The sequence below is a fragment of the Lynx rufus genome, unplaced genomic scaffold (genome assembly GCF_022079265.1).
Source record: "Lynx rufus isolate CCGP_SWC_20201006 ecotype Redwood Valley unplaced genomic scaffold, mLynRuf1.p SCAF_7, whole genome shotgun sequence".
Taxonomy (NCBI): domain Eukaryota; kingdom Metazoa; phylum Chordata; class Mammalia; order Carnivora; family Felidae; genus Lynx; species Lynx rufus.
In genome coordinates this window covers 99,123,791-99,178,293 of record NW_025814889.1, presented here as the reverse complement: position 1 = coordinate 99,178,293, position 54,503 = coordinate 99,123,791, and the positions used below count along the sequence as shown (strand labels likewise).

Below are 54,503 nucleotides of genomic sequence, written 5' to 3'. Positions count from 1 at the left end.
GTCTATCGGACTTTCCATGCATAATATCATGTCATCTGCAAAAAGCGAAAGCTTGACTTCATCTTTGCCAATTTTGATGCCTTTGATTTCCTTTTGTTGTCTGATTGCTGATGCTAGAACTTCCAACACTATGTTAAACAACAGCGGTGAGAGTGGACATCCCTGTTGTGTTCCTGATCTCAGGGAAAAAGCTCTCAGTTTTTCTCCATTGAGGATGATGTTAGCTGTGGGCTTTTCATAAATGGCTTTTATGATCTTTAAGTATGTTCCTTCTATCCCGACATTCTCGAGGGTTTTTCTTAAGAAAGGTTGCTGAATTTTGTCAAAGGCCTTTCCTGCATCGATTGACAGGCTCATATGGTTCTTTTCTTTTATTAATGTGATGTATCACATTGATTGATTTGCGAATGTTGAACCAGCCCTGCATCCCAGGAATGAATCCCACTTGATCATGGTGAATAATTCTTTGTATATGCTGTTGAATTTGATTTGCTAGTATCTTATTGAGAATTTTTGCATCCATATTCATCAGGCCTATAGTTCTCTTTTTTTACTGGGTCTCTGGTTTAGGAATCAAAGTAATACTGACTTCATAGAATGAGTCTGGAAGTTTTCCTTCCCTTTCTATTTTTTGGAATAGCTTGAGAAGGATAGGTATTATCTCTGCTTTAAACGTCTGGTAGAACTCCCCTGGGAAGCCATCTGGTCCTGGACTCTTATTTGTTGGGAGATTTTTGATAACCGATTCAATTTTTTCGCTGGTTATGGGTCTGTTCAAGCTTTCTATTTCCTCCTGATTGAGTTTTGGAAGCATGTGGGTGTTTAGGAATTTGTTCATTTCTTCCAGGTTATCCAGTGTGTTGGCATATAATTTTTCATAGTATTCCCTGATAATTGCTTGTATCTCTGAGGGATTGGTTGTAATAATTCCATTTTCATTCATGATTTTATCTATTTGGGTCATCTCCCTTTTCTTTTTGAGAAGTCTGGCTAGAGGTTTGTCAATTTTGTTTATTTTTTCAAAAAACCAACTCTTGGTTTCATTGATCTGCTCTACAGTTTTTTTAGATTCTATATTGTTTATTTCTGCTCTGATCTTTATTATTTCTCTTCTTCTGCTGGGTTTAGGCTTTCTTTGCTGTTCTGCTTCTATTTCCTTTAGGTGTGCTGTTAGATTTTGTATTTGGGATTTTTCTTGTTTCTTGAGATAGGCCTGGATTGCAATGTATTTTCCTCTCAGGACTGCCTTCGCTGCAACCCAAAGCGTTTGGATTGTTGTATTTTCATTTCGTTTGTTTCCAATTATTTTTTAATTTCTTCTCTAATTGCCTGGTTGACCCATTCATTCTTTAGTAGGGTGTTCTTTAACCTCCATGCTTTTGGAGGTTTTCCAGACTTTTTCCTGTGGTTGATTTCAAGCTTCATAGCATTGTGGTCTGAAAGTATGCATGGTATGATCTCAATTCTTGTATACTTATGAAGGGCTGTTTTGACCCAGTATGTGATCTATCTTAGAGAATGTTCCATGTGCACTTGAGAAGAAAGTATATTCTGTTGCTTTGGGATGCAGAGTTTAAATATATCTGTCAAGTCCATCTGATCCAATGTATCCTTCAGGGCCCTTGTTTCTTTATTGACCGTGTGTCTAGAATATCTATCCATTGTTGTAAGTGGAGTGTTAAAGTCCCCTGCAGTTACCACATTCTTATCAATAAGGTTGCTTATGTTTGTGAATAATTGTTTTATATATTTGGGGGCTCCTGTATTTGGCACATAGACATTTATAATTGTTAGCTCTTCCTGATGGGTAGACCCTGTGATTATTATATAATGCCCTTCTTCATCTCTTGTTACAGCCTTTAATTTAAAGTCTAGTTTGTCTGATATAAGTATGGCTACTCCAGCTTTCTTTTGACTTCCAGTGGCATGATAAATAGTTCTCCATCCCCTCACTCTCAATCTAAAGGTGTCCTCAGGTCTAAAATGAGTCTCTTGTAGACAGCAAATAGATGGGTCTTGTTTCTTTATCCATTCTGATAACCTATGTTTTTTGGTTGGCGCATTTAGTCCATTTACATTCAGTGTTATTATAGAAAGATACGGGTTTAGAGTCATTGTGATGTCTGTATGTTTTATGCTTGTAGCGATGTCTCTGGTACTTTGTCTCACAGGATCCCCCTTAGGATCTCTTATAGGGCTGGTTTAGTGGTGACGAATTCCTTCAGTTTTTTTTGTTTGGGAAGACCTTTATCTCTCCTTCTATTCTAAATGACAGACTTGCTGGATAAAGGATTCTCGGCTGCATATTTTTTCTGTTCATCACATGGAAGATCTCCTGCCATTCTTTTCTGGCCTGCCAAGTTTCAGTAGAGAGATCGGTCACAAGTCTTATAGGTCTCCCTTTATATGTTACAGCACGTTTATCCCTAGCTGCTTTCAGAATTTTCTCTTTATCCTTGTATTTTGCCAGTTTCACTATGATATGTCATGCAGAAGATCGATTCAAGTTACGTCTGAAGGGAGTCCTCTGTGCCTCTTGGATTTCAATGCCTTTTTCCTTCCCCAGTTCAGGGAAATTCTCAGCTATTATTTCTTCAAGTACCCCTTCAGCACCTTTCCCTCTCTCTTCCTCCTCTGGAATACCAATTATGCATATATTATTTCTCTTTAGTGCATCACTTAGTTCTCTAATTTTCCCCTCATCCTCCTGGATTTTTTTTATCTCTCTTTTTCTCAACTTCTTCTTTTTCCATAATTTTATCTTCTAGTTCACCTATTCTCTCCTCTGCCTCTTCAATCCGAGCCGTAGTTGTCTCCATTTTATTTTGCAGCTCATTGATAGCATTTTTTAGCTCCTCCTGGCTGTTCCTTAGTCCCTTGATCTCTGTAGCAAGAGATTCTCTGCTGTCCTGTATACTGTTTTCAAGCCCTGTGATTAATTTTATGACTATTATTCTAAATTCACTTTCTGTTATATTGTTTAAATCATTTTTGATCAGTTCATTAGCTGTTGTTATTTCCTGGACGTTTTTCTGAGGGGAATTCTTCCATTTCGTCATTTTGGATAGTCCCTGGAGTGGTGGGGACCTGCAGGGCACTTCCCCTGTGCTGTGGTGTATAACTGGAGTTGGTGGGCGGAGCCGCAGTCAGACCTTATGTCTGCCCCCAGCCCACCGCTGGGGCCACAGTCAGACTGGTGTGTGCCTTCTCTTCCCCTCTCCTAGGGGCAGGATTCACTATGGGGTGGCGTGGCCTGTTTGGGCTACTTGCACACTGCCAGGCTTGTGGTGCTGGGGATCTGGTGTATTAGCTGGGGTGGATTGGCAGGGTGCACAGGGGCAGGAGGGGCAGACTCAGCTCGCTTTTCCTTCAGAGATCCGCTTAGGGAGGGGCCTGTGGCACCGGGAGGGAGTCAGACCCGCCGGAGGGATGGATCTGCAGAAGCACAGTGTTGGGTGTTTTCGCGGTGCAAGCAAGTTCCCTGGCAGGAACTGGTTTCCTTTGGGATTTTGGCTGGGGGATGGGTGAGGGAGATGGCGCTGGCGAGCGCCTTTGTTCTCCGCCAAGCTGCGCTCTGTCGTCCGGGGCTCAACAACTCTCCCTCCTGTTTTCCTCCATCCCTCCTGTTCTTGGAGCAGAGCTGTTAGCTTATAACCTTCCAGATGTCAAGTCCCACTTGCTGTCAGAACACACTCTGTCTGGCCCCTCCGCTTTTGCAAACCAGACTCGGGGGCTCTGCCTGGCTGGCGGGCCGCCCCTCCGCCCCGGCTCCCTCCCGCCAGTCCGTGGAGCGCGCACTGCCTCGCCGCCCTTCCTACCCTCTTCCCTGGGCCTCTCGTCTGCACTTGGCTCTGGAGACTCCGTTCTGCTAATCCTCTGGCGGTTTTCTGGGTTATTTAGGCAGGTGTAGGTGGAATCTAAGTGATCAGCAGGACGCGTGCGGTGAGCCCAGCATCCTCCTATGCCGCCATCTTCCCAGGATCCAACATTTATTCATTTTTGAGAGACAAGAGAGAGAGCACGAGGAAGAGAGGGAGACACAGAATCTGAAGCAGTCTCCAGCTCCTAGCTGTCAGCACAGAGGCCTACACGGGGCTCTAACTCACAAACCGCGAGATCATGAACTGAGCTGAAATTGGTCGCTCAACTGACTGAGCCACCTTGGCACCCCTCTTTAGCATTAATTTTTAATTCATTATTATGTCATCCTTTTCAGGTTCAATTATTGTGTATTTTAAGATATATATTGCTTTATTATAAAAATACATATGATGCATGTAATTAAATGATACATATATACTTTTTTTTAAAAGTAGGCTCCATGCCCAATGTGCAGCTTGAACTCATGACCCTGAGATCAAGAGTTGGATGCTCCACAAACTGAGCCACCCAGGCTCCCCAAAAATTTTAATTTGATTCAAGTTTAGGGTTGCCAACTTCCTGGTTTGTTAGGGAATTCCCTGGGTTTAGTGTGTTTTTCTGTCCTGGAGAACTCTTCAGTCTTAGTCTTTTTTTTTTTTTTTTTTTTTTTTTACTCAGAAGGATGCATAATCAAAAAACTATAGAGACTACTGTTTAAACCATTTGTTCATGATTGTTTCCAAGGGGTAAGGATGGAATAAACCTGGCCCAACTAAGACTGATGAGTGTGATCACTTTACCTTTAAGTGATTAGCCAAATTTGTTTAAAATCAAACATAGCCTAGTAGAACAAGAGGATCCCCAGAAAACAATACACTGTTTAAATCCTAAGTTAACTGCCCTCAGTAATTTGAAAAGGCCAAACCCACAGGAGTTTGTCTTGTAGTTGCAAACTGAGTGAAATAGGAGGGTTATTTAAGGTCACAAAAGATCCTGCTCAGAGTAAAAGAACTGCTGTGATGTCAGGCCTCCCAAGATGCCCTATGAAGAGTCTGTGGTTGTGATCATAAGGAATAGAAGAAACAATTCCTTGACTGAGAATTTTTTCTTCTTGCCAATGAGGGGAAGCCCCACTAAGTAAGACAGGGTGTACTCCATTTACCCAGCCTCAGTGTAGATAGAGAACTTTGCAAATAGCCCCTTTTCTGAGAAATCCCACTACTTACAAGTTCCTATAGCAGAGCCAACTTAATGTTCTGACAAATATTTCTTCAAAATCAGTGAATATGATTCTATAAAAATTCATTTTTTTATGTGTTCTGTAGAATTTAAGTTAATCTGATTTAAGGAGACAAGATTTTGGATGAATAAGGTATCTGCAGAAGTAAGGAGGTGATTATATTAAAAATCAGAGGATAGTTTTAATTATTTATGAGAAAGTTTGATTAAAAAAATCCATGAGGGGGGCGCCTGGGTGGCTCAGTTGGTTAAGCACCTGACTCTTGATAATGGCTTAGGCCATGATCTCATGGTTCGTGGGATCTGTGCTGTCAGCACAGAGCCTGCTTGGGATTCTCTCTCTTCCTCTCTCTCTCTGCTCTTCCCCTGCTTACTCTTTCTCTCTTTCTCAAAATAAATAAACATTTAAAAAATCCATGAAGGCAACATAATAATACAACAGATAGTTAAGTATATGTGTATGTGTCAGTTTACCTTTAGTGTATTTCAAACTGCAAGTTAATTAATTATGGATTTGAATCTTAACAATGCAATAGTTAAACAAACAGCAATAATTTACTAAAAAGATAATGATTCATTTAATAGTTTACTAAAAAGATAATGATAATTCATTTTTTTATTTGATAATTTATTTTCAAACGCATGATGTCAAATAGCAGTGTGATGGTTAATTTTATGTGCCAGTGTGGTTAGACTATGGTGGCAAGTGTTTGGTGAAACACTAGTCTAGCTATTTTTATAAAGGTATTTTTTAGATGTGATTAACTTTACAATCAGTTGGCTTTAAGTAAAGCAGATTACCCTCCATAATGCGAGTGGGCTGTTTCCAATCAGTTGAAGGCCTTTAGAGCAAAGACTGAGATTTCCAGAAGAATGAATTCTGCTTTTAGATTACAACATAGAAATCTGTCTAATTTCACAGACTTCAGGCTCAAGACTGCAACAGCAACTCTTACTTGCCTGCCAGCTTGTCCTATAGATTTCAGAATTGCTAGCTACCCCAATTGTGTAAGCCAATTTCTTAAAACCTCCCCTCTCTCTTGGTCTCTGTCCCTGTCTCTGTCTTCCCTGTTGGTTCTGTTTTTCTGGAGAACCCTGACTAATACAAACAGATTTGAAATATAAGATCACTTTGTTTTTTTTTTTTTTAAAGAATAGCAACAATCATCCAGCTATATGGAGATTCTTAGGTATTTGGCAATATAAACAACTATTAGTCATGTTAAAAATACATTTCAAAATGGTTTTTAATACCTATAGCTGAGGAAAGTCAGTGGTTGCTTTAGCTGAGAAGAAAAAGATCTAGATAGTTTAGTCCACAGGAGTGAACAATTCAACATAACTGATTTTTAAAACCGAATTAATTGAATAATTTTTTTTTGTCTTCAGACAAAAGAAATGCTGCAATTGACTAATTCTTTGGTTTGTAGAAGTGTTGTTAACTGTATACTACAGTTGTATAGATTTAAAAAGGTATATTATTTTATACTGGACACATTTTAAAATAAAATCTCTAAGGGCTTAAAATTTAATCGATTTCCCTTTTAAAAAAATTTTTTTTCAACGTTTTTTATTTATTTTTGGGACAGAGAGAGACAGAGCATGAACGGGGGAGGGGCAGAGAGAGAGGGAGACACAGAATCGGAAACAGGCTCCAGGCTCTGAGCCATCAGCCCAGAGCCTGACGCGGGGCTCGAACTCACGGACCGTGAGATCGTGACCTGGCTGAAGTCGGACGCTTAACCGACTGCGCCACCCAGGCGCCCCTCGATTTCCCTTTTAGTTTAATCTGTTCTCATCCATTTCCCTAACTATTGATTATGCCCATAATATGACATTATACACTATCTGATACTTTCCTTAATAACATTTTGTTTCTGAATAATGTTGATGGTATTCTTAAAGAAAACTACTGGTGTATGAGGAAAATATCTAATATCTGAAATGTTCTTTAAGTCTACTGTAACTAAAATGACAATCTAGAAAATTAGAGAATGGAACTTTTTTGGTCCAATGTAAAATTGTAATTTTTATTTTTTATTTTTATTTTTTGTTTTCTGAATATAATTTATTGTCAAATTGGCTTACATACAACACCCAGTGCTCATCCCAACAAGTGCCCTCCTCAATGCCCATCACCCATTTTCCCTCTTCCCCACCCCCCATCCACCCTTAGTTTGTTCTTTGTATTTAATAGTCGCTTGTGGTTTGCCTCCCTCACTCTCTGTATCTATTTTTTTTCCCCTTCGCTTCCCATAGTCTTCTGTTAAGTTTCTCAAGATCCACATATAAGTGAAGCATATATCTGCCCTTCTCTGAGTGACTTATTTCACTCAGCATAATTTCTTTAAAAAAACTTTTTTTATTGTAACCCTTCTATACTACAATACGCTGTTGTTAAAATCAGACATTAAACTCAGATAACAAACAAAAGTATAGAAATTTTAAGAATTAAACTGATGAGAGTTACATTTAGCCATAAACTATTCGTTTATTGTCATGTCTGAGAATTTTTCTTGTATGTAAATGATGATTAAAATAGTCTCAGAAGAACAGAAACTAGGCACAATGAATTACATGATATCTGCTGAGGTGCCTTCCCTTGTGGACTCCAATTTGGATATTCTGTCAATAAAACACAACAGTTAAAAGCTCCATTTAGTTTCAGGGGGAGGAAGTAATTGAATCAATATTGAAATAGTTTGATACGTACTTTCAGGCTTATCAAGTTCTTTATTACCTAAGATAGAAAAAATATTAGAGAATTAAAGACATTCATTTGCTTTTCTGGCCTTTTAAGTAAGATAATAAACTTAGGAAACTTGGTTTAGCTTTAAACTTAGTTTAACTTAAGAAAATGAAAGCTTCCTCCCCCAATCCCACAGTGGTTAAAAATCTATATGGTATCCCTGCCAGCAGTCATGTCAACAGATATTTCTAGAGCAGCTCTCATGTTGAAGGCAAAAAAGCCTAAACTCAACTATATAAAGGAGTTAACTTTACTTGTGGCACTCTGCCATGGCCTTTATTCCCTGAAAAAGAATGTAATTCTTTCATGTTGACTTTTTAGTACCCAGAGCCCTCCATTAAATATTTCATTCCTTTCTGGTGTGGCTCTTGTTCCAAAATTTGCTCTATGTCTTTCCCTCATCATTTTTTCTTTTCCCTGTCTTTAACAAGATCCTGCATTTTTTAGGAATTCATTTGTTTATTTTTTATTCATTCATTCACTTTTTCAGTGTCTATTATGTATTGAACATAATTATAGGCTTTGGGTATAAATAGTTATCAGGAAAAAATAAAGTTTCCTTACAGAAAAGTAAGGGGAGAAAAATCTATCATCAATTTTAAAATAAATAAATAAAAATGAATAAAATTTATCATTGCAGAGAGTGATTAGTGCTATGAAAAACACAAACTAGGTCAAATGATAGAAAATAATGAGGCCTTAACTATAATAGTAGCCAAAGTTTATTGAGAACTTCTTTAACTTGGGGACAAATCACTCACCTTCTGAGTTAAGCCATCTGACTCTAAGACCTATACATTTAGCCCTTATGCTATATCTCCTCCTGTCTCTCAAAAAGGAAGTCAGCAAAACTAAAAATTGAGTTTATATAAACACTGATCAACATAAAAGAGAAAAGGCACAAATCAAAAATCATAGGCTTTAAACAAGTGGAAACCAGAGCAAAGATGTTAATTCTTTCCCAATTTATCTATAGATTCAATGTAATTCCAACCAAAATTTCAAGGTCTTCTGTGGAATTGATAAGCTTATCCTAACATTAATTTGCAAGAGCAGAGGTCCAAGAAGAGCCAAGTAATTTCTGAATAATTTAGAAAAGAAACAAGTTGGGAAAACACCTCCTACCAGGCAGCAAATATTAACATAGACTTTGAAGCTGTGTGGTGCTCTCTTGGAGACCCATTGTTAATAACTGCTGGAATCTTGGGATGTAGAAATGTATGACAGACAAAAGTCCTTATTAAGCACAACTAGAAAATCCAGATAAAGTACAACAAAAAAGTGTTTAAGAGCCTCAGAGATTTCCTAAAGCAACAAAGACTGGAGGGTCAAGATTTTAGAGATGTAGATCCACGGAGAGATGGGCTGGTGTTATGAAAGCTGTTTTTTTCTCTGGAGCCATTTGTTCATTTGGGGCACAGGTATAGGGCTAAAAATCTGGGCTTTGCCCAGACAGAGGTTGATGTTTGGGAAATAGAACCAGCAGAACTTTTGTTAGTCTTGTAAGACTAGAGAGAGAAAATTGGAGAATTGAGTAGTTCAAGATCCAGGTGAAAGGTAAAGGTGGAGGAGAGGAAATGAGCCAAAGAGATGGCCATTTTGTATTCAAACTATTTGTTTAATTTGGAAGCTATGAGGGGCAGGAGGCTAAAATCCTAGGGTGAAATTTTCTGGAAAGCAAAGCAGATTTTTCAGTAATTTCAGAGTGCTAAAGCAATAAGTATTGGAATTCAGAACCCATTGGGAAAAGGCAACATTGAACACACCAGTGTCTCAGTGGAAAGTCCTAGAAGTCTACACCCTTAGAACAGGGTCAAACAGTGGAAAGCCCTAGAAGTCTACACCCTTAGAACAGGGCCAAACCCTTACATGAATTCTAAGCCAGCGTTGACTAAGTTGTGTTTGGATTAAGGTGAACAACCCCGACTCTTTCTGTTCAGCAGAGGAAAAGGAGAACTCTACATTTTTGTTTTACACGTGTTGTTAGATGTTTAAAAGAAACTTAATAGGCGTACACCAAGGCGTACATTTCTGGAAATGCTGGGAGCTTCCATCAGAACAAAAACCTAAGTTGCCAAGTCTCCTCTAAAGGGTAGGCCCAGAACTGGCACAACATGAAGGCCTTATTCAAGGGGAGGAGAAATAGTCTCCACTTTTTTGGGAGGAGTGGCATATGTATAAGGAGGGGAGGAATCATTATTGGCCATCTTTAAAGACAATTCACCACACCAACAAACAGAGCATATTACCAAACCAAGAGAAAACAAAACAATCTTGGAACTAGAAGCAGAACCACAGGTGATCCAGATGCTGGAGATTTCAGAAAGAGGATGGAGTATTTGCGGGTGGTATTTATGGAGCTTAGTGTGTCAAAGGGAGGATAACAAAAAAATGGTAGGGGAGAAAAGGAAGAGCCAGAACGATCATGCCTGGGCTTGTTGACCTTGGAAGACAGTCATATTTTTCTCTAATTGGAGTAAGAAGAAATTGAGGAATTTTAAGAAAAGTGATTTGATCTCGATTTTCTGTAACACAATTTGGAGAAGAAGAGAAGTGGGAAACTACTAGTTCAGGTGAGAAATAACAGTGGCCTAGATACTGGACAGGAAGGAGAAGTAAAAAAAAAAAAAAAAGAGAAAGTGCCAAATTATGGAAAGAGTCCAAATGTCCATCTACTGATGAATGGATAAAGAAGATGTGGTATATGTGTGTGTGTATATATATATATATATATATATATACACACACACACACACACATACACACATATATATGTATATATGTATATACATATATATGTATATATGTATACGTATATATATATATATACATATATATATTTATATACACATATATAATGGAATATTACTCGGGGATCAAAAAGAATGAAATCTTGGCATTTGCAACAACATGGATGGAACTGGAATGTATTATGCTAAGTGAAAAAAGTCAGAGAAAGGTAAATATATGATTTCACTCATATGTGGAACTTAAGAAACAAAACAGAGGCACATAGGGGAAGGGAAGGGAAAATAAAATAAAAACAGAGAGGGAGGCAAATCATGAGAGACTATTAAATACAGAGAACAAACTGAGGCTTGCTGGCCGGGTGTTGAGTGGGAGGTGGGATAAATGGGTGACGGGCATTGAGGAGGGCACTTGTTGGGCAGAACACTGGGTGTTAAATATGTAACGGATGAATCACTAAATACTACTCCTGAAACCATTATTACACAATATGTTAGCTAACTTGAATTTAAATGAAATTTGAAAAAGAAGACTATATCATTGTTATTTTTATGCCCTTTTAATTAAAAAATATTAATTTTCAAATAGGAGATATATAATCAGTTTATGTTTTAAACTGCTTTGAATGAAATTTAAAATTGGAGGGGCCATACTTCCGACTCATTGTTTAACTGATGTATAATATGAATATGGAAGCATGCGTACCTCATAAATGGAAAGATTGATATATTATTACAAAGTGAACAGATGTAGATCACCGTAGCATAGGTGTAGAAAGTCATTCTTGCATCATCTTCTACTCAACTAACTCCTCTTTCCTCTCTAAAGGTAACCATATCCTGACTCCAAATGCCAAAGGTAGGTTAGTTTGGCTGATTTTTGAACTTTATATAAATGAATCATTTAATATGCATTCTTTTTGTGTCTTCTTTTGTGGCACCAAATCTTCTCTTCCTACTCCTCTCCTTCCTAATCCCCCTCCTCCTCAAATTTTCAGGTCATCTCTCTTCCCCTGTTTCACTCAAAATTCTTTTTCAATCCAGAATATAGGCACTTATCCTTAAAAAAATCTCTGTTGTGAGAACCAAAAGGTTGATAATGGAAGAGAAACATAGTAGCTTTAAATCGCAATTCATTTGGGCATTGGTTAATGCATTACTTCTGAATGAGCCACTATTTTAACAATAACTAATGAAAGGAGGTGATTAGAAGCAAATACAAATATACCTCAACGAATAGTTATTTTGAGTATAGTAGCAAACTGGATCATACTTATATCTTACTCCTTTCTGTCCTTTAGCTTGAAAGGAAAAATAATCAGTGAAGAAAGGAGGGATCATCTGAATTTAAATATGATAATTAGTTCATGGGACGCCTGGGCGGCTCACTAGGTTGAGCTTCTGACTTCAGCTCAGGTCATGATCTCACAGCTAGTGGTTTCAAGTCCTGCATCGGGCTCTGTGCTGACAGCTCAGAGCCTGGAACCTGCTTTGGATTCTGTGTCTCCCTCTCTCTCTGACCCTCCCCCACTCATGCTCTGTCTCTCTCTCTCTCTCACTCTCTCTCTCAAAAATAAACATTAAAAAAATTTAAACATAATTTATGACAAATGATTTATATCATCATATAGCAGCAATCAAATCTTGTCAATAATTCTATATACACTTGAGGATCCAAATTTTAAAATACAATTAATTCATGGAAACTTTGCTCTCAGAATAAAATGAATTTTTTTTTTCCTTTTTGCTTACGGCAGAGCTTGTTTTCGCAGGTTTCTTCTTTTGCACACAAAGAGCAGGATACTCCTTTAGTGTAAGGGGGCCTATTTGGAAAATTTCCTCTGTAAAAAAAGAGAATCATTGGTTAGCCAAAGGGCTATTAATTTCTCTCAATTTGTGCATGAATTTATGCACGTTGTTTTGGTCACTCACTCATGAATGTTTAAAAGGAAAAATAACAATTTTTGTCCCAAGTTTATGCTCCTTTATTTTGTAAAATGAAACCATTAGAACTGTTCTTTACAGATGTCCCTAATCCACACAACAGTTATATTCTTGAATATTCTATAGAATACAAATTAGGTGTGAATCCAATATAATTATGCATGGGATAGCCACAAAGTTTTTGTAGTAAACACTGTGATTATCTCTTGATTTTATAAATGGAATAAATACAATTTAAATTGCAAGTGGAAACATGCTTTATATACAATACACTGGTTCTCACGTAGTTCAGTTTGATGAGGTACCAAAAAGATTTGCAACTATTATGCCTGCTTTTCAGTAAGGTAAATTGTTACATTTAAGAAACCTCTTCTCCACCCCACACCCATCTCTGTATCTGTGGAAGACTTTGAAAAGTATTACGTACCTAGAGTACACAAAGAAAAACATTAATAACATGAGTAGTAGTATTCCATTAAAGAATATGCTGCAATTTATTTATTCATCTGTTGATGGACATTTGGGTTATTACAGATTTTGACTATTACAAATAAAGTTACTGTGCACACTTTGAACATTCTTCTACCAGTCTTTATGTGGACCTACGTTTCCTTGGATAAATACCTAGAAGTGAAATGAATAGATCATGTGCTAGGTGCATATTTAACTTTTTATGTAACTACCACACAGGTTTTACAAAGTAGTTGTAACACTGTATATTTTTACCAGCAGTCTTGAGAATTCTAATTGCTTTACTTCCTTGTCTGGATTTGGATTGGCCAGTCCTTAGCCATTCTAATTGTGTAGTGGTATTCATTGTAGTTTTAATGTGTGTTTCCCTAATGATTAATGATGTTGAGAATTTTTTCTTGTGCTTATTTGCCATCTGCATTTCTTCCCTGTTAATCTTTTGTCCATTTAAAAAAAATTAAGTTTTAAGTTTTCCTAATATTGAATTGTGAGAGTTCATTGCATATTCTCAATATAAGACCTTTATTATAGATGCTTTACAAACATTTTCTCCCTTAGGCATGTTTTTTCATTTTCTTACCAGTGTCTTTGAATAACATTAATTTTAAATGTTAATTAAACCCAACTTATCAGTTTGTTCTTTTATGGATCATGGTTTTGATGTGATAGCTAAAAAAATTGGGGGCTATCTTAAGGTCACAAAGCCTTCATCTGTGTTTTCTTTCAACAGTTTTGGGTTGGAACATTTAGGTCTATGATCCGTTTTGAGTTCATTATTATAGGTTGTGTGTTGTGTAGATCTAAGTTTATTTTTTTTTTATTTTTATTTTTAAAAAATTTTTTTTTCAACGTTTATTTATTTTTGGGACAGAGAGAGACAGAGCATGAACGGGGGAGGGGCAGAGAGAGAGGGAGACACAGAATCGGAAACAGGCTCCAGGCTCTGAGCCATCAGCCCAGAGCCTGACGCGGGGCTCGAACTCCCGGACCGCGAGATCGTGACCTGGCTGAAGTCGGCCGCTTAACCGACTGCGCCACCCAGGCGCCCCTATTTTTGTTTTTTATATATGGATGATAAACTGTTCCAGAACCATTTGTTTAAAAATCTTTTTTACATTGCATTGTCTTTGTGCATTTTTGGAAAATTAGTTGAACATATGTGAACAACCATGTATGGGGTTTATTTCTGAACTCTACATTCTGTTCCACTGATCTATTTAATTTTACATTAATATCACAATGTTGTGATTATTCTAGCTTTAATAATTCTGGAAAACATAATGTTAACTCTACAATTTTTTTCAGCATTGATTTGGCTATTCTAAGTCCTTTTCGTTTCCATAAAAATTTTATGATCAATCTGTCAATTTCTACAATAAAAATCTGGAATTTTTATTGGGATTGTACTGAATTTATAGTTCAATTCAGTGAAAATCGCATCTTGACAATATTGAGTCTTTTAATCCATTAATAAGGTATAATCTCTCCCATTGTTTCTTTGTTAATTTCTGTCATGAATATATTTTTTTAAATGTTTATTTATTAATTTTGAGAGAGAGCACATGCACATTGCACAACCAGGGGAGTGGGAAGAGAGAATTATAAGCAGGCTCTGTGCTCTCAGTGCAAAGCCCAGTGGGGGGGGCCAATCCCACGAATGGTGAGATCTTGACCTGAGCTGAAATCAAGTGGGACACTTAACCAACTGAGCCACCCAGATACCCCTGTCATGAATATTGTGTAGTTTTCAGTGTATAGGTCTTTTGTATCTTCTCCCAGGTTTATCCCTAGATAATTTATATTTTTGATGCAGTTATAAATGGTAGTTATTTTAATTCAATTTATGATTGTTCACTGCTAGTATAGGGACATGTAATTGAGTTTTTGTATATTGATCTTATATCCTGAAAAATTGCTAAATTTATTTAATAGTTTTAGAAGAATTTTCATAGATTCCATTAGATTTTTTTATATAGATCTATAGACCAGAAGTCAGCAAAGTATGACACATAGGCCAAATCTGGCCTGCTTTTGTGTAGTCCACAAGCAAACAATTGTTTTGTTTTGTTTTGTTTTAATTCTTAATGGACTTTTTAAAACAAAATAAAAACAAAGATGAAGGTAACAGAATGTATATGGCATGCAAAGCCTAACATATTTACTCTTTGGTACTTTGTGGAAAAGTGTTTTACTATTGGTATAATATTATATATAGATTTTTCACAGATGCCCTTTATTAGGTTTAGGAAGTTCCCTTCTGTTTCCAGCTTGCTGAGAGCTTTTATCAGGAATGAATGTTTGGCTTTTTCTCAATCTGTTGAGATGATCATGTGATCTTTATATTTAGGTTGATTTCTATGGTGAATTACAGTGATGGATGTATTTAGAATGCTACATCACCCCTATATTCCTGGAATAAATTCTATTTGGACAAGGTGTATGATGCTTTTACTATATTGTTGGATTCGAATGCTAAATTTTGTTTATAATTTTGTACCTATGTTCATAAGAGATACTGCTCTGTGGCTTTCCTTGATTTCATTTATCCCTTGCAGTTTGTGTTCCTGGAGGAACTTTTCCATTTCATTCAGGTTGCTTCTTGATTAACCCTACTGTCATTTTGAAACGACCTTCTTTATTTTTGGTATTATTCTTTGCTCTATAATCTACATTATCTGTTATTAGTATAGATGCTGCTGCTTTCTTTTACCTAATATTAACATAGTAAACCTTTTTCCATTCTTGTACTTTTAATCTATTTTTGTTTGTTTTTTGATTTATTTTAATTGTATTTATGTATGTGTATATATATATATATATATATATATATATATATATATTTAAATTCCAGGTATAGTCAACATGCAGGGTTATATTAATTTCAGATGTATAATATAGTGATTCAACAATTCTACACATTACTCAGTGTTCATCATGAAAAGTGTACTCTTTTAATTCCTTCCTATTCCCATTCCTCCACCTACTTCCCCTCTGGTAACCATTAGTATGTTCTCTGTTGTTAAGAATCTGTTTTTTTGGTTTGTCCCTTTTTTTCTTTGTTTTCTTTCTTAGATTCCATAAATGTGAAATCATATGATATTTTTCTTTCTCTGGATGACTTATTTCACTTAGCATTATACTGTCTAAATCCATCCATGTTCTTGCAAGTGGCAAGATTTTATTCTTTTTTATGGCTGAGTAATATTCCATTATATATATATGGCTTCTTTATCCATTCATCAATTGATGGACAGCTGGGTTGCTTCCATAATTTCGCTATTGTAAATAATGCTGCAATAAACATAGGTGTACATATATATTTTTGAATTACTGTTTACATGTTCTTTGGATAAATACCCAGTAGTGGAATTACTGGATCATATGGTAGTTCTGTTTTCCACAGTAGCTATAGCAGTTTGCATTCTCACCAACAGTGCATGAGGGTTCCTTTTTCTTCACATCCTCACCAATACTTGTTGTTTCATTAGTTTGTTATATTAGCCATTCTGACAGGTGTGAGGTGATACCTTATTGTGGTTTTGATTTGCATTTCCCTGATGATAAGTGATGTTGAGCATCTTTTCATATGTCTGTTGGACATGTATATGTCTTCTTTGGAGAAATGTCTATTCATGTCTTTGACCCATTTTTATTTTTGTTAATGTTTATTTATTTTTGAGAATAAGAGAGTGCGTGCAAATGCACACACAAGCAGGGGAGGGGCAGTGGGTAGGGGGACAGAGGATCTGAAGTGGGCTCTGTGCTGACAGCAGAGAGCCTGATATGGGGCTAGAACTCTAGAACTCACAAACTATGAGACTATGACCTGACCTGAAGTTGGATGCTTAACTTACTGAGCCACTCAGGTGCCCCTGTTTGACCCACTTTTAATTGGATTATTTGTTTTTGTGTGTGTGTTGACTTGTATAAGTTCTGTATACATTTTGGATACTAATCCTTTATCAGATATGTCATTTCCAAATATCTTTCTCCCATTCAGTAAGTTGTCTTTTAGTTTTGTTGATTATTTCCTTAACTGAGCTGAAGCTTTTTATTTTGATATAGTTCCAATAGTTTATTTTTACTTTTGTTTCCCTTGCCTTGGGAGACATATCTAGAAAAATGTTGCTATGACCAATGTCAGAAAAATTACTGCCTATGTTCTCTTATAGGATTTTAATGGTTTCGTGTCTCACATTTAGGTCCATTTTAAGTTTATTTTTGTATATGGTGTAAGAAAGTGGTCCAGTGTAATTTTTTTTTTTTTTTTTTTACATGTAGCTGTCCAGCTTTCTCAGCACCATTTGTTGAAGGGACTGTCTTTTTTCCATTGCATATTCTTGCCTGCTTTGTCAAAGATTAATCGACCGTATAATCATGGGTTTCTTTTGGGGCTCCCTATTCTCTTCTATTGATCTTTGTGTCTGTTTTTGTGTCAGTACCATGCTGTTTTGATTATTATAGGTTTGTAGTAGATCTTGAAATCTAGGATTGTGATACTTCCATTTTTATTCTTTTTCAAGATTGCTTTGACTATTTGATATCTTCTGTGGTTCTGTACAAACTTTAGCATTATTTGTTCTACTTTTGTGAAAAATGCTATTGGTATTTTGATAGGGATTGCATTAAACCTATAGATGCTTTGGGTAGTATAGACATTTTTAACAATACTTGTTCTTCCAATTCATGAGCATGGAATATCTTTCCATTTATTTCTGTTGTCTTCGATTTCTTTCATCAATGTTTTATAGTCTTTCACCTCCTTGGTTAAATTTATTCCTAGATATTTCATTATTTTTGGTGAAACTGTAAATTGGATTGTTTTCTTAATCTCTCTTTCTGCTACTTTATTATTAGTGTATAGAAATGCAATGAATTTCTCTACATTGATTTTGTATCCTGCAACCTTACTGAATTCATTTATCAGTTCTAGTAGTTTTTTTGGTGGAGTTTAGGGTTTTCTATATATAATATCATGACATATGCAAATAATGAAAGTTTTACTTCTTCCTTACCAATTTGGATGCCTTTTATTTCTTTTTCTTCCTGGTTGCTGTGTCTATGTTGAATAAAAGTGGTGAGAGTGGACATTCTTGTCTTGTTTCTGATCTTAGGGGGAAAACTCTCCGTTTTTTACCATTGAGTATGATATTAGCTGTGGGTTTTTCATATATGGCCTTTGTTATGTTGGCATCTGTTCCCTCTAAACCTAGTTTGTTGAGGGTTTTTTATCATGAATGGATGTTGTACTTTGTCAAATGTTTTTTCTGCATCTATTGAAATGATCATATGTTTTTCATCCTTTCTCTTATTGATGTGATATATCATGTTAATTGATTTGTGAATATTGAACCACCTTTGCATCCCAGGAATAAATCTCACTTGATCATGGTGAATGATTTTTAAATGTATTGTTGGGTTTGGTTTGCTAATATTTTGTTGAGAATTTTTGCATCTGTGTTCATCAGAGATATTGTCCTACAGTACTCTTTTTTTGTGATGTCTTTATCTGGTTTTTCTGTCAAGGTAATAGCCTCATTGAATGAATTTTAAAATTTTCCTTTTTCTATTTTTTGGAATAGTTTGAGAAGACAAAGAATTACTTCTTTAAATGTTTTGTAGAATTCACCTGTGAAGTCATCTGGTTCTGAACTTTTGTTTTTTGGGGAGCTTTTTGATTACTGATTCAATTTCATTGCTGATAATCAATCTGATCAAATTTTCTATTTCTTCCTGATTCAGTTTTTGTAGGTTATATGTTTCTAGGAATTTATTCATTTCTTCTAGGTTGTCCAATTTGTTGGTATATAATTTTTCATAATATTCTCTTAGAATTTTTTATATTTCTATGGTATCATTTGTTATTTATTCTCTTTCATTTATGATTTTATTTGAGTACTGCCTCTCTCTTTTTTTTTTTCTCAATGAGTCCAACTAAAGGTTTATCAATTTTGGTTATCTTTTCAAAGAACCAGATTCTAGTTTCATAGATTTGTTCTATTTTGTGTCTTTCTTTCTTTCATTCTTTTTTTCTTTCTTTCCTTTTTTTTTAGTTTCTATTTTGTGTATTTCTGCTCTAATCTTTATTATATCTTTCCTTCTGATGTTTTGGGGTTTTTTTCTTTTTCTTTTTTAAATGTTTATTTATTTATTTTGAGAGAGAAATAGAGAGTGTGAGTAGGGGAGGGGCAGAGAGAGAGAGAGAGAGAGAGAGAGAGAGAGTCCCAAGCAGGCTCCAAGCTCAGCACAGAGCCTGATGCGGGGCTTAATCACACAACCCTGGGATCATGACCTGAGCAGAAATTATGAATCAGATGCTTAACCAACTGAGCTACCCATGTGCCCCTGTTTCTTTTCTTTTTGAGCTCCTTTAAGTAAAGGTTAGGTTATTTATTTGAGATTTTTCTTGCTTCTTGCAGTAGGTTTGTATTATTATAAATGTCTCTCTTAGAGCAGCTTTTGCTGCATCCCAAAGGTTTTGGACTGTTGTGTTTTCATTTTCATTTGTCTCCATGTATTTTTTGTATTTCCCCTTTGATTTCTTATTTGACTCATTTGTTGTTTAGTAGGATATTATTTAACCTCTGTATATTTATGTTCTTTAACCTCTGTATATTTATGTTCTTTACAGACTTTTTCTTGTGGTTGATTTCTTGTTATTTCTGTCTTTATATTTAAAGTGTGCTTTCATAGGGGTGCCTGGCTGTGTCAGTCAGTGGAGCATGTAACTCTAGATCTCAGGGTTCTGAGTTAGAACCCCACATTGGGTGTAAAGATTACTTAAAAGTAAAATCTTAAAAGAAATAAAATGTGCTCCTGCAGGCAGAATATAATTGGTTCTTGAGTTCTTATCCAATCTTGCAATCTCCTCCTTTTACTTTGGGTATACCATTTACATTTGATGTGATTATTGATTCAAGTTAGGTTGAGGCTATCATTTTATTTATTCTGTTTGTCTCATCTGTTTGTTGTTCCCTTTTCCTCTTTTTCTGCCTTTCTTTGTATTAATTGAATATTTTGAAATCTAATTTTACATGCTTTGCTGGTGTCTTTGCTATAGCTGTTTGTTTTATTATTTAAGTAGTTACTTTAGGGTTTATAATATGTATCTTCTACTTAACACAGTCAAGTTAAATTATTGCACTTAATGTACAGTAGAAGAACCTTAATATACTTCCATTTTTCTCTTTTAACCTTTGTGCTACAATTCTCACATATTTTAATTTTGTGTAGTTGTAACTCTCACAATATACTGCTGTTATCTTTAATTAAATAATTATCTTTGAAAGAGAGTTAAATAATAAGAAAAACATCCTATATATTACCCATGTGGTTACCATTTCCAATGGTTTGTTAATTTTGAAAGATTTTCAAAAGATATAAAATTTTCAGTGGACAGTTTTTTTTTCTTCCAGTATTTAAAGATATTGCTGTTCTGTCTCTGACATTATTTCCACTGAAAAATCTATCATCCTTATCTTTTCTCTGTATGTAACATGTCTTAGTTGTCTGGTTGCTTTTAAAATTTTCTCTTATTAGTGGTTTTGAAATTTTTTATTTTAAGGTGAGTTGGTGTAGTTTTCTTTCTGCAGATTTGGGATTTGTTAGCCTTCTTGGGTCAGTGAGTTTATAATTTTCCTTAAGCTTGGAAACTTTAGGGCCATATTTCTTCAAATATTTTTCTGTCCCTGTGTCTTTCAGGAAACCATTTCTCCCTAAACTTATCTCACAGATAACTGATGCTCTTTTTATCTTTTTTGGATTCTTTTTTCTCTGTGTATTCTATTTTGAATGGTAATAAATAAGCATTCAGTGGTTCTGCAATTTCTCTGGTATTTATAAAAATTGTACTCTGCCCCAAGTTTTAAGGGTGTGTATTTGTCATTCTTGTTTTTATTTTTAACTGAGAGAGAACCATAGAAAATACAGAAAGAGATGTACACATTTTGTACCTCTCCATAGCAATTTTTGCACATATCAGATTGTTTTTGCAAATTATATATATTTATTCTTTGCCTGCATTTTCATTTTTTGTACATTTTGTTTTTAAAATTTTGTTTGTTAAAAGAGTTGAACTACTAACTGATTTTTATCTTCTTTCATGTTTCTATGTATTGGGATAAGAGTTCCAGAATGTCATTGTTTGGGATTCCCCTTAGGCTAATGTTCTATTTCCATTTAGATATAAAGTTATCAGCAAGGCAATTAAAAATTATGATATTCTTTTCCTAGAAAAATATGCTTTTCACTGTCATTCTCAATCATTTACTCATCCCAAGTATGTTACACTAGATAAGCCTCTGCCACCCTATTTTGTGTTCCAAATATTTAGATATTACTATGACAATGTATTTTGTTATCTTTTTTTTTTAAACTTTAAAGTTTCCATAATGTTCACTCTCAAGTTTAATTATTTTATGACAGGTATAATGTTTCTACATAAGGTAATATTCTCTCACCACCTTCTATTTTAATGTATTTCTTTTGAGTAGTGTTATAGAGACTTCACTTATCAATTTTAGTATATGTGCTGCCGAAGCGAGCACGAGACTTCACTTATCAAAAATATACTTGTCTCTTTAGTAAAAGGTTCTATTTTGGAAACAATTCTTAACATGTATTTTAATTTAAAATATTTTGAATAGCAAAATAACTTACGCAGGTCCATAGTTGCATACATATATGGCAGTTTCATGGTTCCCAAGTGTAGGACACATTGTAATTGCACAACCGACTTTATATGAATTGGCCCAAACTACCTATAAGGAAAGGAATTTTAAAATAAAATATGTAAAACAACTTTATGGAAACAATGCATTATGAGAACAGGTCTCATCTTTATCATGCTATCAAAAATGAATGCACGCTATTTATTGTGTTTTTTTCCTTAATTTTTACTATTAAACAACTATTTTGTTAAGTCTGCTCTCCTGAGGGCTAACTAGTTTTTCCTCACTGTTAATTCTCATAAATCAAAAGGAGAATATAACATAAACAGTTATATTTTTTAGATGACTTATGAAATATATTTAAATTTTCTCCATGGGCATATCATACAAATGATATTAAAATCATAATATAAGGGAAAGCAATAATGAAATTTTCTTTCTTTTTATCAGAAATATTCTACTTCATTTATGATCACATTTCAAATTTTGTGGTCTTAACCATATTCTTACCTTTGTTAAGTCACAAGAGACAGACAGGGATAGAGATTAAGGACATAATGAGTTCACTGAAGAAAGATGCCTGACACAGATATGGTGAATCTTTATTTTTGTCTAGTTGCAAAGAATAGCAAAGTTATTCAAAAAGAAGAAGACTCCTATGGAAAACCAGACATGGGGAGAGAGAGAAAAAAAGTGAAGCAGATTACTATTTCTTTGTGACAATGATAGAAGGGAATTTTTCTCTATTTCCTGAATGAATTAAGGGAATGAATTAAAATCCTCCAAGGAAAGTTAAAATAGATTTTGACAACATAAATGAATTTTCTGAATTCATTTATTTTATAATTCGGTTAACAAAATTTATTAACATATTTTATAAACTGATGTGTTAGTCACTATTTCCCATGGCGTAGGTGTAGCCAGAATCAACAGTTTTGCAAAATATAGTTTAAAGCCTCTTTGGTTGCCTGAGAAAAAGCAAAGTGTAATAAAAAGGACAGTGAACTGAGAATTAAGAAATGAGTTTTGCAGGGCGCCCGGGTGGTGCAGTTGGTTAAGCGTCTGGCTTCAGCCAGGTCACGATCTCGCGGTCCGTGGGTTCGAGCCCCGCGTCGGGCTCTGGGCTGATGGCTCAGAGCCTGGAGCCTGTTTCCGATTCTGTGTCTCCCTCTCTCTCTGCCCCTCCCCCGTTCATGCTCTGTCTCTCTCTGTCTCTCTCTGTCCCAAAAATAAATAAACGTTGAAAAAAAAAATTAAAAAAAAAAAAAAAGAAATGAGTTTTGCTTCTAACCATGTCTGTGGCTTTAGAGACTGACAGATAAATTCTGACAGATAAATTCTAGTTTCCTATTTAATAAAATGAAATTAAGTTAGATCCAAAAGAGATCCTTTTCCTTTTGAATGTTTCAAAAAGTTAATAAGCTATACAACTGCAAGCATGTATATATTTTAGGAAACCATGTCTAAAAATTTGGTTCACGAATAAATGACAACTCCATAAAATTCTGTTTGTTTAATATATCTAAGTTGTGATTCTGTTTTGGCTTTGGGAATGGTAAAAGTAAATATTGACTATGTGTAGGTTTAAAATGTATTGCTTTCATTAAAGGGACTAGATGTGACAATGCAAACACTGGTTGTAACTTCAGTATGAATATCTGCAATGGTAAATGCAAGAAATTTTTGGCTTATTTTGTTTAGAACATAAGCAAGATATAGTTGTTGAACCCATAGGAAGAATGCACCCATTCCTAATTACCTAAGCATATGTGTAAATTAGCCAGTGAGGAGTGAACTTCCAATTCTGATGCAGCAATGCTAGGGGAGGAGGGTTATTTGGGAAAAGGTTCCTTTTTTCTGGAAACAAAAGAGAGAGAGTCAAAGGATTATATAAAGGTTGTAACTTGGTCTTGATGCCATATTAAGGATATTGCATTCTGCTTGTTATCAGTACACCTGACATTTGGATTCTATTCTTTCAATTTTCCCAGCAGTAGCCAAACTATATTCTTTGCAGACAACATCTATCCTGAGAAGAGTGTCCAGACTTACAGTGTCCTGTTACTGGGCAAAGGGTGAATAGAGGGGGAGCATGGAAGCTGCTAACCTCTTTGTTCAGTGCTTCTCTGATAAAAATGACTTGCTTTGAGTCATTGTATACATCTTATACTGATGAGTAAGTTTGGAGAAGACAGCCCTTTCTGTCACTCAAATGAGGCTTCATAGGAGCTCAGTGCCATTTTCAGGATTGGCTTAGCTTAAAAGTGACCTCTACTTCTCACCAAAAATTCCCACTGAAACAACCAGAATACTTGGAAAAATAACAGGAAATAATGTTTTCAAGGTACTAACATCAGGCCACTAACATCAATGCCCGCTGTGGTTTGAGAGGAAAAGATTCAGGCTGTACAATTGTTCCAGATTATTGCTGTGAGTTTCCAGGTCATGGCTGGGGAGGTGGGGGTTGAGGTGTGGGAAACCAGGAGAAGCTTAATGGATTCACACAGCTGAGAGGCAGAGCTGAAAATGTGGGGAGACCAAGGAGGCAGGAACATAGCACCGGGGTGGTAAAAATCGTACAGTGACACAACTATAGCGATCTACAAGGAGTCCTCACCATCAATTCAGCAGAGCATTAATCAGCATGCATGTGAAGAAACTACCCTAGGTCTGGAAAAGAACTACCTATAAAAACTAGAGGAAAGAATGCTAAGACTTAAACAGGGCTAGGAAGGGAGCCTATTTCTACTAGCCACACTGGAAAATATCAATTTCTGGGGCATTGGGTAGAATCTGCATAAGAGTCTTGCCTTACAGGAACCAATTTTCAGATGATGTAACTATCCCAGAAGACAGTTCAAGAATATTTATAGTTATATAAATAAATGCAGCATCCAAAAAGGCAAAATTTACAAAGTTGAAAATATAATAAAATTTCTCCAGTGGGGTAAGAAGCAGGAAAATTTGACCCATAACGAAGAGGAAAAATCAATCCATTTAAACTAACACAGAACTAACATGGATGGTAAATTAGGAAGGAAAACGTTAAAATAGTGACTATAACTGTATCCCATGTGATTAAAAAGCTAGATGAAAGATTAAACATACTAGATACAGTCATTGATGATATTAAAAGAGGAAAAAATAGTGAACTTCAGGTATAGCAATAGGACTCTCTGAAATTAATCATAGAGGGGAAATAATCTAGAGAGAAGAAAACATCAGTCAACTATGGAAAAACTTCAAGTGGTCTCCTACATGGGTAACAACTCTGAAGGGAGGAACAAGTGAGAATGGTAAATATTTGAAGAAATAATGGCAAACATTTTTCAAAATTTGATTTAAACCATAGACCTACAGTTCCCAGAAGCTTAGTAAACGGCAGCACAAAAAGCATGAAGAAAACTGCAGTGCATTATTATGAAACTGCTGGAGACCTGTAATAATGGGAAATGGTTTAAAGGCAGTCAGAGCAAAAAGACACATTAAGTACGAAGGAATAAATAAAAGATTATAGTAGATTTCTAGTTGGAAACAATGCAAGTGAGATGACAGTCTCACTTTTTAAGATTTTTAAACTCAGAAAAACAAAACAAACAAATACACAAAAAATCAGTACATAGAATTCTATTCCCAGTATAAATAGCTTTCAAATAAAGGTGTATTTTTTAGATACTCAAAAGACACTTAAAAGAAAATGCTCAAAAAGTTTTCTTTTGATCGAAATGTGCATAAAGAAGAACTAATCAATAAAATATCAAATATTTACCTGTGTGTAATGGCCACAAACTTTGGAACATGATAGGGCATTATAATCATAAAATGCAGTTTCATTAAACCAAGCAATAACAGCCAATCTTGGTGAAAATATGCTGAATCCACCTAGCCAGATATTTTCTCCAACATATTGAAAAGTCGGATGACATCCATAGGATTTTGATAAACAGGAGTTGTGTTTGAACTTGCACTTGTTTGCCCACGCTTTAGCAACCTGCGCTAAACCATCATCCCAAGTCTGAAAGATAAGAATTTAAATTCAATTGTGCATGTTTGCTTGGATTAAAGTTATTCTAATGATTGTAATCAATTCAACTTTTTAAAAATTTATTTTAATAAAAAATAGATTTTTTTTGTATTATGTTTGTAGTTAGTCATTATTTTTAGTTCTGCCTCAGAAACATTTAGTACCCATTCTATGACAGTTTATCTTTGTATTTCCAATACCTCGCAGATGGCCTGGTACAGTAGAGGCACTCAACAAATATAGTTGAATGTGATTTAAATAAGCCAAGAGTTCTTGGTTTAGTAATTCAGGTCATGAAAATATATCATAAGTGAAAGATGAATACCCATTCATAGTTAAAAAGAGAAAATGCCTCTTAGAATGCTAGGAATAAAATGTTTTTAATTTGATTTAAGAATATCTACCAAAACCAAAAACAAACAAAAAACTCTTCCATGGGCATCAAGATATAATGGTAAGATATTGAAAGCTTTCCCCCCAAATTGGGAATGTAACAAGATGTCTCATTATTTTTATTTAAAATAATACGGGGGACAGGACACCTAGGTGGCTCAATTCATTGAATAATCAGCTATTGATTTCAGTTCAGGTCATGATTTCGAAGTTCGTGACATCAAGCCCTTCATCAGGCTCTGAACTGACAGTGTGGAGCCTGCTTGGGATTCTCTTTCTCTTTCTCTCTGCCCCTCCCCTGCTCTCTCTCTCTCTCAATATAAATAAACATTAAATTTAAAAAAAATAATAAAACAAAATAATAAGGGGGTTAGGTGGTATAATAAAATATGTGAGCTATAAATACATAATAAAAAGATATGAAATGTATAATTATTGGAATCTATTATTATTCATACATTACAAGACTGGGTTACATAGAAAATTCAAGTGAATGCACCAACAATACTGTATGAAAAAAGTGAAATTATCAATTCCAAATACTAGGAAAATACACAAAATTGTATTTCCATATATACTTTAGAAACAAATAGCTTCAAAGATAACAAATATATAAAAATATATCCAATAAATGACATAAAAAATCTGTACACTGAAAAACTACAAAATATCACTAAGATAAACTTGTAAAGACTTAACTAAATGAATAGATATAAAATGTTTATGAACTGGGACAGTTAATATTAGAGACGATTGGATATTGAAATTTAAATCATTTCTAATGAAAATCCACATAACTTTTTCTTTTTTGGTGGAAATTGATTTCAAAATTCAAAGTAAGTCTTTGAATAAAGACAGTATTTTTTTAATTTAATTTTTTATTTTTTAAAATTTACATCCAAATTAGTTAGCATATAGTGCAACAATGATTTCAGGAGTAGATTCCTTAGTGTCCCTTACCCATTTAGCCCATCCCTCCTCCCCCAACCCCTCCAGTAACCCTCAGTTTGTTCTCCATATTTATGAGTCTCTTCTGTTTTGTCCCCCTCCCTGTTTTTATATTATTTTTGTTTCCCTTCCCTTATGTTCATCTGTTTTGTCTCTTAAAGTCCTCATATGAGTGAAGTCATCTGATTTTTGTCTTTCTCTGACTGACTAATTTCACTTAGCATAATACCCTCCAGTTCTATCCACGTAATTGCAAATGGCAAGATTTCATTCTTTCTGATTGCTGAGTAATACACCATTGTATAGATATACCACATCTTCTTTATCCATCCATCCATCTATGGACATTTGGGCTCTTTCCATACTTTGACTATTGTTGATAGTGCTGCTATAAACATGGGAGTGCATGTGTCCCTTTGAAACAGCACACATGTATCTTGTGGATAAATGCCTGGTAGTGCAATTGCTGGGTCGCAGGGTAGTTCTATTTTTAGTTTTTTGAGGAACCTCCATACTGTTTTCCAGAGTGGCTGCACCAGCTTGCATTCCCAGCTAAGACAGTCTTTAAAAAGTAGAACAAAGCTAGAGGACTTACTGTACCAGATATCAAGGCATCATAAATCTACATACATACTCTATATAATTTCAATTGTCCTGAATTTGTTATTTTCATTTTATGGCTCAGAATATGGCCAATTGTGGTTAATGTTCCAAGGCACTTCCTAAGAATGTATATTATTTAGTTGTTAAGTGGAGTGTTCTTCTGTAAATGTCAATTAGATCCTAGTTGGTTAATGGTATTAGGTTCTTCTACATTCTTGTTGATTTTCTGTCTGCCTGTTGAGAGAAGAGTGTTGAGATTTCCAAATATAATTGGGAACTTTTCTATTTTCCAAGTTGTATCAGTTTTCCTTCCTATAGTCTAAAGGTCTGTTTTTTAGGGCATATAAAACTTTAATTAAAATTTCTTTAATGGATTGATTGTTGTATCATTATGTAATGTTGTTCTCTGGTAATTTTCTTTGCTCTGAAATCTACTTTATCTGATATTAATAAAGCTACTCCTACTTTCTTTCTTTTTTTAAGAAAATTTTTTAATGTTTTTTTATTTCTGAGAGAGAGAGAAAGAGAGAGAGCGTGTGCGTGCAGAGAGAGAGGGGAGGGGCAGAGAGAAAAAGAGACACAGAATCTGAAGCAGGCTCCAGGCTCTGAGCTGTCAGCACAGAGCCCAAGGCAGGGCTGGAACTCAGGGACCTTGAGATCATGACCTGAACCTAAGTCGGACTCTTAACCAACTAAGCCACCCAGGCGCCCCTATAAAGCCACTCATGCTTTCTTTTGATTAATATTTATATGACATGTCTTTCTCTAACCTTTTGCTTTCCACCTATCCAAATCATTATATTTGAAGTGACTTTCTTGGTTATAGCATATTGTTGGCTCACATTTTTAAAAACCCATTCTGATAATCTGTTTTTTAGTTGATGAATTTGGACTATTTTACATTTAATGTACTTATTGATAAGTTAAAGCATAAGTTTACTATTTTATTGTTTATTTTTTATTTGGTCCCATTGCTTTTCATTCACTTGTTTCACTTTTCCTGCCTTCTTGTGAACTATTTGAACATTTTTTAGAATTCTACTTTGATTTATACATACTTCTTTTTAGTATGTGTGTGTGTATATATATATATATATATGTAATTTTTAGAGGTTGCTTTAGATATTACATAACTTATGTAACTCGTCACAAACTACTGGTGTCAGCATTTTACCAGTTTGAGTGAAGTATAGAAATATTACTTCCATTTAGGTTCCTTCACCACTCAGTCCACCAATACTATAACTGTCTTAAATATTTTTTCTAAATGCCTTAAGAACCATATCAAACAATATTATAATTTTGCTTCAACTGTCTAACATAATTTAGAAAACATTAAGGAAAAATAGTTTCTTATATTTACCCATACTTTTACTTTTTGCTTTTTTCTTCACTCCTGATGGTCCAAGAGTCTTGTTTCATCATTATCTTAGTGTTTGAAGAATTTCCTTAGCTATTCTTTTAGAGTGGGTCTGCTTATAACAAATTATCTTAGTTCTCCTGAATCTGAGAGTGTTTTAATTTCACCTTCATTCCTGAAATATATTCTCCCTCTGGGTAGGATTCTTGGTTGTCTATTCTTTGAAATTGAAATTGAAATTGAAAATGTTGTGCCACTTCCTTTGGGCCTCCATGGATTTGGATTAGAAGTTTGATGACCTTGAAATTGTTGTTTTCCATTAGATAATGCATTGCTTTTTTCCCACTGCTTTAAACATTTTTCCTTGTCTTAAATTTTCTAAAATTTGATTATGATGTATCTTGGCATGAACTTCTTTGAGTTCATCACATTTGGGCCTCACTCAGATTTATGTCCATGTTTGTACCCAAATTTTGGAAGTTCTCAGCCATTATTTTTTAAGATGTTTTTTTCTCCCCCTCCCTGTCTTTCTCTATTCCTTTTGAGACTCCAATGACAAACATAGATATTTTGTTCTTGCATTATAGATCCCTATCTGTTCACTTTTTCCCTTTGGTCCATTTTCTCTCTGTTGGTCAGATTTTGTAATTTCTATTGTTCTATCTTCAAGTTTACTGATTTTTTTTTCTTTTGTCATTTTCATTCAACTGTTGAGCCCATCCAGTAAGTTTTTTTTTAAGTAATCTCTACACCCAACATGGGGCTCAAACTCATGACCCCAAGATCAAGAGTCTCATGCTCTACTGACTGAGCCAGCAGGTACCCATCCAGTGAATTTTTTATTTTGGTTATTATATTTTTCAGTTGTAAAATGTCCATTTAAATATTCTTTATAATTTCCATTTCTTTGCTGATACTTTCTATTTTTTCATTTGTTTTAAGCATTTTTATAATTCCTCTTTGAAGCATTTTTATGATGAGCCCTTTAAAATTCTTGTGAGATAATTCTTATGTCTCTGTCATCTGGGTATTGGCGTCTGTTGTCTTTTCTTATTCATATTGAGATTTTTCTGGTTCTTGGTATGATGAGCGATTTTTCATTGTGTGCTTAACTTTTTGAATTTTATGTTATGAGACTCTAGGTTTTATGAAATCATCCTGTTTTCGCAGGTCTTCACTAAAACTGCTCCAGTGGGGGAAAAGGGACACCACCTCTTTATCACTTGATTGGTGGGTGAAAGTCCAGACTCCCCACTCTTACTAACCCTGTAGGAGGGATACCTTGTTATTACTGGAAGGAGATGGATATCCAGGTTCCCCTTTTGCTTTTGCTGACATCATCATCCCACTGGGAGAGTAAGGGTTGCCTTTTTATTACCAGGTAGGATGAAAATCTAAGCTCCCTACTCAGCCTCCACTAGCACCATGGGGAGGTGGTTATGAGGGACACTTCATTACTTCTGTGTGGTAGTGAAAGTCCAGGTTCCATAATTGGCCTCTTCAGATACCATCCTGGCTGGGAGGGAAGGGACACCATATTATTGCCTCATGAGGGCAAGAAGCCTCCTCTGACACAACACTGGTAGAGAGGAGGTGGGAGGGGTCCCTTACTAGCATCGGTCAAGGATGATAGTCTAGGCTCTCCACTTAGCCTTTGCTAAAAAAGATAGGAGGATTGTTGCTTCCCCTCCCCATCCCTGTGTTATTTGTCCAAAGTCGGATGGTTATCAAAGAAAAGAAAAAAAAGAAACATTTCTTCCTGACTAGGTTGCCCTTTTTCTTTGTCAAGAGAGAGCAGACTTTTCTTGAGGCTTTTATTTTCTGTATCCATTGGCATTTCTGGGATTTAGGCTTCTGTCATATCTAGTCCAATATATACAGGAGTCAAAGAGGAAATACATGGAGCTCACTTTGTGTCATTTCTTGAGTCTGGAGTCTCTGGCTACTTTGCTTTTTTATCTCTCCAACTTTAAGAGTCTTCTAGGGGCACCTGGGTGGCTCAGTCGGTTAAGCATCCAACTTCAGCTCAGGTCATAATCTTGTAGTTTGTGGGTTTGAGCCCCACATTGGACTCTGTGCTGAGACCTCAGAGCCTGGAGCCTGCTTCGGATTCTGTGTCTCCATCTTCCTCTGCCCCTCCCCCACTCACAGTTTCTCTCCCTCTCTCTCTCTCTCTCTCTCAAAAATAAAGATTTAAAAACATTAAAAAATATGTCATATATATGTCATATATAATATGAGGTTTTTATCCATATTTAATGGGAAGGATAGTGCACATGGATATACTCCATCTTGTTGGTAAGATGATTTCTTAAGTTTTTTGCTCATTGTATGTTCCATTCCTATCTCCATAATTCCAAAAAGGCATTCCAAGTAGGTAGACAGACATTCTGTAATTCTTTGCCTCAAGATTTTTGGCATGCCAGAAAGCTTAAGTAGCTAAAAATAAAGGGGTGCCTTGGTGGCTCAGTCAGTTAAGACTCCAACTCTTGATGTGGGCTCAGGACATGACCTCACAGTTCCTGGGACTGAGCCCTGCATCAGCCTCTGCACTGACAGTGTGGAGTCTGCTTGGGGTTCTCTCTCTCCCCCTCCCTCTCTTTCTACCCCTCTCCAGCACTCCTTCCTCTCAAAATAAATAAATAAACTTAAAAACAAAAAAGGAGCTAAAATTAAAGGCTACTGCCAGTATTACATGCCTTTAGCATACAGCAAGATTTCAGATGGTAGCATGGTGGCCTTTGGAAAGTAGAATATCTAACATGGTTCTCCCAGCCTCCATCAGTATTTCTGTGTCATTGGACTGTGTTGGGAGCATGTCCAAACCTGGAAGGGTAATGATATTGGCATCTCAATGATAATTTGGAAGAATAATAATGATTATTGACTTGATTACTTAAGATGATTCACCTATCTTTTGGAACAAAGACCCCAGGTTTTTTGCTTTTTGTTTTTCGTATAACAATAGGGGGAAAGGAGTCCCCAGAATGTTTAAGATCACATTTTTAATCCCCTTGTCAATGTGAGGACTAAACATTACAGTTAGGATAATTTAATGGTAATAAATAAATGACATTTCATTTTCACTTTAAGATTGTAGATTTAAATTCATACTACTAATTTCATTGGTTAACTTCCTATATTTCTTGACACTTTAATCACTCATATTCCTTCAAACTACAAAAATTGTTATGTGAAAAAGTTTGTTTACAGTAGCCAAGAGAGACTTCAGCAGTTCTCAGAGGACAGATCATAATTTACTCTTCTGAAAAAATGACTAGACTGAGTGATGAGTTCTCATATACCACCCTTCACCAAAAATTATACATACTTGAAAGAGGCAAGATACCACAAGGACAGAGCCTCTATTTTTCTCACAGCCACTATAAGACAGATGTAATTACAGAATCAAACAAACAATAAATTGGCAATAGCAAACAAATGTTTTCAAACCAGGCCTTCTCACTTATATTGCTTGCTAGAAACCAATTCATTCCTTTTCCGAGATATTTCAGTTTAGCTATAAACTCTGGAAAGCTTTATCTCCTCTTATGCCTGTGAAAATCCTTGTCTTTTACCTGAATCATTGAGAGGTTTCTCCATTTTAAAAGAAAAGGAAAAAAAAAAAAAACAAAAACGAAAAGACCAGCTTAAATCTGGTATATATTTTTAAAGAAAATATATTAGTTAAAACCTAGTTCTAATGTAGAATAACTTGTATCAAGTCATCCCCTACCCAAAGTATGGTACAAGTGAAAATTATCTTGGGGCGCCTGGGTGGCGCAGTCGGTTAAGCGTCCGACTTCAGCCAGGTCACGATCTCGCAGTCCGTGAGTTCGAGCCCCGCGTCAGGCTCTGGGCTGATGGCTCAGAGCCTGGAGCCTGTTTCCCATTCTGTGTCTCCCTCTCTCTCTGGCCCTCCCCCGTTCATGCTCTGTCTCTCTCTCTGTCCCAAAAATAAATAAACGTTGAAAATTATCCTATCATTCTAATTAAGACCTAGTCTTAATATACAAATGCTTTGGGATGAGGACTGGGTGTTGTATGGAAACGAATTTGACAATAAATTATATTAAAAAAATACATATATATATACACACACACAAATGGTGAACACAACAGCTTTGAAAGAACAGGAATTAATATCTGATGGCAAAGGAATTATATGCATTTAAAACATGTATTGCAAGCCAGTTCAAACATGCATAGTATGTGTATAAATTGTAATTATCTAGGTATATGTATAACTGCAAAAATCTAGTTGCATTTTGGAATTCTCAGGGACTCTTTGAGGCCCATTTTTTCCCCTGATTGAACAGCATAATTAAAAATCTTTCTAAAAAAATATTTTAAAAGGGGCGCCTGGGTGGCTCAGTCAGTTAAGCGTCAGACTTCGGTTCAGGTCATGATCTCATGGTCCCTGAGTTCCAGCCCCACATTGGTCTCTGTGCTGACAGCTCAGAGGCTGGAGCCTGCTTCAGATTCTGTGTCTCCCTCTCTCTCTGGCCCTCTCCACTCATGCTCTGTCTCTCTCTGTCTCAGAAATAAATAAACATTAAAAAAAATATTTTAATGACACCTTAGATCTGGTAATGCTTTCACCTAAAACTAAATTGCTACTAAGTCTCTAGTTCTATGGGAAAATTTTTATTAATATTCTGCCTTAACTTGTAAATAGAAGATTTTGACATGCTTGTAGACACAAATTTTAAAAAGCCCAATCACCTGTTTTCTGCCTAGCCTTAACTCCAGTATACTCTGCAAGCTCTCCTGACCACAAGCCCTCATATTATGAAGTCCATCCATATCACAGAAGCTCCTCTACACAAGGAAGAATAAGAAAACCTACTAAGAGATTCTTCCAAATATAAACTAAAAACAAAGAGAATTATAATAGTTTCATATGGAGAGTTCCCACACTATCTTTTTAAAAATATGCTTATAAAAACATGATGCTTCTACTAGTGCTATGGCAAGAAACAGTATATTGTGCATAGAGTTGAGGGTGGGAGAATGCCTGGATGTTGCAGTGTGCTACTGAAGAATTTATGCTATATATGGATGATATAAAAAAGAATGATACTGAGTAATACAAATAGTATAACAGTCAGTGTTCAAAATTCCTGAAAGGATTATAAGAAATGATGCCCATAACAAAAATAATACTTTATAAAATCAGATTTATTGAGGTATAATTGATATGAAAGAACTTTACATATTTTATGTGTACAGTTTGATGAGTTTGGACATATGCAAACACCTATGATAGCATCACCATAATCTGGGTAAAAGACATAACCAACATCTCCCAGAGTTTCCTTGTGTCCTTTTGATGTTGTTTGTTTGTTTTTGTGGTAAGAATATTTAACACAAGAGTTACCTTCTTCACAAGTTTTGAAGTGCCCCATACTATATTGCTAACTATAGACACTATGCTATATGGCAGATTTCTAGAACTTATTCAACTAACATAACTGAAACTTTATACCCTTTGAATAACAATTCCCCAATACCTCAACCACCTCACCCCCAACCCCAGCATTGTCAGCACAGAGCCCAACGTGGGGCTCAAACCCACGAACGATGAGATCATGACTTGAGTCTCAAATCAAGAGTCAGACGCTTAACTAAGCCACCCAGGCACCCCAGGACTTTCCTTTTTTATGGCTGAATAATATCCCATTGCATGTATATACCACATTTTCCTTTTCCATTCATCTATTATGGACCCTTGGGTTGTTTCTATATCTTGGCTATTGTGAATAGTACTACAGTGATCATGGAAGTGCAGATACCTCTTCAAAATCTTGATTTCAATTTTTTGGATATACACCCAGAAGTGGGATTTCTTGATCTTAGGGTAGCTCTACTATAATTTATTAAGCAATCTTCATACTCTTTTCCAGAACTGCGGCACAATTTTATATGCCCACTAACCATGTACAGTGTTTCCAATTTCTTTACAACCTCACAAACACTTATCTTAAATTTTATTTGTGTTATTACTAGTTGCCTCTAGGATAAAGATCTGCAGTTAATAAGAAATGCAATTAATAAGATCTGCAATTAATAAGAACAGTGGTCTGAATATAAATGCCATATTAATTCAACAAAAAAAAGGGAAGAAATGAGAAAAAAATAACCTCTTACTTTATAATAGCAAGAGAATCAATAGATAGTTATTCTTCACATTGGTAAAGCAATTATCCAATGAATGACTTTGGGATCTCTGGTAATATTGCAGGTCAATGAGCTAACCAGGGTAAGGGTCATAGCAAGGGACCCAGGGTCTTGTCTCAGCAAGAGAGGTTGAATCCAATTCACCTTCTCTCCAACTTGTGCTACTAAGGAATTAAATTGTTAAGCCACTAAAATTTCAGGGTATATTTTATAGGACAGCCTAGACTAGCTTCATAAAACTTACTACTCAAAGTAGAGTGAAGCCATAATAAAAATCTAAACTTAAACCACCCTGAGACCTAAGTAGGAAGGATTCCTGCTGTGGGCCCAGATTTTATAGGACATCACATATTACACACACACACACACACACACACACACACACACAGGGTATTATAAAATGAAAGATTCTTCTCATTCTAACCTTACCACATGTTCAGTGTGACCTACGACACCGACATGTTTTTAAAACAAAAGGCATTTATATGTGAATGGTAAAATAGTTTGTGAATATTGTTGCTGATGATGTAAGAGACAGACACTGCTTCAGAGTCCAGGGAAGATTTTAACTATGTTAACTCTTAGGTAAGAGTAAAGATCAACTTGTCAAATCTTTTAAAGCAACATGAAAGCAGTGGAATCTTACATAATATAATATTGTTTAGCAGAACTACTGAAGATCTATTTCCTTCCTTCTCTCTTCATATTCCCATTTTTGGGGTAAGGAAGACATTTTTCAATGGTAACAATTTCCATCACTGTTAAGTAGGGGTAAATGTAGATCTGTATGTTACCTAAGTGAAGCATGACATCAGTTCTTTACATTGGCCACTAGATGGACATGATCACCAGAATGGTGAATTTTATATTTATACAAATATACAAGACTTAAATTTTCCAAAAAAAATTTCAATACTTAAAATCGTTATTCACCCATTAAACTTTGCCTTTTAATTTTAATAGTTTTGATTATTTCAGAAGAAGTAAAAATTTAGTTACTGATTATATAAATGAAAATGAGCAAAATTATTCTGATTAAATCCAAATCTGAGCAAGGTAGGTGAAATCCCTGAAACCATGCATTCTTTACTAAATAAAGATTGAATTACTGAGCAAACAATGAGATTGTATGTAGGTTTCCATTTTTATTCTTCCTTTAGCCCACAAATGTTGGTGGAAGCTTGCCTGAACCGTGTGGGGGAATTTAACAGTTAGCTGGCAAGCAGTGAGGAAACTTATGTCAGAGGCAGGAATAACAGCAATCCATGTGATTCAGGGCCAAAACATCTGAAAAAATGTGATCTATAACTCAGAATCATGAGTTCACTGAACTTGAAGCTCTAAGCAGAGATTGGAAAACAAAATAGTGGTTGTTGGTTGCGGTATGGGTTCAACACGATATTTTAAGAGTAAAAAAATGGCCAGCTTGGAGAAAGAAATGAAAGCTAGAGTCAAGAAATGTGGGGCTTTTGAGGCATGGAAAAGAACTGCTTCTATACAGCATATAATAAGATATGAGATCTTAAAAATACTTTGAGAGACTAATGTCATAAAACTTTCATGCGATTAGGACAAAGAGGAGATGAAGAATGTGACTCCAAGGATATCTTCTTAAGTGATTAAAAGGTCCTTAGCAAATGAACAGATGAGGATGTACCCATTTCCCCAAAAGTCATATTTCAAGATAACTGGCATTAAGGTGAACAAGAAAAGCACCAAAATGAGAAAACAAAGAAAGACTTGAAAATTTCTCCAATTGGTACTTTAAGTGTGGGTATTGGTATTTGGAATTGATTGGGGGCATATAGCTGAAAGACTTTCAGATTTTTTGAGACAGATGTATTCCCAAAGATATTGTAAACTTGTTACGAAAAAAGCCTATGAATACCTTGGATCTTAAACTTCCATGGGCAGAAAGCAATCTGAGAAGGTTATTGAAGGGGCGGACCTATGCTGGCCAACCATGTCTCCTCCCCTTGAGTTACAGGACTCCGACCCTTCCCCAGCCAATTGGCCAAGGCCACGACCCTTCCCCAGCCAATAGACTGAGGCCACAGCCATTACCTCACCAACTGCCCCTAGGCCCCAATAAAACCTTTGTCCTTTTGAAACTCGCTCTCTCTCTCTGGTATCTCACCGCTGTGTCGGTGCAGGTAGGAGATTGAGCTCGAGCTAGCTCAAATAAAGGCTCTTTTGCTTTTGCATCGGACTCGGCTCCCTGGTGGTCTTTGGGGATCACGAATTCTGGGCATAACGGTTATGGCTCAAAGATGGTATATTTCCCAATGCCCAATTCATTTTCGCCAAGGAGGATGATGAATAAGGAAGAACATTTTAGAGGGAGAAGATAGATACCACAGAAAACAATGGACAAGGGAACTCCTACTTCCTTAATCAAAAAAACTTTTCTGACCTCCAGTATATTAGGTATGAATACTGTCTACTATCTAAAGATTTCATAATCATTCTGAACCAACGATTGCTGTGTGGTTTCTATTCTTCCACTTTCTCAGTAGAAGTGTTTGTTATGGTTATCTTGTCTTGCGTTGCCTTTGAATATTGTTTGTGTGGAGGACAGATAGAGGCACTAGGCCAAGAGTGTTCACAACTGACTTTGTTGGGTTGTTGCATTCTACTCAGAGATATTAGATTCTGATTCAGTAACTAAACAGGATATTGGGCTTATCCTTTGGAGGAGGCCTTGAACTTACTCTGTTTATGGGATGGAAGGAATAAGTAAATATCTGATGACCATAAAAGCAGTCTGTGCTAGTGATAGTTAATGCAAGCATGCTAGGGTCATCAGACTAATTCTGGCCAGAGGGACCTGAGTGGGAATGACATATATCACCTCCAGGTCTGATTATAAAAATACCTGTACAGCCCTCTAGCTTTCTCAATGGTGACTCTGAAAAACATATGTTGGCATGATGGAGCCAAAATAAAATCAGCCCATGGCACTGCACGAAGAAGTGATGTGGAGAGTGGTCCAACCAGTATTGGACTTTGAGTGAGATACTAAACCAATATTGTTTAAAGAATTATGCTAAGTGAAACGAGCCAGACAATGAAAAAACAAATACTGTATGATCTTACTTACATGTGGAATCTAAAAAAACAAACTCATACATACAGAGAATAGATTGGTGGTTTATGGATATGGGGGGGGTGAAATTGGTGAAGGAAGTCAAAAGGTGAAAACTTCCAGTTTTAAGGTAAATAAGTTCTGGGGGATGTACAGTAAAGCATGATGATGTGACTATATGCAACCATACTGCATCGTATATTTGAAGTGGCTAAGCTATTAGATCCTAAACATTCTCATTACAAGAAAAAGAAATTGTAACTATGTGAGGTGATGGACATTAACTCAATTTGTGGTAATCATTTCACAATATACATATATTGAATCATGTTGTATACTTAAATACAGTGTCATGTCAATAAAAAAATGGGGAAAAAAAACACCTGTGAGCTTTCAGGTTTCATTTGTTAACACAATATAATAGTCTATCATTTCCTGATAAATATAGAAATTGATATGAGAAATGAGGTGCTTAGTTTTCCTTGATGGTTCAGTAGTGGAAGACTGGAGAAACTCCTATTAAAGTCCCAGCCAATAGTTAGCACTTCTGCTTCTGCCCAAGATGGAATAACAGGACTAGATTTACTTTCCCACTTGAAACAATAAAAATAAAATATATGAAACAACAGGTGTCGGCACACATAACATCAAGCAAAGAAAGACCAGTGCTCCCTGACAGGGAGACCAATAAGCTAAACTTCAGCCTACTGCCTTGAGAGAATTTTCAGGCTATCAAGGAGTACCAGGTAAGAGAGGCTTGCATAGAGAGAGAACTCCAAAGATGTTCAAAGGGTCCTGCTTGGATATTTGGCAGAGTAGTGATTAGCACATGCATATGAGGAACTTACCCAAGACCAGGGAATGAATCACTCAAAAAGATAAGGGAAATATTACCTAATGCTCACCCAGTCCTGGGAATAGTGCCTTTTTTCACTAGCCAGACTGGAAAAACCTCATAATCTTGGGAATTATGTAGAGTACTCAGAAGGATCTTGGCTTAATTGTGGGGGATATTTATCCTAGTCTAAACTGTGGCTTTTGTGCAGCCCAACAAATCTTAAAAACGAGTCTAAAATGGATCAAAATGCCAAGTAACATGAATGCATGCCAGGAAAAAAATCCAGAATATTTATAGAAATACAAAAATAACCATCACCCAACAAGGTAAAATTAGCAATATCTGGTACCTGATAAGAAATTATCTGCATAGAGAGATGCAAGAAAATACAGGCCAAAATGAGCAGAAAAATCAATCAATGGAAATCCAAACAGAACTGACACAAATGTTAAACTTAGTAGAAAAAGCAAGAATGAGAAAAAAAATAATGAAAAGAGCATCAGTGAACTGTGGGAAACTTCAAATGGTATTGAAAGGGCGGGCCTACGCCGGCCGACTCCATCTTGTTCTGTGTCCTTCACCTTGACCACACCTCCTCCCCTTGAATAACCCCCCCCTCACCTGCCTAACAGGACTCGGACCCTTCCCCAGGACCCTTCCCCAGCCAATCGGCTGAGGCCATAGCCATTACCTCACCAACTGCCCCCAGGCCCCAATAAAACCTTTGTCCTTTTGAAACTCGCTCTCTCTCTGGTATCTCACCGCTGCGTCGGTGCAGGTAGGGGATTGAGCTCAAGCTAGCTCAAACAAAGGCTCTTTGCTTTTGCATCGGACTCGGCTCCCTAGTGGTCTTTGGGGATCACGAATTCTGGGCATAACAGTATAATGTATGTGTAATTGGAGCCTCTAATATTTTAATAGATAATGTGTAAAATTTTTCTGTTTTAATTAAAATCTGCAGATACAAAAAGTTCAATGAACCCTAGGAAACATGAACAATGTGACACTAGGGCACCTCAAATTGCTCAAAACCAAGGATGAAGAGAAATTCTTAAAATCAGCCAAAGGAAAAATACATACGATGTATATGGGAACCAAGAGAATGATCCAGCAGATTTCTCATCACAAATAATGTGAAAGAAGATAGAAGACGGTGCAGCAACATCTTTAAAGTTAAGCTTAGAATCCTACACACAATTATAATATCTAGCAAAAATTAAGGAGATTGAGAGTTGTCAAAAGATGCAAACTTCCGGTTATAAGATGAGTAAGTACTATCCATATAATGTACATGATTGATGAGGAGAACAAAGGCAAAAGAAATGTAGCTACATTTAAATTACCTTACAACTTGCAGCCCATCAACAAATACTTGAGACAGAGCAGGACTTTCCTCTAAGAACTCACAATTGTCTTAATATTAATGCTTTGCCAGAGGCAAGAAACAATTTTAGCTTGACAATAGCCAGATCTCCAGGATCCTGGAAATCTTTAACATATGAAAATCCTTTTGGAAATTTCCTTTGTCTTTATCACCGACCCCCCCCCACCCCTCCCCCCAACTTAGATGTATATAATCAATTGCCTTTACAATCCTAGCCCTGCTCTTTCTGCCCATGGGTCCTGTCCCCGTGCTTTAATAGAAACACGTTTTTGCACTAAAAACGTCTCAAGAATTCTTTCTTCACTTTTTGCTCCTGGCCCACATCACATCACGATGACTATAGCTAACACTGCTGTATGATATATAGGAAAGTTAAGAGAGTAAATCCTATGAGTTCTCATCACAAGGAGAAATTTTTATCCTTTCTTCTTCTTTTTTTTAAAATTATTTTTTACGTTTATTTATTTTTGAGAGAGGAAGAGGGAGAGATGGAGACAGAGTGCGAGCTGGGGAGGGGCAGAGAGAGAGGGAGACACAGAATCCGAGGCAGGTTCCAGGCTCTGAGCTGTCTGCACCGAGCCCAATGCGGAGCTCGAACCCAAGAACCATGAGATCATGACCTGTGTCAAAGTCAGATGCTTAACTGACTGCACCACCCAATCGCCCCTTCTTTTTATAAACTGTATCTGTATGAGAAAATGGACATTAGCTGAACCTATTGTGTCATTCATTTCACAATATATGTAAAGCAAACCCTCATGCTGTATGCCTTAAGTTTATACTGTGATGTATGCCAATTATTTCTCATTCGACTGGAAAAAATATACAGTTAATGCAATCGCCTAATATAGAGAAAAATATACGGAGAAATAAAGACTTTTATAACATAAAAAGCTGATACGATTAAAAACCAACAGACTGAAGCATAAGAAATGTTTATGTCCCTTAAGCAGAAGGAAAATGATACCAAGTGGAAATATGGATCTAAACAATGAAATGAGGGGCACCTGGGTGGCTCAGTCGATTGAGCGTCCGACTTCGGCTCAGGTCATGATCTCGAGGTTTGTGAGTTTGAGCCTTGCGTCAGACTCTGTGCTGACAGCTCAGAGCCTGGAGCCTGCTTTGGGTTCTGTGTCTCCCTCTCTCTCTCTCCCTCCCTGCCCCTGCTCACACTCTGCTTTCTCTCTCTCTCAAAAATAAATAAACATTAAAAAAAATTTTCTTAAAGAAATAAAGAGCACCAGAAAATGTAAAGGGTTAAGTAACAAAAACGTTTACATGTTTACAAACTCAAACATAAAACAAGGTAAATGCAAAGAAGGCTGGTTTCCATTCAGGTCTTCTCCACCCTATTCCTTTCTTTCCTCTTGCCTTCAGCTAGCTATTTAAATTTAAACTAATTTTATGTATATCTTTTTATTATTTCCTTTGGAAACCAAAGCATATATATGTGTGTGTTTATATAGAATGCACATATATGTAAACATATACACACATATATAAATACCATCTTAATGACATAAGATAGTCCTTAAAAAAATATATTCAAATAAGTGTGGAGGAAATACTGTATAGCAAATCCATGTCATTGACCACCCTAACTTATTAGAGATTAAAGTACATATTACATATTAAAATATTTTAATAGTTCTGTATTAAAGAGATCAGTTTATTGTTGTTTAATCCAGCCCAGTGTTTCCCAAACCTATTTGAAACCTCTTCCCCCTCAAAAAATGCTTTCCCATGTAGCAGAATAGTGCAGTTGTTTTTTTTTTTTATTTTTTTTCAACGTTTTTTATTTATTTTTGGGACAGAGAGAGACAGAGCATGAACGGGGGAGGGGCAGAGAGACAGGGAGACACAGAATCGGAAACAGGCTCCAGGCTCTGAGCCATCAGCCCAGAGCCTGATGCGGGGCTCGAACTCACCGACGGCAAGATCGTGACCTGGCTGAAGTCGGACGCTTAACCGACTGGGCCTCCCAGGCGCCCCAGAATAGTGCAGTTTTAAATTGTGCTATTTGCTGAATGTGATCTTATAATACTTCCATTTTATGTACCTATTTAAAAAAAATTTTTTTAATGTTTATTTACTTTTGAGAGAGAGAGAGAGAGAGAGAGAGGCATGAGCAGGGGAAGGGCAGAGAGAGAGGGAGACATAGAATCCACAGCAGGCTCAAGACTGAGCTGTCAGCACAGAGCCCAACGTGGGGCTTGTACCCACGGACCGCGAGATCATGACCAGAGAAGCTGGCCACTTAATCGACTGAGCCACCAGGTGCCCCTATTTCCATTTTATTTTCTGTTGGATAGAAAGGAACAAAGCTGAAATAGATATGTCTTACAACGTAGCTATACCTGCATAGTATATAAGCAAAACTATGCTGTCAACATTTATATTCAAGTTTCATAATGACATCTACATGCAAGAAAATTTATAGTCAGACATTCGTTTAAAAACTGTAAATTCTATGAATTATTTTAATAGTCCAATGTTCTTGATGCTCATTCTTCAACAGAGTACTCTTTTTGCCTTAATGTCTATATGATGAAGGTCTACAAAAGACACCATCAGTTCAATGTTTTTGGAATTAAACTTCACATTCTATTTTTCATGGAAATGACAATCTGATATTGCTCAAATGCTGATTTCATTATTCACATCCTTGTAGAACATTTCTTAAAGATGAATACTACACATGTACTGCTGTTTCATCCTTGAGTTCATAATAAGAGATCAAGAGAATCTCGATCCCTGTGTTCTTTCTTTTATCCGTAGTATCCCAGTTATGCAGTTTGGGGAGTGCTAGCCAAAATAAGGGGACGGACGGGGTGGGGAAACCTGTGCGAAGTTGCGGAAGTACGTCTATTACGCCTTAGCCATGAAGACCAAGCAACTCCCAAACACCATCCTTCCTGACTCCCCACCCTTCATCCTCCACCCCCACCCTCCATTCCCCTATCCTCCCTACCCCCCAATCCTTCCTCTCCCCCCCCCCCCCCCCGCCCGCCACTAAAGGGAGCTAAGCCTGGGCAAGATACAGGTTTAAGTTTTCCCTTCTCGTCCACGCCTATCACCCCCCTGAAGGATGATAGCCCGGCCAAGGTGTGATTCTTAAGTGCGCGCTGAAAGTCCAGACTGAATTCATACAAATGGCTGCATTCTATTTATCCGCCAGTTACCTTAGGATGAACCAGAGAAATAAGATCCCAGCCCGGGGTTCTTTCTCACCATGTGTTTCATGTCGGCCGCGGGGGGCCAGACTTTGCCGCGCATGTCGTTGTGCGCCTTGACGCTGCTGTCTTTAAAATTCGTGTCTGTGATGGAGGGAACTTTGGCAGACGATTTACTGGCTACCAGACAGAGGCCTAGCGTCCATAAGCAACTCAGTTTCTTCCTCAGAACCATAGCGGAATGCACAAGACGCTCTGACTGCGTGGACCAGTAACGGCTCGGCCAGCCAGTCCTCCGCGGCCCAGTGGGGACCACTCTCCGGGCTGGCTCCATCCTCCTGCACAAGCTCGAGCTCAGCGCGGGGATGCTCGGCTGGTTGGCCCCCCAGAGGGCTGCGCCAGAACCCGAGGCAGGACAGGCAGCAGGTAGCACGTGTCAAAGCGCTGCGCTACAGGAGAAAGCCTTGGGGGGCCCTCTGGTGCGTGGTTTTAACCATCCAGGACGCTGTCTTAATCATCCAGGACGCTGTCTGAGGACCCAATCCAGAATCACTGGGGAGAGCGCCTGAACTGCAATCCAGATTGCAAAATGTTGGCGACACGGTGTTATGTAAAAAGACAACCGTATTAGATGCTGACAGTGGACCAGGCCGGCACAAAACCCTATATATTAGTTACATAGCCTCGGTTTTCATATGTAGCTTCTTTTTACTGTTTTAAATTAACTGCAGTGTCATACTGCCCATATCTCCAGAAACTGGTAATAACTCAAGAATGAGCATTTTGTGTACTCCACATAGTATGATCTTAAATTATTACTTGGTCAAACATTTAATAATTCAAAAATTTGCCTTTGTTTTCTCATTTGGAGACTGACCACCTAGAAAGATAAAGATAGAGAGGTGTGGCTAAGTAGTTCCTCTTGACAAAATCTTACATTCTTGATATTTGAGTTTGAAACAGACCTATGGTTTGGTTACTAGTAAACTTCAGATAAAGGACCACTTTAGTTGGCATGTTAACGACTAAGAATACATTTGGTTGCTTATTTTACCTATACTGCAATGTAAATCAACTTCATTTGTTATTCAATAATAAACCAGCATTTTTTGGTGACATTTTCCAGTATTTCTGTGTTCAAATAAATATCTTTATTTGATGATTTGAGGTTGTTTACAGTGCCATTTAATTCAAGTAAATACATATTTATATCTACTGACTATTCTAGTCAATAAATCTTGCCACTAAAAAAAATCTTTGATGCAACTAGTTACCATTAAAAAAAAATTTTTTTTTAATGTTTATTTGAGAGGGGCAGAGCATGAGCAGGGAGGAGCAGAGAGAGAGACAGAGACAGAGAATCCAAAGCAGGATGTAGGCTCTGAGCTGTCAGCAAAGGGTCCCACTCCGGGCTCAAACTCAGGAGCCGTGAGTTCATGACCTGAGCCGAAGACGGATGCTTAACTGACTGAACCACCCAAGTGCCCAGTAACCATTTTTAATAAGTAAAAAGTAGGGGTGCCTGGGTGGCGCAGTCAGTAGAGTGACTTCGGCTTGGGTCATGGTCTTGCGGTTCGTGGGTTCATATGCCACATTGGGCTCACTGCTGTCAGCACGGAATTGCTTTGAATCCTCTGTCCCCTTCTCTCTATACCTCCCCTGCTTGCACTCTCTCTCTTTCTCTGAAAAATAAACTTTTTTTTTTAAGTAAAAAGTTAAACATTAGGGGGTGCCTGGCTGGCTCAGTCAATGGATCTCAGGGTCGTGAGTTCAAGCCCCATATTGGGTGTAGAGATTACTTAAACATAAAATCTTAAAAAAAGCAGAAAATTAAATTATAAAATGGGGAAAAATACAAGGATCCTAATGGAAATTCTTCCTAGCAGGAGAGACAATATTTCTCATCTGTCTCTGCTGATGGAGAATTGCAATATATGTGACTAGCATTACTTACACAGTCCAAACTGAACTTCTTACATCCCACACCCTAAAACGGGTCTTTCCACAATCTTCTCTATCACAGTTAATGACGGTTTTATCCTTCTGACGGCTCAGGCCCCAAACTTTGGAGGTTTGGGTCCCTTGACAAATTCTGTTGTCTTTGTATATTTTCAGAACTTGACTACCATTCAGTATTTGAAAGGGCACTCCTTGATTTCATGGATAATTGCAATGGCTTCCTGGTGGACCTTCCTGCTCCTGCTTCCTAACCTCCCATGGTTTATTCTCCAGACAGCAGTCAGAGTGATTGTACATAGTCTTGAGCATACTTAAGTACTTTCAGTGTCTACTAAATCCTAAGCATTCTTCCTGGTGTTTGGGCTTACAACACAGGAAACAAAACAAAGCAATCTGGTTTTTTTGGAATTCTAGTGAAGGGACACAGGGAATAAATGGTGAGCATAATAAATTCTATGATTAAGAAAAACACCCTGATGATATGTATAGAAAAGATATAAATCGGGCTAAAGAATTTGGGAGCACTGGGGTGGAGGTGAGGGTGGCACATTTGATTTCAAATAGAGTGATCAGTGTGGATGTCTTTGAGAAGGTGACTTTTGAGCAAATACTTGAAGGGGATGCAAGAGGGAAGTGTGTGGCTACTGGAGGAAGAGCGTTCAAGGAAGGAGTTTAAGTACAGGGTAGAACTATAATACTTGGCAAAAATCATGTGGAAGATGGGAGAGCTCAGTGGTTATAGTTGAATTATTCTAAAGTCCTTGTATTCCTGGAAGAAGGGTAGAAATACGGAGTGATTTTGACTTTATTAAGTGATACATACATGTTAAACATTAAAAAAAAAAAACTATTAAAAAAAAAAAAGAATACCAGACCAGTAGAGGGAAAACTATTTTCTCAGCATTTCTAGGACTTCATTCTATTGTCTCTATGTATATTTATCTTCATATTCCAATATTTAAATACTAAGTCTCAACACAGCATCCAAAGTGATCCTACTAATATAAGTCAGATCACTCTTTTCAAAACCTTCCAAATGATGGCTTCCCATGGCACTCAAAGCAAAATCCTCACCGGCTATCCTCACAGATGAGGGAGCATAAGGCAAGCTGACGTCCCACAATCCCACCACCAACTCCCCCCCCCCACCTCCCCCAGGTGGGAAATGTGGGACATTCCTCAGGTACTCCTGGATGCCCAAGAAGCAAGGAAAGGGAAAAACCAACAGAACTGATAGAGATCGTGTTCATGTAGCACAAGAGTCCCCATCAGTTTACAAATATCTTAGTAAATTATAAGAAAAAGGCAATCTTATCAATAGCCTAGCCTCCAGAAACCTATAGACTCAGTTTCCTGGAGCCCTAACATCACCCACCCCACCCATCACAACTCCCCTTGATGTGGGGAACAAAGGCAAAAAGGAAATGGTTGGAAAATTAAATTTCTTTATAACCTGCAGCCCATTGACAAATACTTGAGATAGGCAGAGTATAACATTTCTCCAGGAACTCCTTATTATCTTATTGTTCATGGTTTGCTAGAGAAAACAAAACAAAACAAAACACTTAAGCTTGACAATAGCTAGGCTTCCAGTATCTTTTGAGTCCTCTTAGCGTATGAATGTCCTTTTGGAAACTTCTTGCCTTCACCTCTCCCAACTCCCAAGTATATAATCAGTCACTCCTCACAACCCCAGTCCAGCTCTTTCTGCTCACTGGTCCTGTCTTGGTACTTTAATAAAATTGGGGTGCCTGGGTGGCTCAGTCAGTTGAGCATCCGACTTCAGCTCAGGTTATGATCTCGCAGCTCGTGAGTTCGAGCCCCGCGTCGGGCTCTGTGCTGACAGCTCAGAGCCTGGAGCCTGTTTCAGATTCTGTGTCTCCCTCTTCTCTCTGTCCCAACCCATTTGCATTCTGTCTCTGTCTCTCTCAAAAGTAAATAAACATTAAAAAAAAATTAAAAAATAAAATAAAATCAAGATGGGGCGCCTGGGTGGCTCTGTCGGTTGAGTGTCCGACTTTGGCTCAGGTCACGATCTCGCAGTTAGTGAGTTTGAGCCCCAGCGTCAGGCTCTGTGCTGACAGCTCAGAGCCTAGAGCCTACTTCAGATTCTGTGTCTCTCCATCTCTCGGCCCCTCCCCTGCTCATGCTCTGTGTCTGTCTCTCAATAATAAATAAACGTTAAAAAAAAATTAAAAAAAAAAAAACTTAAAAAAAATAAAATCAAGAATTCCTTCTTGGCTTGGGCTCCAGACCCCACCGCTCCAAAACCACATCACTCACTGTAGCCTTCAAGGCCCTAAACAAGGAGACCCTTTTATGATCTCACCTCCAGCTTCTGTTCCCTTCCTTTTCACTCCTCTGATACTTGGGCCCCCTTGTTATTCCTTAAAAGAGTGGAAGGAACTGATGCCTCAGGGCACTTGCTCATTTCTTTTGCCTAGAACCCTTTCCCCCAGAAAGCTACATGACTTGTTTTTAACCTCTTTCAAGTATTTTCTCAAATTTCATCTTTTCAAAATACCTCACAGTGGTATTTTACATTACCCATCCTACACCTATCACTTCCTATTGTTTTTTTTCTGCCTTTATTTCCCCATAACCCTTATCCTCATATCATATGTAACTTACTTATTTAGATTATCACTTCTCCCCTCAATTGAATGTAAGCCCCATAAGGCAGGGATTGCTTATTAGTATTATTTTTACTACTGTATCCCCAGCATCTCAACAGAGTTCCATATTCAATGAACAAATTAATAAATGAATCCGATAAGATTCCATCATTAGTTCCTTTTATGAAGTACTCCAATTAGAAGGAATTGTCTGTCATTAAATTACCTCATGTTCCTATATCTTATTACTTTCTCTTTTCCCCTATTAGTCAGGGTTACCAGAGAAACAGAACTAATAGACATATATTCCCACCCACTCCCTTTTACACACACATGTACACCCATAGATTTTAAAGAAATTGGCTCATACAATTGTGGGGGCTGAAAAGCCTAAAATCTTTAAGGCAAGCTGACAAGCTGAAGATTCAGATAAGAGTTGATGTTGGAGTCTTGAGTCTGAAGGTTAGAAACTCAGGCAGAATTTCTACTCAGGCAGAATTTCTATGTTGCACTCTGGAAGCAGAGTGCTCTGGGAACCTTCTTTTAGGTACTTATGGAGGCTTCACCACAGAGGCATGATTGATAAACTCCTTGGACTTGGATGATTTATTCAACTGGTAGCCCCCGTCCCCTTTTAGAAGGCCTGAGGGTGGGACGGAAACTTTCAACTCTAATCACATGGTCGGCTTCATTGGCAACTGCCCTCCATTCTTAGGTGCTTTCCAAGAGTCACGTCATCACCATAACAAAAGAAGTTTCCTTGTACTCACCATTTAAGAAAATTCCAAGGGTTTTAGGAACTCTGTGCCAGAAACCTGGAGGAAGATCAAGTATATATTTCTTACCATAAATCATAGTATCACAGCCTCCCCTCTTTTCAAAACCCTCTAATGACTTCCTGTCACATTTATAAAATCCAAATTCCTAGGTTTGGTTCAAAAGGCACTACATAATCTGACCATGGCTAATCTCTGCCCCCTATTCTACATTCTCCACTGGCTCCCTTGGCTTCAGCCACATCCATCAGCTTGGCAAGGATGCTCCACCCACAAGCATTTTGCACTTGCTGTTACTTTTGTCTGCAAAATTCCCCTCAATGAAGCCATACATGATCCTACAACTTCTATCTTTCAGTATTTATCCCACTGTTTATCAGTGTTTACATTTTTCTTTATCACATTAATTGCTACTTGCGATAATAGTCTTTATTTAATGTTTATCGCCTCAGATTTTAACCTTCACTGAAACAGTGGTTTTATTTGCTTTATTTCTATATCTATAGCACCTAGAGCAGCTACTGAACCCACATGCCTTCAATAAATGTTAATTGACTGAATTAATGAGGAAATGAGCACTCCTTAACTTTCTAATAATGTATACAATTTTAAGCTATCTTATTCATCATATACATACTAGAGGCTCAATAAGTATTTTAGACTCAATTTAAAAGGCAATACTAGGTTGGCTTATAGACTTTACTTTTTCTAACACTGAATATATTTGCAGATAGTAGGTGTTCAGTGGTTGTTTGCTGACCTTCAAATGCAGGTTACTTTGGATCTGTCAATAACATAGTATAACATATGGTTAACATAGTATAACATATGGTTAATGTAGTATTGTTTTGTGTATAAGGAAATTAACTGTCTGTAATAGCAACAGAACTTTTGTGAGGAACTGTTTTGAAAACTGGCAAAAAAGTGCAGTTTATATGTAGGGGCCAAAGGCAGGCCACCCCAAAATGTGCAACTTTGTTATATTGATTATTTTAAATAAAAGTTACTTAAGTAGTTAATGCAAGAGAGCACTCTGACCTGCTCCCTGCTTTGTCTCCTCTAAGCAAGAAATAAACTTCCCATGTGAAAGGTACTGTTCCTATACCAGGATGTAAGGTGACATCCTTATCCCCAGAGAAGAAATTAAGAGCCTAGAAGGGTATGTAAACAACCCTTGTTACTTTTTATTAATTTACTACCCCAGAGCAATCTGTTTAGAATAATTTACTAAACTCCCCAAATTCAGCTTTCTTTGTTCTTCGTTTTGTCAATTCTTCAGATTTATTGTCTCTTTGCATCCAAAAATATAAAAACTGCCTGCTTTGGTCATTTCTTTAGGTCAGTTTTATTATTGGACCCCTCCGTGGGCATACCTTGCTTGGAACCCAACAAATCTCTCAAACCAGAACTTTCCTTTTATTGATGAAGGGTTGATGCCCATAGACATTGTGTGCAGAGCAAAAAATAAATGAAAATTTCCTGATTCCTAGTTTTGTTCCCTTTCCATTGTATCGGTATTTTAATTTATATCTCCCTATATCCAAATATCTATGTACCTGTATGTATATATCTCTCTATAATACTATATTGCGTCTTGTCTTTTTAAATAATTGCAAGTTCTGGGACGCCTGCGAGGCTCAGTCCTTAAGCGCCGACTTTGGCTCAGGTCTTGATCTCTCTGTTCTTGAGTTCCAGCCCCATGTCAGGCTCTGCGCTTGCAAGCTCAGAGCCTGGAGCCTACTTCAGATTCTGTGTCTTCCTCTCTCTCTGCCCCTCCCCTGCTCATGCTCGGTCTGTCGCTGTCTCTTTCAAATAAACATTAAAAATTTTTTTTTAAATAAAAAAATAAATAATTGCAAGTTCCTTGACAGCGGGCATTATAACATAATTTTTTCCCCTCATAATATCTCTCTAGGATCTGAACTCCTGGTAGAGGCTGTATAAAATTTGTTAAAGAGAACTCACTTAAAAGAATTATTATATACAACACCCGTGGTGGATCCCGGCTGGGCTTTGGTCCCGTCTCTGCGCCTGAGAAGCCCATATATAAGTGAATCCTCTTCCACTTCCCCGCCGGGATTTAGAGGCACCCTGGAACTGGTCCCCGGATGAGACTCGGAGGCCCCCACAGGATTTCAGCAGCTCGCTCCCCCAAGTACCTCTGCGGGGTCGCTTGCTTCGCTGGCCGGGTTGGCCGAGGAAATACCCCACTCAGTATAGGGCAAGAGGTGGCGTGGAAGGAGCAAGGGATTTGGGCCGATCATCTTTTCCCTGCATTTGAGAAAGGGTTTGGAGGCCCAGCAAGGGGACGCCAGTTGCTAGGCAACCTGCAGACGCGGGCCTGGGCTTGGCAGAGTGTACTGGGAGCTGTGCCTTTCCAGCTTGTCTCAGCTGTCTCGGGGGAGTTCTCGATGGAATCGCCCCGTTGATACATACCTTTGCCATCCTTCCCACTCTGGACCTGCTCTTTACCTATCTTGTTGGGTCAATTCAGGTTGGCTGTCGTTGGCTGGTGTCACACCCCAGTCCTTGAATCTCCGATAGGAAGAGGGCGGAGCATTAGTTCAGGTACTTTGCGTTAATGCATAATCTTAACCTTTGTGTGTGTGTTGGGGGGGAGGGGTGTACCGACAATTACTGTTTGAACTTAAGAATGACGCCAGGTTCATTCAGATACTTGGGTCTCTTATCACCTGGGCTCCAAGGTAAACTTGGTCCTCACTTGCATGGAGATTAAATACTAAATCTTTTCATCTTTTTCTTCTCTCCTTGATTATGGGATGGATTTGACCAATTTATTCTTCGCTTTCCATTATGTTCTGATTTGGTAGAAGCAAATTATAGTCACTAATATCACTAACCAAGAGGGAAATGGTGATAATTGCAATTGGAAATAATTATCCTTGAGAAATGAGAAGAGTGGGAGGTGAGTTCTGTTCTTTTTGGTAGCACTAAAGATAATGTGGTAAGACTTGGATCTGTTTGTTAACAACATTCATGACGTGCCAGCTATAATATCTCTTGACTTGCGGCAGTCCGGATGGAGACAGAGCCATTCAGAAGTACTTTTCCCTGCTTCCCGCCACCTCTCCTCCCCAACATACCCCAACTGAGTATTCCCGTCCGACATGGACAGACTTTGGTGTGCATTCCAAAGATCGGCTCACAGGCTATTTATTTGAAATTCTTTTGCCACCAGGTTTAGGTTTCTGGTGTTCTTGAGTCTCTAGCTAATTCTCTCTTTCTTCTGACCTGTACCACCAGCAAGGGGGTAGTGTTAGAAAGAGATCTGAAACTGGTATAAATTCATGCTCAGTAATAACTGACAAATAACTTGGCAAAGTAAAATCCCCCTTTTTTGGGTCACTGATTCCTCAGTTTGGAAATCAGAAGATTGAGCTATTTCATCTCTTCAGGCCTGTCCAAATCTTAAGATTCTTTGACAGAGGTGTCAGGAGCCTGACTGCTCCAATTCTGTAGATCCTGGAGTGTTCCCTGTATGATGGCACTGCCCTTTCCTACTCCTGTGATATCTGAATGAACCGTTTGTATGCTGCCAAGGTCTGAAATAACGCACATGTGAATTGACTGAATTCACCTATTCGGCAAATAGTTATTAAGTTCCTACTGTTTTCTAGGCTTTCTGCTAAGTGCTGAGATACAAGGTGAGCAAAACCATAGTCCTTGCCTTTGTGAGGCTTACAGTATAGCGTGAAAAATAATGATTACCATTCGTGCTTTGAATACCATATCTATTGTTTGAAGAACAGTATATGTAGCATGTGATCATGTCATTTATGTGCAGAGAAGGGAAACTAAGAATATGTTTAAAATGTGAACAGGTATTTGACTATGCATTAATTTATTGACTAAATTAATATTTATTATGTATCTGCTATATTAAGGACATGAAATCCAGCTTCATGGTCTTGACAGTTTATTAGAGACATGAAAAGAGTTAATTACAGTCAAAGCTAATGAGTGTTAAGCCTAGGGAAATACAGGGAGTAGGAAGTCCTGGAAAGAGTATTTAAATTTTGTTGTTTTTGTTATTTGCAAATGAATTATGGCGATGTAACGTGACCTGTAGTGATTTGAAATGGCTGTAATGGTTTCTCAGGTATAGGTAATTGTGTGGTTGGTGTGGGGAGAAAATCACTTAGCTGATTGCTCAGCTTCTCTGTTTTAACTTGGGCTTGTTGTTTGCCAATCGTCATGGCAAATACAACGGCTTTTGTGATGTGGTTAAAAGCAAACAACAGCCTTCTTTCCCCCCACCAAAGCAATAACAACTTTAAGAAAGTTGCTTACTTGTGAAAGATAGCTCAGGAAAAAAAAGCCAAATTATTATCAAATCCAATATTGTGATGTTTTCAGAATATGTCTGCTGTTGGTTAATAAGTCTTCCTGATTTTACTCTTAACAGTAGAAATCTAGCCTTAGGTCATGGGGTCCTAGGGGAGGGGACTATGGAAATGGGGTAAAAGGAGCCATATAGATAAATTAGTGAAGAACTGGGATATCTCAGTAAGAGGATTTCATTGCAGTAAAACTACATTTTAATAATAATAATGATGGCTACCACGAATTGAATAACCATATTCCATATACATAGGAAGATGAGAAATGTAACATTAAACGCATTTTACAAATTAGAAATATTGGCTCGGAAAGGTTAAATTCTTACCCAAGCTTACATTATGGGAAAGTATCAAAAAAATGAGGATTTTAATATCAGTCTATATAACTGTATGCTGGCACTATGCCATGCCATCTTTCCTTAAAAATTAAATTACTATTAAAATAAATCCAAGTCTAATAATAGAAAAAGAAAGTATGAATTGTTAAACAACATATCCTCAGTATGATTAAGGTTGAAGTGTGAAATAAAATATTCAAAATTTGGGTGACTGAGGATTTTGGTTTTCTACAACTTTGCAAGTTGATGATTTTCAATATTTTCTTACATGCGTTTTACCTGTCACCTCATAATTACTAATTGGACCATCCGCTCTGTTTTATTCTTTGTATTGAAGAATACTGTTTGCATAACAAGATTTTTCATTAGCTTACTCTGGTAAAGTCAAAACTCCTAAAGGTTTAGGAAAAGAGTAAAGAAAATAAATTTATATCACTTTGTGGTAGAGAAGTACAAGCATTAGTTTTCTATCACTACCGTGAAAAATTCCCACAAACTTAGTGGTTTGAAACAACATAAATTAACTCATTATTTATTATTTATTTTATAGTTCTAGAGATCAGAAGTACAAAAAAGAGTCCTACAGGGCTAACATTAAGATGTCAGCAGGGCTGGCTCCTCCTGGAGGCTCCAGGGGAAAATTCGTTCCTTGCCTCTTCTGACTTGTGGAGACTGCTCATGACCTCTCCCTCCACTTTCAAAGCCAGCTATATAGCATCTTCACTCCTCTCTGACCTGTGCTGTCTTTCTTACATCTTCTGTTTCATACTCTGATTATTCTGCTCC

At 37.1% G+C, this 54,503-nt stretch overlaps 1 protein-coding gene across 1 annotated transcript; it reads right to left on the bottom strand.

The window, feature by feature from the left end:
• Positions 1-7,633: 7,633 nt before the first annotated feature.
• GLIPR1L1 (GLIPR1 like 1) lies at positions 7,634-44,002 on the bottom strand. The gene is made up of 6 exons (XM_047065141.1): positions 43,727-44,002; positions 25,450-25,695; positions 21,670-21,770; positions 12,349-12,437; positions 7,814-7,840; positions 7,634-7,725 (listed from the first exon to the last, which is right to left on the bottom strand). Exons 1-6 carry the CDS (start codon positions 44,000-44,002, stop codon positions 7,634-7,636), a joined length of 831 nt encoding a protein of 276 aa, XP_046921097.1.
• Positions 44,003-54,503: the final 10,501 nt, after the last annotated feature.

What these genes read in the sequence shown, in the direction of transcription:
- GLIPR1L1 (XM_047065141.1), bottom strand. Translation starts at nt 44,002, where the DNA reads ATGGAGCCAGCCCGGAGAGTGGTCCCCACTGGGCCGCGGAGGACTGGC. An exon ending in TTTGTGGCCATTACACACAG is followed by an intron (nt 21,771 to 25,449) that starts GTAAATATTTGA and finishes CTTTCCTTATAG; the next exon opens with GTAGTTTGGGCCAATTCATA. An exon ending in CTGCGAAAACAAGCTCTGCC is followed by an intron (nt 7,841 to 12,348) that starts GTAAGCAAAAAG and finishes TTTCTATCTTAG; the next exon opens with GTAATAAAGAACTTGATAAG.